General features: G+C 45.6%; 2 protein-coding genes across 2 annotated transcripts; one reads left to right on the forward strand and one right to left on the reverse strand.

Annotated features, from left to right (window-relative positions):
• Positions 1 to 7,070: 7,070 nt before the first annotated feature.
• Positions 7,071 to 38,063, reverse strand: LOC100756319 (carcinoembryonic antigen-related cell adhesion molecule 6). Its single transcript, XM_035449105.1, has 7 exons — positions 38,003 to 38,063; positions 34,333 to 34,692; positions 28,252 to 28,530; positions 27,077 to 27,331; positions 20,963 to 21,238; positions 11,459 to 11,585; positions 7,071 to 7,146 (listed from the first exon to the last, which is right to left on the reverse strand). The coding sequence occupies exons 1-7, from the start codon at positions 38,061 to 38,063 to the stop codon at positions 7,071 to 7,073; spliced, it is 1,434 nt and encodes a 477-aa protein (XP_035304996.1).
• A 12,908-nt stretch (positions 38,064 to 50,971) lies between these two features.
• Positions 50,972 to 70,547, forward strand: Crx (cone-rod homeobox). Its single transcript, XM_027430601.1, is given in 4 exon segments — positions 50,972 to 51,156; positions 51,211 to 51,346; positions 65,332 to 65,508; positions 69,900 to 70,547. Coding segments are annotated over 4 exon segments (1,146 nt in total).
• The last annotated feature ends 1,181 nt before the right edge of the window (positions 70,548 to 71,728 follow it).

Consider the following 71,728-nt stretch of genomic DNA (forward strand, 5'->3'; position numbering starts at 1 on the left):
GTCTGTTAATCCCAATTGGGTCATAACTTCTGTTAGTTCCTTTGTCCCTTTGTTAAGTTTCTGTCTGGTGGTCTTGTCCAGTGGTGAGAGTGGGGTGTTGAAGTCTCCCACTATAACTGTGTGAGATCTTATGTGTGATTTGTGTTTTAATAATGTTTGTTTTACGAATATTGGTGCCTTTGTATTTGGACCATAGATGTTTAGAATTGAGACTTCTTCCTGATGGATTTTTCCTGTGCTGAATATGAAATGACCTTTTTCATCTCTTTTGATTGATTTTAGTGTGAAGTCTAACTTGTTAGATACTAGGATAGCTACCCCAGCTCATTTCTTGGGTCCATTTGATTGGAATGTCTTATCTCAACCCTTTACTCTGAGGCAATGTCTATCTTTGAATTTGAGGTATGTTTCTTTTATGCAGCAGAAGGATGGATTCTGTCTTCTTTTTTTTAAATAATTTTTTATTAGTTCAAATTAGGAACAAGCTTCCTTCACATGTCAATCCCTTCTCTCTCTCCCTGCCCTCCTCTCCTCCCTCCTCCCCCCATCCCATCCGCCCTCTACTCCCCAGGCAGGCTAGAGCCCTCGATGGGGACTCCCCAAAGTCCACCACATCATCCTGGGCTGGGCCTAGGCCCTCCTCCATGTGTCCAGGCCGAGAGTGCATCCCTTCACGTGGGCTCTCTCAAAGTCCTTTCTTACACTAGGGGAAAATACTAATCCACTACCAAGGGCCCCCTAGAATGCAGAGGCCTCCTCATTGACATCCACCTTCAGGGGTCTTGATCAGTCCTGTGCTGGCCTCCCAGACAGCAGTCTGGGGTCCATGTGCTCCCCCCTTGTACACACCAGCTATTTCTGTGGGTTTCACTAGCCTGTTACCGACCCCTTTGATCTTCATTCCTCCCTCTCTGCAACTAAGTTCCAGAGTTCAGTTCAGTGTATATCTGTGGTTGTCTGCCTCTGCTTCCATCAGCCACTAGATGAGGGCTCTAGGATGGCATAAAAAGTAGTCATCAATCTCATTATAGGGGAAGGGCATTTAGGTTATCCTCTCCACCATTGCCTATATTGTCAGTTCATGTCATCCTTGTAGGTCTCTGGAAATCTCCCTAGTGCCAGATCTCTACTCAGACCTATAATGCTCCCTCTAATATGGTATCTCTTATCCTGCTCTCCTCTATTCTTCCCCCAACTCAGTATTTCTGCTCCTCCATTTCCCCCTCTCCTCTCCTCTTCTCTTCCTCTCATTCTGGAAGCTCCCTCTCCCCTACCCTCATGCTCCCAATTATCTCAGGAGTTCCCCCTTCCCATTCCTGGGGAAGCTTCTGTAAGGCAAAGACACAGTCAGTAAGGCAAAACGACAACCCACAGAATGGGAAAAGTTCTTCATCAACCCACATCTGACAGAGGGCTGATTTCCAAAATATACAATGAACTGAAGAAGCTAGCCACTAAAACACCAAACAATGAAATTAAAAAGTGGGGTGCAGAACTAAATAGAGAATTCTCAACAGAGGAATCTGAAATGGCTGAAAGACATTAAGAAAGTGTTCAAAATCATTGGCCATCAGAGAAATGCAACTCAAATCAACTCTGAGATACTATCTTACACCGGCCAAAATGGCTAAAATAAAAAAACATCAATGACAATCTATGCAAGAGGGGATGTGGAGAAAAAGGAACACTCCTCAATTGCTGGTGGGAGTGCAAACTTGTAAGACCACTTTGGAAATCAGTATGGCAGTTGTTCAGAAAAATGAGAATCAGTCTACCTCAAGATCCAGCAATTCCTTTCTTGGGCATATGCCCAAATAATGCACGTCCATACAACAAGGACATATGTTCAACCATGTCCATAGCATTGTTTGTAATAGCCAGAACCCAGAAGCAACCTAGATGCCCCTCAACCGAAGAATGGATAGAGAAAATGTGGTACATTTATACAATGGGGTACTACTCAACAGAAAAAAGAATGGAATCTTGAAATCCACAGGCAAATCGACGGAACTAGAAGAAACCATCCTGAGTGAGGTAACCCAGACACAAAAAAACAAACATGGTATGTACTCACTCATATATGAATTGTAGACACAGAGCAAAGGATTACCAGCATACAATCCTCTTCACCAAACAAACTAGGAAACAAGAAGGATTTTGTCTTGTAATAAGTGAGTTAAGACCATTGATATTGAGGGAAATTAAGGACCATTGAGTGCTTATTCTTGTTTGTTTTTGATTTGTTGTTTGTAGTGGTATTGTATGTGGATTTACCCTGCTTTTTCTTTTGGATTTGGTATAGTATGATTATCCATTGCCTATGTTTTTTGAGTGTATTTGATTTCCTTAGGTTGGAGTTTTCCTTCCCGTACTTTCTGTAGGGCTGGATTAGTGGTTACATATTGTTTAAATCTAGTTTTATCGTGGAATATCTTGTTTTCTCCATTTATAGTGATTGAAAGCTTTGCTGGGTGTAGTAGTCTGGGCTGGCATCCGTGTTCTCTTAGAGTTAGTAGGATATCTATCCAGGTCCTTCTGGCTTTCATAGTTTCCATGGAGAAGTTCGGTGTAATTCTGATAGGTTTGCCTTCATATGTTACTTGGCCTTTTTCCTTTGTTTCTTTTAATATTATTTCTTTATTCTGTATGTTTGGTGTTTTAATTTTTATGTGATGAGGGGACTTTCTTTTGTGGTCCACTCTATTTGGTGTTCTGTAGGCTTCTTGTACTTTCATTGGCATGTCTTTCTTTAGGTTGGGAAAGTTTTCTTCTGTGATTTTGTTGAATATATTTTCTGCACCTTTGAATTGGTTTTCTTCACTTTCTTCTATATTTATTATCCTTAGGTTTGTTCTTTTCATGGTGTCCCATATTTCTTGGATATTTTGTGTTAAGGATTTGTTGGACTTAAGATTTTCTTTGCCTGATGAATTTATTTCCTCTAGTTAATCTTCAGTGTCTGAGATTCTGATTCCCTTCTCTTATTTTCTGTTGGTTATGCTTGCATCTGTGGTTCCTGATTGTTTACTCATGTTTTCCATTTCCAGCATTCACTCAGTTGTGTTTTCTTTATTGTCTCTATTTCAGTTTTCAGGTCTTGATCTGTTTCCTTCAGCTGTTTAATTGTATTTCCTTGATTTCTTGCAACATTTGGTTTGTCTTTTCTTCCATTTATCTGAAGGATTTTCTCATTTCCTCTCTTAGGGTCTCTATCATCTGCATGAAGGTCTTTTTAAGGTTGCTCCCTTCTGCTTCATCTGTGTTGGGATGTTCCAGTTTTGCTGGTGTAGAGTTCCTAGGCTCTGGTGGTGTCATATTAGTTTTCCTGTTGTTGGACGTGTTCTTATATTGTCGTCTTCCCATCTCTTCTTCCAGTGGGTGCAGGTGGTGTCTCTTCCTTTCCTGGTGTGTATGGGTGCAAGGTTCTCTTCAGGGGGTGTAATTGGCTCTGATACTCTGATGGGCCTCAAGGCAGGTGTAGGAGCCTCCGAGGCACTCGCTCTCCAGGTGGGTGTGAGCGGGACTAGTGTAGAGATGTCAGCAGACTCTGGGTTGCTTGATCTATTCTTGGTTTAAATATGGTTGTTTGGGTGAATCTAGAAATGCATCTATTTCCTTTAGATTTTTCCAACTTAATGGGGTACAGACTTTAAAGTATTCCCATACAGTGTCTGTTGTGATATTTCTTTATTCATTTGTGATTATGTCAGTTTGGGTCCCCTCTCTGTTCCTTTTGGTTAACTGGGCCAACAGCCTGTATATCTTGTTTATCCTCTCAAAGAACCAGCTCTCAACAACCATGACTGTTGATCCTTTCCAAACAGCCACAGTAGGAGTCATGAATATGGGAGTTGATTGACTCAGAAGAGGGCTGTGCAACTTTCTTATTGAGAGGAAGTTGAAGCCAGATGGTGGTGGTGCACACCTTGGGAGGCAGAGCCAGGTGGATGATCTCTGTGAATTCAAGACCAGCCTGGTCTACAGAGTGAGTTCCAGGACAGGCTCCAATGCTACACAGAGAAACCCTGTCTCAAAATACCAAACATTCCACCTCCAAAAAAGAAAGTTGAGTCCAAACTATGTAAATAGATTAATATAACAAATTAAGATTACCTCACAAATTCTTTTAGTTACCAAGCTTTTTCTGATCCAGGTATGAAACAATACTCTTTCCCTGGACTTTTTATCCCTTTTCTAGTCTTTGAGTTGGGAAAACAATGTTCACATTTTAATAAGTGCCTTAGCACTTTATCAAAAGGACCTTGATGTGAGGGAATGCTCTCTGTACACAAAACTCAGGAAAGAGGCACACATAGAGTCAAAAATACTGCCATGTTAGCTCTCACTACAGTTTTAGATCACAGAACATATTGGTTCCCCTAGTTTGAACTAGGATAGAGAGGAACAAGAAGACAAGTAGAACAAGTAGACAAGTAGAGAGGAACAAGTAGAACAAGTTCCCCAGAGTAGACAAGTCATTTTCTCCTCTTCCAGTCCCATGCTTAAATCTATTAGAAGTTGCTGGTGTCATCCATAAAAAAAGAACTCCAGGCCCTCCATTCCTCTTCAAAAGTCACAAGAGTGATTAATTTTGCATTTTATCTTGGACACTTTTTTAAGTACCCAAATGTTTTATACAGGTGATGTTTATTAACCATCTTACAATTATTATATTAGATGGAGGGTTTTCTCAGTATTCTTTCCATGGACTGACTGCCACCAGTCTTTTAATTTGATTATTATTTATTTAGTGCTCTTATCCAGAGAATACAGAACACAGAAAACAGTAACATCTGAAAGAACTTGGGAAGGGACAGCAGCAAATTTTCTTTCCTTAGCCTGTCTATGTCCTTGTAACTGCAAAGTAAATATAAAAGCTAGGTGTGGTGGTGTGAATAAAAATGGCCCCCATAGGCCCATATTTTCAACCACTTAGTCACCAGGGACTGACACTATTTGAAAGGATTAGTAGAATTAGGAGGTCTGGCCTTGCTGGAGGAAGTGTGTCACTGACCATGGGCCTTGAGGTTTCCAAAGCAGATGCCCATTATCTTTCTCTTTGATTATAGATCAGGATGTAGACGTCTCAGCAATTTCTCCAGCACCATGTCTGTCTGTGTGCTGTCTTGCTTCCTAATGTTAATGGACTAACATCTGAAACTGTAAGCAAGCCCCAATTAAATGCTTTATTTTTTAAGAGTTGTCTTGGTCATGGTGTCTCTTCCAAGCTGTTGCATAGCAACTAAGACACTGGGTACCCAGGCAGCAGGCACCCAAGTAGACAATAAACGTAGAGCAGAGCAGTCTTGAGAATGTAAAGAATGTTTTTACCTTTGAGAAAAGCAGGTCTAGCAGAGGCAGGATCTTAAGCCTCCTGCCCAAGCATGCTGCTCCTCCTTTGCACTGGTACCCAGTAGCAGCAGCTTGTCTGGTGCCTGGCAATCTAGCCGATGGGTCCTGTGTAATTGGTTTGTGCTACCTCAAAACTCAGCCCTTTCAGCTACTAAAACTGGCTTCCAAGGTCTAACCATTTCGAAGTGTTCGCTCCTGCTGGTAGAGTTGAAGGCACATGGCTGGGAAACTCTTTAAGTCTCCTCTAGAGAGCAATGAATCTATCGTGCAAAACAGTGTGTCAAGCCCAAAAGTGCACCATGCAGTTTTGGATATTGTCTTCTTAACATATACTGGAAATCCGGAGGTGGTGGCATAGACCTTTAATCCCAGAACTTGGGAAGTAGAGGAATTCAGATCATATTGAGTTCAAGGCCAGCCTGGCCTAAAAGCAAATTCCAGGATATCCAGAGCTGTTATACAGAACATCCCTGTCTTAAACCACCCCTTCCCCAAACAGAAACAAACAAACAAACAAAAACTCTACATAAAACAGGAAATACTTTTGACTTTTTATCCTGTGGTAATATAGCTCTGCTGGAGTCTCTCAATTCCATGATCCCACTAGGGATACAGGAAGATGGAATTAAACCAGAAAAAAATGGGGAGAAGAGGATTGGGATGTGGGCCTGACTCCTGAGGCTCAGGAAGTCTTAGGACTGCAGTAATCCTCTGAGGACACAGTGAAACTGGCAAATATTTCCATGATGTCACTAACCAAGGTAAGGGCCAAGTCACATGATCACAGAGGTGACTGACTGCAGTGCTGTCATTTGGATCTGAAATCTCAGCTCCTAGGTAGAAGGTAGGATCAATAGGTTCCTCTATAGGACATTTACTTAGCAGTCATTTCTGTGTTTATATATACTCCCTGCCTCTGTCTCTTTATACCGGTGTGTGTGTGTGTGTGTGTGTGTGTGTGTGTGTGTGTGTGTGTGTGGTGTGGTGTGGTAAATTGGGTGTGTGTTTATGTATGTGTGTGTGTGTGTGTGTGTGTGTGTGTGTGTGTGTGGTGTGTGGTAAGTTGGTTGTGTGTTTATGTATGTGGTGTGTGTGTGTGTGTGTGTGTGTGGTGTGTATGGTGTATGTGTGTGATGTTGTGTGGTGTTGTGTGATGTGTATGTGTGTGTTGTGTGTGTGTGGTCTGTGTATATCGGGTGTGTGTGGTGAGTATTGTGTATGTGTGGTGTGTGTGTATGGTGTGTGTGTGTGTGTGGGGTGTGTGTGTGTGTGGTGTTGTGTGGTGTTGTGTGGTGTGTGTCTGAAGTTGGGTCTGTGTGTTGTGTGTGTGTGGTCTGTGTATATCGGGTGTGTGTGGTGAATTTTGTGTATGTGTGGTGTGTGTGTGGTGTGTGTGTGTGTGTGTGTGTGTGTGTGTTTGTGTGTGTGTTTGTGTGTGTTTGTGTGTGTGTATGGTCGTAGTGATGGGGGTGGTAGTGGTGACGGTAGTGGTGAGTGGTGGTGGTTTGTCAGCATTTCTGTCTATATATCACGTGTATGTCTGGTACCCACTGAGACCAGAAGATGGCATCAGATCCCATGACACTAGTTACAAAAGGTTGTGAGCTGTGTGTTTGATGGAATCTGAGTCCTCTGGAGGAGCAGCCAGTGCCTGTATCCACTGAAGCACCTCTCCCTCCTATCCCTGGCATCTCTTGAGTCCTCTCTACTGTATGAAGTCAGGTGGGGATGGACTTGTAATCTCCTTTGTCACCGGCCTTCTTTGCTGATGCAGCCTTTTCCGTCTCTGCTCTCCTGCACAGTAGTGAGGCAGAAGTGTCCAGGGAGACAGACAGAGGGAGAATGGAGGATCACACAGAGACTGGTGGTGACAAAGGGGAAGTGTGAGCCTGAGGCGAATCTGGAGTATGTGTTGGGACCCTGGACATTCCCCAGAAGGAGAAGGAGCTGGTCTCAGGGAGCTAAGGTGACAGCAGTGTGTGCAAGGAAGACCTGAGAGCAGAGTGGGCAAACGTCAGCGTCACGGGCTTGCTGGAGGCCTGGCCACTTAGCTTTGTGGGACTAGGGAACAAGTCACAGCTGAGACGTGAAATGACTTCCCCGTGGGCATGCATTGGAGATTGTAGCTCTCCACCATGGATCTGCAAATGTGGCCAACCAGATTGTTTCTGTTGGCAGGACCCTGGATTTCATGGCCTTCCATTTATACAGCAGAATGGCGATGGCAGGAAGCAGGTGCAGAGTGGCTCCCACTGGACTCCTAAAACTGTACACAAGCCTATCTGTATTGTCACCCTTCTGATGGCAGAGATCACACGCCAGGAACCTGCACACACGGTCACCTAACTGTCAGAGGACTTTCCTCAGTGGAGGTCACTGCCTACCGCAGCCCATTATTCTCTGCCACGGGCAGTTATCTGGTTACTGATCAGCCGGCTCTCCTGCTACAGTGGACTCCATGAACTACTCTTGCTGTTGTGGTCTAAAGGTGCAGACCTTCCCCAACAATCCCTTTCCTGCCAGCCCCGGCCACCTAGTCCATTAGCTGCCTTTCTCTGCTGACTCTGAAGGCTGGGGCTGCAAGGTTGTGTCAGTGAGGGTATCTTCTCCCCCTCCCCCTAGGGAGGGTCAGGAGACTGGGAACAGATGAACAGCACAGCTACCAGAACAAGTCCCATCGCTGTGTTTTTTTCTTTGGAAGATGGTTGCTGGTGCTGGTGGGGATGGGAAGCCCGAGGTTAGTGGTTTGGGTTGCCAGGCATTGATCTTGAGGAAATAATATGAAAAATTTGATCGTTTTTCGGCCATTTTCAAAGACAGAGTGAGAAACAGAGAGAAATGGAAGCATCTCAAGGACAACAGGCAGCTGGGGTCTCTCCTTTGACATCAGGATCTATAGATTGAAGTCAGGTATCAGATTTGCAAACTACACTTTACCCACTAAACCATCTCATCTACCCGGACCCTGGTTTGTGTGTGTTTGTGTGAACCAGCCACACAAATGTGTGGGGCCAGGAGTCCCCACGTTTTCCAGGTCCCAAGTGCTGTGAGTGCAGGTGTGCACCCCTGTTCCTGCTTTATGTGCTGCTGTGGATCAAACCTAGGCCAGGTCCAGCCACGCAACTACGCAACTACGTTTCCAGCCTTTTAAATTCTTGAAGTAACCATCTCAATTGCTAAGAAGAATAGAAAGTTACTATGTGGCAGGAGCTTTCTGGCAAAGGACAGAGACACAATAGTCCCCTCCTTTAAGAGTCAACCCGCATGGTCTGTCCATGTCCTGCACAGGAAAACACACCTCAGCAAGGCTGTCAGTGCCAGAGACTTTAGAGGACACACACAGGCTTTTTTTTTTTTTAACATGAAGCCCATGGTCCCCTGGCCATTGTCCACTCTCTCTCCTTGAGGTCCTTCCATCTGCTGTGGACCCTTTGCCCTCTTGAGCATGCCTCCCGCCATTCTCTGAGACCCCGCCAGTCTCCTACACCATCGGATGTGTCTGTTCTGAATCCATCTGCCAGACATCGAGGGACTAGGGCCTTGGGCACAGGAGCTGATCTGAATGGAGTCCTTCCTTTGAAGGCCAGAGCAGGCTGAGATGAGGAGAGACAAGGGAGAGGGGCGTGGCCCCTTCTCCTTTGGGTCTGTGCCGGGAGCTTAGTAGCTAACTCATGCACACCTTTAGCCTCTGTAGCGGGCAGATGCAGGTGAGCAGGCTAAGGATGAAAGAGGGAAGCCCCTCGTCTGCTGCATGGGGAACTAAGGGCACACACTTGATCTCACAGTTGTGGCTCCAAGAGTCCCCAGTCCCTCCAGAGACATCTGAGAGGAAACAGGCAGGGAAATTGGCAGTGCTTACCTTGTTAGGAGAATGGTCATGGGGGCTGTGACCTGGGGAAGTCAGAGAAGAGTCACCAGAGCATGGAAATGCAAAGTGATCTAAGACTTGTGCTTTGTAGCTGAAGGAGGTGGCAGGAGGTGGTGGCAGATTTGGGGTTGGGGTTGAACAGGGGATGCCCGTGGCCAGTTAGAGGATTTGCCTCTACAGAGTCTGCTTTGCAGACATAGGTTATTAGGACCAGGGGAGAGGCAACAAGGACAGAGACCTGGATTATTCAGTTCAGGAGACCTGCTGGTTCACAAAGCCTTGATTATCCCTTCCTCAGTGGTGGTCATCAGCGACATGGTCCCACCCCACCCCACACACTGCAGAGTCTGCTAAGGAGAATGACTACCCAGGACCTTCACATGCATCAGGGAAGGAATTAGGATGAGGAACTTTCTCCTGGACATGTGTTACCCTGTAGGGGAAGCTTTAGCCAGCCCCCCAGCAGGCTACAGCTTCTGACATAGTTAGGATGTGACATAAGCAGATTGTTGTATCTTCTTATATTTCACCTTTATGATTGTTAATTTTTGATGCTTTACACTGTTATGTTTTAATCCTCTTTTAGACTAAAAGGGGAATTGTAGGGGAAGCTGTAGCCACGCCTGCTTAGGGGCTGGCTAAAGGTGTGCCTGACCACGCCTGCGAGGGTCAGGTGGCTGGGTTCTGGTTTCAGTTTCACTTTTGGGTTGCTGTACAGACTGCTGCCACGCAGGCTGGCTAGGTTGCTCCGTAATTAAGGTTTTTTCCCTATTAAAATCCGTTGTATTTCTACCTGGTTCTGTATTGGTAATTTCCCACCATAGTACCCTCAGGCCAGTCTAGTCTAGTTGTACTGAGTCTCCCTTCAGCACTGGCTTGGTCTCCCGTGGCTGGGAATGGGGTGAAGACCTACAGCCCCTGAGGGCTGGTGTCACACAGTATTTGCTTAACTATGTAAAGATGTGCTGCTGTTTTACTTTGCCTGCCTAAGGCAGCTGATTGGGCGAATAAAAACCTGAAAGTCCAATAGCAAGGGAGGAGGTATAGATCGGACTTCTGGGCAGGGAAAATAAGTAGGAGGAGGAATTTAGCCTCAGGAAGAAAGAAAAGGAAGCACCAAGGAGATGCCTCGGGCCAGCCAGACACAGAGGAAGCAGGAAAGAAGGACATACAGAATGAGAGAAAGGTAAAAAGCCCTGAGGCAAAACGTAGATGACCAGAAACAGGTCACATTAAGGTAAAGGAGTTAGTGGGATAAGACTAAGCTAAGGCGGAGCATTCGTAACTAATAAGTCTCCATGTCTTTATTTGGGAGCTGGTTGGTGGCCCAAAGAAAATTCCAACTAGAGGCTGGGAAGAGAAGATCTGCTCTGTAAGTCAGACAGGAGACCATGGCTGGTGTTTAGGATGCTAAGGAAGGACAGGTAGGTGGTGGAACCGTCTGGATTCCCTAGGGTCAGTGCCTTTACTTACTGTGGGTGGATGGTGTCCCGATTGTCCTCACTGAGATTGCTCTTATATCTTGGCCTAAATAAAGAGGAGACACTGTCACCGGTGTTTGGTTCCTGAGTTGGGCAGGACCCTGGGAGCTGCTTGGTGTCCTTGCTGTGTGTTCACAGCCTGGTGAACACACTTCCTTTCTTGCTGCTGCCTCCTTTCCCAGTCTAAGGAGGCCCCTCCTAGTGTCTGATCCTTTCACCCTGTCACCTCTGCTGTCTTCCTGACTGGTGCTGGGGTTGAGACTTTGGTCGAGTGGGACATCCCGAGTCCTAAGAACTCTTCTTCTTTTCAGTGCTCATCACATTCTATCTAGACACCCACACCCCCTTTTTCTCCCACTGGCAGGATCTTTTTCTCAGTGGTTGTCCCAGGGGACCCTGATGCTTGTCCCTTTAGATTCTCTGTCTGACCCTTACATTCTCCTGCTGCTCTTTTTCTTCCTTTTCTTCCCTCCATTCCTTTCGCCTCTTCTTGTGTTTTTCTTTGTGTTTCCTGATTTTCCCACTGGGAGACAGGGAAATACAATGACTCTTTTGTTCTAAGCCACATGGGAATGGGAATGACCACGACCCGCAGAGAGTGGGGTTTAGGGAGCGGGAAGCATTTAAGAAACCAAGAATTAGCGAGAAGCTAACGCTTGGGAAAGGCAAGAAGAGATCCAGTCTGGACCCAGATAGGTGAAGAAAACCTTTTCTGACCCCAGGCAAGGAGGAAGTAGAAGAGGAAATGTCACCATACGTGTGAAGTTTCTTGAAAAACACGAAGTATGCCAGGCCTCCTAGTATAGCCAGCCCAGCCAGAAATTCCACAACCAAGGCAGCAGCCATCGGGGCTGAAATTGGGTAATTCCTTTTTGACGGTTCATCTGTCATGGAAGGATATCAGAAGAAGGAAGAGAGCATCAGCGTAAAGCCATTTTACACTTAGAGACCCCACAGGGTCTCTAAGAGTTGTTTTCCACCATAACCACAGGTACCTCCTGTTTTCCTGACCTTGCCCCAGTAGGATCAATGACCTCTTGTGAACCCTTTGACCTGGGGTTTTTGTAAGTTTGTATATAAGGTTGCTCCACAATAAAGGTGGGAGATATTCTCCCAGAAAGTGAAGCAGGCTTCTTGTTATTCATCCAAATCTCCAGGCTTTTGGCCGATACTCAGACTTAGTGGTGGCCTAGAGCGGCAACAAGTGGAGGTTCCACCGAGATTGGGAAAGAAAGGGGACCCTGAGAGAAGGCTCAGAAGGCTGGCCAGCAAGTAAGGAGTTGTGAGGGTGGATTGCAAAAGATACTAGAAAATATGTACCTCCACTCCTGAGAGATTTGGATTGGAAAAAGGTACTGGAAAATAGATGCCTCAACTCCTAAGTGAGTTAGATTGTAAAGGCACTGGAGAAGGGGTGCCTCAACTCCTAAGTGAGTTGGATTGGAATAGAGAACTCGGTCAAATACACAGAGAAATTTGAAAGCGACAAGGTACTGGTAAGATTTCATTTTAACTTTGGATTAAGAAATAATGCTAAGAAAATTATTAAAGAAATACGGAAATCCTCCTCTGAGGCATCCCTCCCCCAAGAGCTGTGCACCAGCAGCCAGCTGGCCCAGCAGTCTATGCCCTTGTCCACTCGAGCCCTCTGCAGGCTCCAGTCAGCCGGCAATGATGTGGTGTGCACAGGCTGGCTGGAGAAATTACCTCCTGAGAAAAAGTCGGGGCGGTATGCTTGGAAGAAACGCTGGTTTATCTTATGGAGAGGTCAGATGAATGGTGACACACATGTTCTAGAATAGTATAAGAATGAACACTCCAAGAAACCCCTGTGGATTATCAACTTAAACTTCTGTAAGCAGTTGGATGTAGGTGTTACCTTCAACAAAAAAGAACTCCAAAAGAGTTTTATGGTTGCTATAAAGACAAACGAGTGTACCTTCTACCTGATGGCTGAGACAGAGGCTGACATGAATAGGTGGGTCCAGAGCATCTGCCAGATATGTGACTTCAGTCAGACTAAAGAGAGCACTGACACCCTGAGAAACCTTTCTTCAGTCAGTCATAGTCTCCACTCCTCTCCAGCTGAGTTCAGCAGCTACAGTCAGCATCTGCTCTGAGCATCAAAGTCCTCAGCTCCTTCACATTCCAGCCTGCCTTGTCCACCAGTGCACCTCCGGAGTATCAAGACTTGCACCAATGCATAAGCCGAAGGACAGAAAATGCAAGGAGTTCCAGCTTCTCTCAGAGCACCCGACAGGAGAGTGATACAGCAGCCCAAAAGCTTGCCCAGGGCAATAGACACAGTATCAACAGAGTCAGTGGTCAGGTCCATGGCTTCTATAGCCTTCCCAAGCCAAGCCAACCCAGTGCTTTTGACCTCCTCCATAGCCTGGCTTCACACAGCCACCCCAAGGGCAGCCACAGATAGTGAGGATGTGTGTTCAAGGCACCCTGTGAAGGGAATTTGGAGGCTTTCTAGGGGACTCAGCCATAACTCCCCCACCAGGGCACCCCAAGACACCTTGGTGGGGCAGCCCTCAACAAAGACCTCCAGTCAGTGACTACAAGTATCCAACACGAGGTAGAGAAACCGCCTGCTGGTCTCCTAAATCTCCAGAAAAGACTATCATGGGTCGATCAGACAGTGCCAGCTCTGATGACAACTATGTGCCTGTAAAACCAGATTCTTACATCCCCATGAGCACAGTGCTGCACCCACAGCCCTTCCTATTCATAGAGGCTCCAGCTGAGGAACTGAGATCCAGCCACCCCCAGTCAATTGTAATCTCAAGCCTGGCTGAAAAGCAAAGCCAGCACCCATTGACCTGAGAAACCACACTGTCATCAATGAGCTCCCTTTCAAGTCACCTATCACCAGGTCTTGGTCCTCCCAGTACTGATACGGCAGTCCTCAAGACCCTCTAGAGATGCCAAGCTATGCTAAGGATGGCCATCCCCCGACACCTCCTCTCCTTTGTGAGCTTTGTTTAAAACATGTATGTATGTTCTGTTAGTATGGTGTGGCCACACGTGTGTATGAGTGTGTATGAAGTGTGATTGTAAATGTGTAAATGTTAACAAAAGAATGCTATTGTGTTGTCTTTAAATCATTTAGTTGCTGGGGAAGGAGCAACAGTTGTTAAAGTACAGCTTACTTGGGAGGGAAATTTCTGCTTTTGTTTCCATGGAGGGTGAAGAGCTGTGGGTTCCTTCCAGACTGGTATGGTTTCACAGGGAAAGACCCCCCTGAAGCAATGGCCCAGGTAATCCGAATATTTGTTTTCATTTAGAAATGGTAGTGGTCACAGTAAATCACTTTTTAAAGGAAAAAGGAGGAATATGATATAGAAATGATACTTTGTATTGGAATGGATTCTCATTTGTTGGTACTTTGTATTATTGGAATGTATCTTCATTTGTTGATATTAGTTAGGTTTTCTAGATATACAGATAGTCTTCAAAACTTTCAAAGACCTACAGAATATATGGCATTTAAATGGTTTAGGATTTTTCTTGACAGTGAGACACAACTGCTCCTGACACACCAATTACATCTGAGAGGAAGATGGGTATCCAAGAAACTAGTTATAGAATTTACCTTTGACATGGCAAGACTAGCCATTTGGGCAAGAAGCTATTATTGCCTGAACTGTTTAACTTGCTTTGTAAACTGGACATGCAGGACCCATAGGAAAGTGACTGTTGATGGACAGTCCTAAAGGGTTCCTGCTTCATGAAAGAGTCTGCCAGATATTCTACAGGACACAGAAAAAAAAATGACAAACTGCCAATTCAGGTGGACAGTTTAGAATTTCCTGCTTAGCTGAGAAGTCTGCCACACACATTGTGGCCTTTGGCTAAAGGTGGATGCCCCAACGTTACCAAGAAATTTTGGTTGACTGTCTAGGAAGCAAGATGTCTCTGTCACTTCTAGAGTTTATATATTAACCTTCTGTGGTCTTTGATAGAGTTGAAGATAGATGGTTATAGAAACACACTAAGATGGAAAGGTTGAAATCTTATAGTTCCTACTTGATAACTGTGATTTTATATATAAAGAAGGGGGAGATGTTGGGACCCAGCCCCCACGGGGTCCCTAAGAGTTGTTTTCCACCATAACCACAGGTACCTCCTGTTTTCCTGACCTTGCCCCACTAGGGTCAACATCCTGTTGTGAACCCTTTGACCTGGGGTTTTTGTAAGTTTGTATATAAGGCTGCTCCACAATAAAGGTGAGAGACATTCTCTCAGAAAGTGAATCAGGCGTCTTGTCGTTCATCCAAATCTCCAGGCTTTTGCCCGATACTTGGACTTAGTGGTGGCCAAAGGTGGCCACAAGAATGGGGACATATTCTGAGCATGGGGTGTGATCCTGGGGAAGCTCACTCAGCATGGGATGTGATTCCTATCTGTTCCTTCTCAGAGTGCGATTTATTTTCTAAGTTTGGGTGTGTGAGGGGAAGTGAGCCTGGATGGCAAAGGGAGCTCTAGAGCAGCCTAGGTTAGAGAGAGAAACCCTGTCTCAACAAAACAGATCAAGACCCCAAGCCAGAATTTCCTTTGTCCAACTGCATCCCTGTATCTAAATGATTTTTTCATGTATTTATTTATTTTGTGTTTATGTGTGTTTGGGCATGTTCCAGGGACTTTGTGAGGTCATCAGAGGACAACTGCAGGGGGTCAGTTCTTTCTTTCTACCATGTGGGTCCTGGGACCAAACTTAGGCAGTTATGCTTGACATCAGGCACCCTTGTCTGCTGAAGCATCCTGACCACCCCTCAGTTACTTCTGACAAAGGTCCTGAGACACTGTTTAGAAAACCAAATAGCTTTCCCTAGTACCACCTGCAAAAACAGCGCTAAACAGACCAGAAATCTAAATCACACAACTAAAAACTCAAAAGCTTTTAGAAAAAGGCAAAAGCTTCATTACATTGGTTTTGGCTGTGCTTTCTCAACTGTGCCAGCAAAGCAGAGGTGTCAAGAGAACCTGAGAACCTGAGAACAGAAGACTTTTGGGCATCAAGGGCTTGTCAGCCATTTGATTTTGTACTTTGCAGGCTTTCTTTGCATGCATCCAAATCATGTAGGCACTAAAGAACTTCCATCTCATGAAGAACAGGTCCTACTGTGGACCTCTGCAAAGCCACTAAGGTCCTCTGCCTGTCGCAAGCTTCTTCTGTCAGTGGCTCAGTAAACTGGCTGTGGAATTCTACCTCCACACCCAACTTTCTTAGAAATAACTGTCCTGGGGCTGTAGAGATGGTTCAGTGGTTAAGAGCACTGGCTGTTCTTCCAGAGGAGCCAGGTTCAATTCCCAGTACCGACATGGCAGCTCAAGATCTATAACTCAAGTTCCAGGGGACTGGCACCCTCACACCAATGTACATAAAATAAAATTAAATAAGTTATTAAAAAGAAATAGCTGTCCTTCTGTCCCCTTCCACATCCTAATACTGCTGGAGATTTTATGTGATGGTAACAGTGTCCCTAATAGATCCTATAAGCCAGTCAATCCCAGACTGATTCTGCCATTGGTCCTCAGGTTATACAGCCTTTGTCTCAGGGTGGATGGGTGGCTATATCACTCAGTTTCTCCTCATCTCTGCTCCTCAGGCCGATCCCTCCACACTCCAAACAGAATCCTCATGATCCAGGCTCTGGTTGGAGCTTTCATTGTTTGTTTAAAATCCTTTCCCAAGGAGGGAGCTACGAGAATGAGAAGGGAAGAAGAGGAAGGATGCAGAGGTCATGAGGGAGCAGAAAGGTTGAGTCGGGGGAAGAATAGAAGAAAGGACCTATGATAGGTAGGGTTTTAGTTGGGGGGGGGTAGGGGAGGAGGGGAGGGAGAAGGGAACTGGGATTTTCGTGTAAAACAATCTTGTTTCTAATTCAAATAAAAAAATTTGAAAAAAATAAAATCCTTTCCCAAATCAAGCAGTTCAGGAACAGATTATCATAGTTACTTGAACTGAACCTCAAAATCCTTCTGTGTGTTGAAACATTCGATACCCCGTATTAAAGGTCAGACCTGCGGGGAGTCTATCACTCCCACCATGTTTTCTTCCTCCTTACTGTAAGTTGCCCCCATGGGTCCCAAGAGAAGCTGTAAGCTCCAAATAAACTTTCTTCTATAGTTGCCTTGGTCGCTGTGTCTTCCCAGCAACAGAAAAGTAAATGCAACACCACCCCATACCAAGAAGAAAAAGATGACTACTCTGGGTTTCTGCCAAATGGACATGCTGTTCTCAGTGTGCTTGGTTTTGGTATCATGTCTTACTACCTATTGCATGGAATATCACCGATATATCAAACAGGTGTGCAATCCCATGTCCCATGAGGAAAGCTAGCCATCGTGTTAGTGCTTCATGGACATTCCACCCTTACAGTGGTCAGCTTCAGTTATCCATCTTGATGCCCCTTTCTGTGGCTCCTTACAGAGGGCTTGCAGTCACCTCTCCTCAACTCATCTTTGGTTCTGTCAGCCCCTGTTCAGATGCCAACTGTGTTGTGTGACTTTTCCAGAGGAGTCGTTAACAAATGGTAGACCAAACCTGACCAAACTATTTCTTTAAGTCTACCTTACTGAGACAGGGAGTTTTTTTTTAGGGTTACTTTTAGGAACATAGATAACTGGAAGACAGCCACATCACAGACAAGCTCACCTCAGCATGGGTAACAGCTCATGAAGCTGCATGCCCAGAGTCCCCATGCCAATCACAGGCAGCTTGGCAGGTGGGAAAGCCTACTTTCCCAGACACAGGTACTCTATACAACTTTAGGGAGAGGAGAGAGGGTATTGTTAGTTTCAGGAGCTTCCTGAGCCTTGTGAGTTTGTTTTCCTTCTGACCTCAACCAAATGTTTATCTCAGAGGAAACGGCTGCCCAGCTACAGAGCTGAACTTCTATGCAGATAGAAGACTGGATGGTGCTCACCAGGGACTGGCTGGGGGAAGGAAACACCGAGGAGCTGTTGGTAGCAGGATATAGATTTCACATTGGAAAGAGGTGTGGGTTAGAAGTAACCCATAGAGAATCATAGTCAATGGTAGTGTGTATTTCAGAGCAGCCAAGATGAATTTCTACCGTCTTACCATAACAAGTGGGAGATGACTGAGGTTGACTTAGCCATTCTGTATTGTACACAGACATCAAAGATCACATTCTACTTCTCCAGACTATGTACAGTTGGGATGACAGTTAAAGCAACATTAACCAGTAATAGAGCAAGTATCAAGAGAGCGGAAAGACCATTTTCAAGTGCTAAAAAATGATACTGTACATATGAGCATGGGCCAAAATACATCAAGTAACTTTCACAGTTCAACAACAGTAACAATAAAAACACAAGCAGCTCAATTTAAAAAGAAAGGAAGGATGTGGTATTAAAAATAAACAATCAGGGGCTGGAGGGATGGCTTAGCGGTTAAGAGCACTGGCTGCTCTTCCAGAGGTCCTGAGTTCAATTCCCAGCAACCACATGATCTCATCTATAGTGAGATCTGGTGCCCTCTTCTGTCATGTAGACAGAATACTGTATATATATTAAATCTTAAAAAAAAAACCAAACCCCCAAACCAAATGGACAATAAACAAATGAAGAACTGCTCAGCATTACTAGGTCATTGTGAAAATGTTTCCCAAACTGCAGTAACATACTGATCCACATCATAAGGATAGCTATTACTAAAGAAAAGAAAAAAAAGAGTTGGAACACTGGCAGCCACTGTTGAAACCTGGAATATAGGCTCACACACACACACACCACATACATCACACACACACACACACACACACACACACACACCACATACATCACACATACACACACACAACACATATGGCACACACACACACATACACACACCACACACATATACACACACTCACACAACATACACACATACATACTACACACCACACATACACAAACACTCTCACAAACATACACTCACACAACACACACACATATCACACACCACACATACCACGCAAGCATACACACACAGTCACACACCACATACACACATCACACATACACATACACTCATATAACACACTCACAACTACACACCACACACACTCTCTCACATACACACACTCACACACAATACACACACACAACACAAACATACACACACACACCACACATCACACACACATACACACACCACACACACATCACCCCTACACATACACACACACTACACATTACAGATACATGCACACTCACACATACACACACATCACAATACATACACACACATCACACACCACACACATCTTACAAGTATACACCGCACACACCACTGACTGGGATGCAGAGTAATACCTTATTCTAAAAATCTAACCAGCAACAAATAAAGCAGGATTACCATTAGACCCAGTGACTGTGTGTCTGGGTGTATGTCCGGGAGAGCCAGATGCATGGATGCAGGGATCTCCACAGACACCATCCTCACAACCTTCACAAGCCCACTGATGGATGAAAAATAAGAGAACGTGGCACATACGCACACGGTACAATCATAAAATAGAAAACTATTGTCTCAAAAAAATGAACTGAGCATGGTGGCATATGCCTGTGTTTCTATCATTCAAGAGACTGGAGCAGGAGGATTGAGAATTCAAGGCTAGACTGAAACCAAAAAAAATAGATTCCTGTCTCAAACAAAACAGAATGGTAAAATTCTGATACATGGTGCAAAATGGATAAGCTCTGAAAGTATTATGCTAAGGGAAGGAAAGCAGATATACAAGGACTGTTCAAGTGTTACTCTTCTCACGTGAGTCTGGTAGCAGGCTAACTTGCGGAGTGGTAGATACAGGGGCAGGGAGAGGAGCTATCGTCTTTCTATGTGTGACTGCATGTGTCGTGTGTGCACATCTGTGAGGAAACCAAAAGTTGAAGCCGAGAACTTCCACAACCCACCTCTCCACTTGTTTTCATTTTCTTTTGAGGCAGTCTCAAGAATCTGTAGTTCACCAGTTGGCTAGATCACTTGGGCCAGTAAGTTCTAGGAATCCTCCTGTCTCCACCTTGTCATTTCTTACCACACCCTGGTTATACACGGGTGCCGGCGACTCGCACACATGCCTTGTCACTGTCCCCACAGCTAACATTTAATGACTCTAAAGGCTTGTATGTTAAAATGCTGAAGTTATGGGGGATGGGCCATTGCTACACAGCACTGTACCAATGCCTCTGAAGATAGCTAAGACAGGAAACTTCATGTTTCTGTCAACAAACAGAAAAGAATCCTGTGCAAGGCCATGCTGTGAACAGCAGATACAGGAGAAGAAACAACGAGAGCCAGCCTTCTCCATTCACAGATTCCATCCAGAGCCCTGGACCAAGCCAAACACATATTCGGAGGAACCCAGATGTGGGGTGCACATCTGTAGGAGCTGCACCTGGGAGGTGGAGGCAAACAGTCACCATCTACATACTGTGAGGATGCCTGGGTCGCATGGGACACTCCCCTCCCCCAAACAAAAAGGCCCCCACAAAACAAAACATTGCAGAACAATTGTCTCTGCCCCGAAAACTGCATAGACATTTCCTGGCATCGTTTCTCACTAACAACAGCGCTCTTTGCCTCATGGTGGAGCTGTATCAGATGCTGGAACCTGACCATAACATACAGTGTGAGGGATAGCATGCACACTCACATGGAAACGTTGCCATGTTTTCAAGGAACTAGAGCATCCGTCCAAAGGCTCTGATATCCGTGGGCTCCCTGGCACCAGTTACCCATGGGTACCAGTGACCACATGCCTGACTCAGAGCTTACCCCTTAACCACTTGGTAAATGGGTTTACGTCTTGGTTTGATTTGTATTCAAACAATTTAGAGACGGGGTCTTCCTCTGTATCCCAGGCTGGGCTTACTCTCCATCCTCCTGCCTCCCAAGTGTGGGGTAATAGGTGGGTGCTACACTGCCTCACTGTTTTAGTGTCTCAGGTCATAGACGTCTCCCCGTGTCTGCCATCTATTTTACACAGTATCAGTAAGGAATTCCCCAATAAGAGGCATTGGAGATGGTAGAGAGTGTACAAGAGCTTAGTGGGGAAAAAAAACCTATCTGAGTTGGATCCCTATGACCCAGGTAGAGGTGGAAGGAAAGAACCTACTCCATAAAGCTGTTTTCTGACCTCCATTATATGCAGCATGGCACTGTGATCTACCCAGTAATAATATAATAAAATTCACAAAGTTCCCTGTAAGATGTGTGGGAAAGAGAACTTGGATCACTCACAGAGTACAGCCAGGCTGACTGGGTCGCTTAACCTGGAATTGAAGGGATTGGAGACCTCACACTGGTATGCCCCAGCATCCTCCTTTGTGATGGGTCCTATGGTGAGACTTCTGTTGTTCAAGGTGAACACCACCCTGTCTGTGGTCTTCAGTCTCTTGTTATTGAATGTCCACCATATGGAGATGCCAGGATTCTCTGATACGCAGGTCAGGTCCACAAAATGGTGTTCTAGCACAGTTTTATTTTTGATTTGGATATGGGGCTTCCGCAATTTCTCTGCAAACAAATAGAAGAGCGTCTCTCTGTAAAGGTTTCAGCCAGCTTGTGGGGGCCAGAGTATAAAGTGTAAGAAGGCTCCGAGTTGTTTCTAACACCAGGCATGCCCAGTTTTGGTTTAGGAGGCAATCTACAGGAAGAGTGAGGGACCCACTTGAACTGTGTGGGTTCAATCCACTGTGTCCCCAGACTTGACCGTAGGACGTGTGTCTAGCTTTCATATCAAGAATCTCTACTAGAAAGGGTATTGATAGGTAGGGTTTTAGTTGGGGGGGTGGTAGGGGAGGATGGGAGGGAGAAGGGAACTGAGATTGTCATGTAAAACAATCTTGTTTCTAATTCAAATAAAAAAATCTGAAAAGAAAAAAAATAATGAAAATAAATAAAAACATACTCTTTCTTAATGAAAAAAAGAAAAAAAAAGAATCTCGTCTAGGCTCCAATGTCCAACATCTCCCCCTACCAGGGAACAGTTCCCTCCTTTTAAATGCTCATCAGTTGTAAATTTCCATACAACATAATACATTTCATTATGGTGCTTCCAAGATATAGATGCCACTCTACTTTGCTCACACTCATCGGGTCCCTCCCTTCTTGCCGGCATCCTGCCAAATCGTCCCCTTTCCTTCTCACGTTCATAGAGACACACACACCCACACACAAACGTGTGCGTATGGGTTTTATCAGTAGTGCCACAGTGTGCATGGGTGTGCAGATAACTCTGTGTTGCGCTGGCGGCTTAGAGGTTTTTGGAGTATACCCTCCATTGTGTGTAGTCCTGTTTTTGGTTTTGAAGACACTCTACTGATTGATTCCACAGGCTCCACACAGTCATTTAAGTTTCCACACACAGCGTGTAAAGACACTTTCCCCCTACAGTTTCTCCAGTATTTGCTGTTTGTTCCCTGACGACAGCCATTCTGACTGGGGTGAGATGGAGTTTTGCCTTGCATCTCCCTGCTGCTAAGTCTTGTATGTATTCTATGGATGCTTCTATGGCCTCTTCTTTTTTCATCAGAGGCACCGTCTCAAATCACTTGCCCATTTACAGATGACATGATTGAATTTTTTTGGTCCATAATTAAAACTTTTATTGAAAACTTAACACTCAGCAGGAGATAAAAAATAGGGGATGCTTCAGGAATCTGGGTCTCATCGTTATGTAAGGCCATGCTAATCTCTCCTGTGTCATTCTGGTTCCAGCATATATGCTGATGAGAATTCCATGTCACACGAGGAGGGCCTTGCACAAGATAGAAGAGGTGGTTTATGGCATTTTGGGAATTGTTAAAAAAAAAAAACGGTTTTACTTTATGTAAAAGTAATTACATATGTTTTTGAATTTAAGAGTGGTTTTCAAAAATGAAACTTAAAGGTCTGGAGAGGTGGCACAGTGGTTAAGAGCACAGGCTGCTCTTGTAGAATGTGGGTTTGGTTCTAGGTTCCCGGACAGTGGCTCACAATTGGTAATGTTAAGTACCAGGGGACTGAATGCCCTCTTTTGGCCTCTGTGGGCACCAGACATGTAAGTGATCAGACATGCATGCACGGGAAACATGCCTCCCCCCCACCCCACACACCCCAAAACACCCCTCAAGTTGGTAACTCAAGCAGCAACTTTGTGTTTTATTTTATTTAAAAGATTTTACCCATTTGTGTGTATATGTATGTGTCTGTGTATGTGTGTATGAGTACGTGGTTACATGTGCTCAAGGTGACCAGGAGAGCTCAATGAATCCCCCAGGAGATGTATAGGATTTTGTGAGCTGCCAGTGCACAACAAAACTCAGGTCCTCCGTGACAGCAGCAAATACTCTTAACCATTGAGCCATTTTTTTCCAGCCCCTCAAACAGCAATTTAAAAGAAAAACTAAGTATCCAAACACAGCGGAACCCAAAGATATACTAATTTCATACATACCCAATAAGAAATAGGAAATATTAAAAAAAGGCCTTTGTCCCCCACAACTGAACCAACACGTCTGTGTGAGAGCAGAATCCTTTCTGTTTTGAAAACAGGATTCCATGAGCTCACTATTCAGCCATGGCTGACATTGGACGCCTGATTCTCCCATTGCCGCCTCCCACGTGATGTGATTACAGGCTTGTGCTGCCATGCCCAGCTATAAGACATTGTATGGAGCATACGAAAACGTAGTGTGTTGCGTGTCAGTGCTTGGAAGCTGAACGGGAGGTGAGGCCTGTTCAATACATATTCCGTGCACATATGTAGTGCAAAGTGTGCACGCTGCATGAAGGGAACCAAGGGTACAGTGGAGATGCAGCGTGTGGCCATGCTGCCCAGGACCGCCTCAGGTTCATTGCCTGTGTGGGTCTGCATTGATGTCTGGTGATTGTGGGCCCAGAAGCCACTTGCTGTGGCCGATCTTTTCATCAGCTCCTTAGAGGGTGTTGACCTTTACTTGGGAAACTGGCCTCTCACTGATGTTTTATGCTTCAGTCTGGCTCTATTAATTTCACATTGATCCTCATGATGCCATTCTGTCTACTGGTTTTCTGTGGATTAATTTTTTAATCATCTTCAAGTCTATCAATATGTTATTTGAGTTTTCCCTGACTTTTTTCCTCCTGTTTTGTTGTGTTGTGGCAGAGCCACGTGTCCCCGAACTTGCTACGCAGCCGATGATGGCTTTGAACTCTTGGTCTTCCTTCCGTTACCTCCTTTCTTCTTGGATGATGGCAAATGCCACAATGTTTGTCTCTGCCCAAACTTATGTGAGCACTCATGGCTACCCGCTTTCTCTTAGAACTATCTGTCCTGTATTGCAAACCTTGTGAAAATGAGGGTTTTCATTTTCTTTTGATTCTAGGAATCTGTGAGTTCCCTGTCTGGTTTTTCAGTGAGACCAGTGATTCAAAAGTGTTCAGTTATTAGGTCTCCATGCATTAATATGGGTTCTGTGTTCTTTCCCACTGCTGATATGTAGGATTATTCCAAATGGCCTGATAAGGCAGGAGAAACTGTTTTTAAATATTTTTCTAGGACTTGGCGTATGACCTCAAAGTGTGATCTCTGTTGGAGAGCATTTCATGAGATGCTGAATATGTGTATTCCATGTTACCTGGTGGAATATGCTCTCAATATTTGTTAAGTCTGGTTGATCCATGGTGCAGTTTCACTCTGGTCCTTTCTTTGTTTCTCATATATTGAGAATCAGGCATTGAAGTTATTCTGTATTATTGTGTCTGGACCTATGTATGTCCAATTCTGTTGTTGTTTTTGTTTGTTTAGTTTTGTGAAGCAGGGTTTCTTTGTGTAGCTCTGGCTGTCTTGGAACTCACTTTTTATACCAGGCTGACCTCAAACTCAGAGATTTGCCTGTCTCTGCCCCCGAGTGCTGGGACTTAAAGCATGTACTACCACTGCCTGACTTACTTAAATTTCTTGAGGGATCATTCCCTTTGTTGGTACCTTATCTCTTATAGGTAATTTTGCCTTGAAATCTACTTTATACAGGTATAGCAACTCCTCATTCTTGGCTCCTTCTTGGTATGTTGGCTTCCATATATTCACTTGCAGTGTGCGTTTGTGTTTGTCAGTGAGGTATGATTTTTACAGATAATATTTGAATCATCTTCATGTGTGTGCCATGCATGTGCGTGCAAAGGTATATGTGTATGTGCTCATGCACATGTCTGTGTTTGTCAGGTGTGATTCACATAAATAATAATTGAATCATCGTCGTGTGTGTGCATGCAAAGGTGTGTGTGTGTGTGTGTGTGTGTGTGTGCATGCATTCACTTAAAAAACACAATTGGCTAGTCCTCTTTCAAGTGGAGCTTTGGGTCCATTTTCCTAGAGCTATGGGTGAGGTTACTTGGCTGGGTGCTTATAAACTTGTGATTTTATTTTCCTTGTTGGTTGGAATATCAGTTATTCTTTTCTATCCAGATTAGGAATTTACTCATCTGCTGAGTTGGACCTTGTTGAATATTTCGTAATTACCCTTTGCCCGTTGGTCATCCTCATGGCATAGTCTTCACCCTGTGCTCTCATGGATGAGACTTGCTCCTTCCCTGGTATTTCTGGTTCCTTTAATGTTGTCTGTAGCACTAAGTGGTCAGGCATTGACATCATTTATGCTTGTCTAGGAAGCGTTTTATTTCTCTGTTGATTTTATCTGTTATTTGTAAAAATGTGCATGAACGTTTGTGTTCCATGTATTTATGTGCACCATGTGTGTACCTGATGCCCACAGAGTCAGAAGAGGGTGCCATATCCCTTGTAACTGAAGTTACAGTTGGTTGCAAACCACAATGTTGGTGCTGGGAACTGAACCTAGGTCCTCTGCAAGAGCAGCAAGTGCTTTTAAGCCCTGAGCCATCTCCCTCGTCCTTCTCCATTGATTTTTAAAAGACCACTCTGCTGAATATAACGATCTTGTCTGTAGGTTACTTACTTTCAGGTTTTGAAATGAGTTATTCAATGTTTTCCTGGCTTTCAGGGTGTCGACTGAGGGGTCTTAATAGTCTGGGAGGTTTGTTTTTGTAATTGAGTTAACATTTTCTCTCTTGCAGCTTTTTGTAATGTTTCTTTCTTTTATAGCCTTAGAATTTTAGGCATAATGTATCACAGGTAGGTCCTTTTGAGGTCATATCTCTTTGTGACTCAAAAATGCCTCTCTGCTCCAGTATCAGTTTCTTTCCCTAGCTCCGGCATGTGTTCTGGTAGAATTCCATTGAAGAGTTTTACTGTGCTTTTAGTTTGTATCTTAGATTCTTCTAGCCTAGGCATTCTCCAATCTAGTCTGTTAAGCATGTCTCAGATAGTCCAATGGTCCAGGGCAGGGTTACTGTCTGTGCTTCCCTTACCAAATTGGGGTTCCAAATGCCTGTCTTACCTGGCTCTATGTGGGTGTCAGGGATCTGAATTTGTTTCCACCTGTTTGCAGCGGCAAACACTTTATTGGATGAGCCATCTCATTGTTCTCTTGCATATTTCCTTTCTCTCCCAAGCAGTGATCCCACAGCCACACTGTCTGTTTTCTCTGGTGTTTCATATTTACTAGAGTCCACAACCCATCTTCAGAGGTAGAGCCTGGCTTTGAGACATCTACCCCAAGGCTCTCCTTTCACCATTATTGTACCCCGACCCCATGTAGGTTCTGGAGTTGATTGGCTTCAGACTCTATCCAGATTTGGGATAGGTCTTTCAGGGTAATTCTCTACCCATCCTGTTGTACTCTAGATGGAGTCAAAACAGAGCCAGTCACCAACCAGGTCAGGAGTAGAACTGGCAAGAGCTGTGAAGTCCTGTCCATCATCTTTCTGTTGGGGGTGATGTGTTTCCATCCCAAAGGTGGGGAAACAACAGTGTGAGCATGTTTCATGTCTGGATGTTTCATTTGTAGACTATGGAGAGTGTAAAGGACAAGAAGAGACATGGAGGACAAAGGGGTGACAGATAGAAGCCCTTCCTTCCTCATCTCCCACGAGCAGCAATGATGTGTGGCCCAAGGCTTGTGGAATCCATGCTGAACCCCAAGTCAACAGAGAGAAGTCAGAGCACCCAGGGAAGAGTGTCTGCTGGTGAGGTACCTTAGGGGGAGGACTGGGGTGTCTCCTGGTGGGGTACCTTAGAGGGAGGACTGGGGTGTGTGCTGGTGAGGCAACTTAGGGGGAGGACCGTTGTGTCTCCTGGATCAAGGTACCTTACGGGGAGGACTGGGTGTCTCCTGGATCAAGGCACCTTAGGGGGAGGACTGGGGTTTGCTTGCAACTGTGGGCATGGGCTTTGGAGTTCCTTCCCCTCCCCTCTTTACAGAAACCCAGACTGTACCTCAGAGATTGGCCCTGGTGTTATAAGAAGCCACTTACCAACTACTGTAACTTCTTTAACTTTGAAATTATCTCGGCCAGTTGTCGGGTTATTGACGAGGCAGGTATATAATCCACTATTACTTGGGCTAACCTTGTGGATAAAGACCTCTTGGTCAGATTTCCGGGGTTTGCCATTGATAATCCAGGAATACTGTGCTTCAGGGTAAGAGGTTGCCTGGCAGGATAGCCACAGGCTTTGTCCTTCTTCAAAGTATTTGTATGGGGGAAATATTTTGGGGGTATCTGGACCATCTGGAGGAAAGAGAAAGACACATGATGCCATGAAAGGATAAAGAGAGATCCTGGTCTGTGGTCAGTGCATCCCTGAGTCAGGTGGCAACCTTTCTTTACAATTGTCCCAAGCAGGGTTGTTGATGAGATCATTGTAAATCAATTGTTGAAGGGTCCAGGAATAGAAATGTAGAAATATAAAAATATAAATCTGCAAGCCTAAAGAAATGGGAAATGACAACCATCAACTCTGTTAAGTAAAGGACAGGGATTAACTTTTAACACGGGTTTTCTTTGCTCTGGCTATGACCAAGGGTTAGCTTCTTACATTGGCTCTCTGCAGCTAGGGAGTTAGTTTTTTTTTTTTTTAATGATACACCCCCCTTCACCACTTACAACTGATAACTGCCATGGGCCAAAGTTAACTTTTAATAAAGGTTTGTACGTGACACCTAGCATATGCCCCATCCCACAAACTTTAACCAAATGCTCCTAGGTGACTTTCAGCTGTCCTTCCCTGCTATGGGAAACTGGCCATGCCAGAAAAGCTGCAAACAGCTGTGAAGGAAATCTGTAGGTTTCTGTAAATACATTTTAGCTGAAACCTTGTTAGGAAAAATTGTAAATCTTAAGATGCAATATGCCTCCATGCTTAGCCTCAAAATTGTAAACTTCCTTTGTCCATGCCTAATGCTTACTTCTTGCTATAAAAAGGGGCATGGAACCCACCACCACTGCCACAGTTTCAGAAGCCCAAACTCTGACTGTGGTCCCAATTAGCAGGCAAGCTTTTTGTGTCCCGTGGCGAATTTGAAATTAAGGCTTGGCCTGCCAGGCTGGGCCTGGAGCAGCCTGGTTCAGGGGCAAGAGTCAGTGTCTCGGACCTGAGAATTGGATGTATACTGGGCAGCTAGGATGAGAGAGGGATGGAAGTTACTCACAGTAAACATCCAGAGTGAATGGGTTACTCCGAAAGGCGCTTAGCGGGTTCTGGACTTCACACTCATAGTGTCCTGTGAAATGCCTGGAGACCTTGAGTAAAGTGAGAGTTGTGTTACTCTGGGACAGGCTGACGTTGTTGTCACCTGGAAGTTCCTTACCGTTTAGCCGCCACACGTAGGTTGTTTTCAGGAAGGGAGGGTCACATGTCAATTCAACAGCCTCTTGCCCCTCCACAGCTGTGGTGCCATTGCTTCTTATGGAGGGTTTGGATAACCGAGCTGTGTAGACAAGAGAGAAAAGAGTGATCAGTGTGGTACTGGATACCGGAAAGCGCTCTCTCTACAAGGGTGGGCCTCTCTCACCACAGACAGATGCCCGGGGCTCTGGGCACTCCGCCCCTGGGGTCCGCTGCTCTGGGCGTGGGAGAAGCACTGGCTTCCGCGCATGTGAACTGGGATGCAGTGTTTGCTTGCCGACTGACCCCGGGAACTGCAGCAGTAGCCCAGCCTAGCTCTCCTGGTCCTCACTGCCTGACCTCAGGCCGTGGGGTGCTTGGCTCCCTCCAGCTGTGCTGTGTGTGAGTCTTCGGAGGCTTTGCTTCTCAAGGCTGTTATGGCGAGCCACCATGGGACATCCCATTGTGTCTCAACCCTGGGAAGCACCCAGGTTGGTTGAAGAAAGAGGGTCACTTCGAGACAAATTTTAGGTTCGCTGGCAGCAGGGAGGAAGTTTCTGTGAACTGAACTCCAAACAGCCAATAAATCAAGTTCCTCACACCCAAGTCCCTCATCTAATTTATGTTTTCTGAAGGAAAACACCACACCCTTGCCACTTGAGTCCTTACTGTGTACCGTTTGCCGTATCCAGTAATGCAAGACCTTCAGGTGAGCCAGGACTATCTTGTGACGAACGTAAATCTCCTTCAGTAAAACAGCTCTATAGGTAACAGAAAACAACTGGTTCCCCACAATGATTTCTTCAAGGGCGTAGTACTTCTAGAAAACTACTATTCAGCCAGGGGGGTGGTGGCTCACACCTTTAATCCCAGCACTCAGGAGGCAGAGGTGGGCAGATCTCTTGAGACCAGCCTGGTCCACAAGAGCTAGTTCCAGGACAGGCTCCAAAGCCACAGAGAAACCCTGTCTCGAACCCCACCCCCCCAAGAGAAAACAACTATTCATTTTGATGTTTAACCCTAGATTCAGTGAAAATCAGTAGAGACAATGATTCTAGGAGGTTCCTGCAATACAACACTAAGCACTGGAGGGATGATCAGAAACCACACTCGGAAGACTTGAAGCAAGCCCCATATTGGCTCAGTGGTCATCCTGGACCCAGTGTCAGAGTGAGGGGGACAGGCAGAGCCGTGCTCTTGTTTCTAAGAGGAATGGCTCTCTAGAGGGCAGTAAGTCTTAGGCCAAAGTCCGAAGTCCTCAGGGTCACATATAGTTCTCCTGTAGAGAGATCTGAGAGTCCTGCTCCAGGGAATTCTGCCTCGACTGTTATATTAATATATAAAAAAATGCCATGTCGTATTAGTATGTTTCAAAGAGTGGATTCCACAGCTGCTCTGGAGAGTGGCAAGGCAAAAGTGGACAAGAGCCAATAAATGTAGGTGAAATGGCTTTATCCTTTTGCTTTTGACCCCTGGAAACCATCACTCCGAGCTGCATCACATTCTCCAAGCAGGGGCAAATTGATGCAAACTCCTAGATCTGTCTTGACAACAGCTTCAGGCTGTCACAGTGTAACTCACTTTGTTACAATAGTGATGTCTTTAGATCACAGCTGCCTGTGGAAGTGGGCTAGCCCATGCCAGCCCTGGTTGAAACAGCTCCCTCCTGAAGGCTCTAGGAAGCAGGGGGCATGTTGGGAAGGGGCCAGGAGCTTTGTGGCTTGCAGCTTCAGTCTCCCTGTAAATCAGTATACTGTAAACCAGTATAGCGAATGGAAGTGATCTCCCTGGCTTACGTCGTATGGCAGTCACAGGGCAGCCTGGGTCAGACACAGGCAGCTAAATCTCCGGCTAATGGTGGAGCCTCATGGAAGCTTCTGCTTGGCTGTTTTCTGTGTCCACAGTGAGGTCTGGCTGCAGGTGTTGGAAGGAAGGGAAGAGAACAGTCAGCCACTACTGTGGGAAGAAGGTAAGAGAGAAGCAAGCCGGACAGGGGTGTTGTGGAGTATTTTAACTAGGCAAAGATGTGTTATGTTCGTTTAGGCTGCAGAATCTTACTTTAACTGTGTAAAGGGGTGTTACTTTTGTTTATGCTGCATTTGTTTAATGATGCATAAGGATGTGTTTTTAATTATGTAAAGAGGTGTTGCATTAATCAAAACAACTCTGAGATACCATCTTACTCCTGTCAGAGTGGTTAAAATAAAAAAAAAAAACACTGATCAATGACAGTGCATGCTGGAGAGGATGCAGAGAAAGGGGAACACTCCTCCACTGCTTCTGGGAATGCCAACTTGTACAGCCACTGTGGAAATCAGCATGGCGACTCCTCAAGTCTACCACAAGATCCAGCAAATCCACTCTTAGGCATATACCCAAAAGAAGCACATTCATACAACAAGGACATCTGTTCAACGATGTTTATAGCAGCAGTATTTGTAATAGCCAGAACCTGGAAGAAGCCTAGATGCCCCTCAACTGAAGAATGGATAGAGAAAATGTGGTATATTTACACAATGGAGTACTACTCAGCGGAAAAAACAATGGAATTTTGAAATTTGCAGGAAAATGGATGGAACTAGAAGAGACCATTCTGAGTGAGGTAACCCAATCACAAAAAGACAAACATGATATGTACTCATTCATATGTATATTTTAGACATAGAGTAAAGGATTACCAGCCTACAATCCACACTACCAGAGAAGCTAGGAAACAAGGAGGACCCTTAGAGAGACATACATGGCCCCCTGGAGAAGGGGGAAGGGTCAAGATCCCCTGAGCAAATTGAGAGCACAGGAAGAGGGGGGAGGGAACTACGAGAATGAGAAGGGAAGAAGAGGAAGGATGCAGAGGTCATGACGGAGCAGAAAGTTTGAGTCAGGGGAAGAACAGAAGAAAGGGTATGTGATAGGTAGCGTTTTAGTTGGGGGTGGTAGGGGAGGACGGGAGGGAGAAGGGAACTGGGATTGTCATGTAAAACAATCTTGTTTCTAATTCAAATAAAAAAATCTGAAAAGAAAAAAAGAAAAATCTATTTTCAATAAAATAAAATAAATGTGGGATATCCCTTTAAAAAAGAGGTGTTGCATCAGCCAGGCAGTGGTGGTGTACACCTGTAATTCCAGCACTCAGGAGGCAGAGGCCAGCCTGGTCTACAGAGCGAGTTCCAGGACAGCCATTGCTGTTACACAGAAAAACCCTGTCTTAGGGTGTGTGTGTGGCGGGGGGAAGATGTGTTGCATCTGTCTCACTTGCCTGCCTAAGGCACCTCATTGGTCTAATAAAGAGCCAAATGGCCAATAGCTAGGCAGAGAAAGGATTGGCGGGGCTGGCAGGCAGAGAGAATAAATAGGAGGAGAAATCTAGGCTTGAGAGAAGAGGAACGAGAGGAGGAGGAGAGGACAAGGGACACACCTGGGGCAAGAAGCCAGGCAGACACCAGCCAGACATGGAGACAGCAAGTAAGTAAGAAAAAAGAAAGCAGGCTGAAAAGCCCCGAGGCAAAATGTAGATAAAGAGAAACAGATTAAAATAAGAGCTAAGGTCAAGCATTCGTAATTAATATTAAGTCTCTGTGTCATGGTTTGGGAGCTGGTTGGTGGCCCCAAAGAAAAAGCCTGGTACACAGGGGAGGCACAGTCCTGCTTGGAATAAGAGGGTAAGTCATGGGCAATTAGCAGAGAGATAGAGGGTCTCACAGTGACTTCTTAGCTGTCACAGACCACAAGCTCCACAGCTACCTCAGGAGTAAAAAAACCAGAAACTCTGAACTAGAAGTTGACTGGTGAAACGACTCCTGAGGTTACCTTAGGAGCATGTGTTCACAGGGACAGCACGGGCGCTGCGTCCACTGTGGACAGAGAGTGGCTATGTCCAGAGTTCCAGACTCTCAACTCGTTGCAGCATCTAAGAAGCTTGTAGGTCCATTCCCTCTTTCACTGCTCACTCCTCAGTATGTGGTCTGAACTTGTTTGGAGCTTTTGGCTGTTTTGCCATCCCAGCCTTCCAAGTGCTGGGATTGAAGGCTAACGCCGTCTTGCCTGGATTTCCCCGATTCTTTATCACACAACTACTAGGAGTTGTCTATTCTTTGGGACCTCCCTGGTTCCAGGGTCCAGTGGAGAGGGAAAAAGCAAAGCTGTTTCCTTTATCCTCTAAAGATGATGAGGGAAGTACTTCTGTGTATGTTTATCTTATTGATTGTTAAATAAAATACTGTTTGGCCAATGAGACAGCAAGTTAGACGAGACGAGGAGTCAAAGAGGATTCTGGGAAATGTAGTAGAGAAGTGGTGATCCAGGCAGGAAGTGACATAGCAAGGAGACTCATATTTAAGCGAAGGAGAAACAGGAAGGGCCTCTTTTCCCCTCCGCTCCTGCTCCAGCTGCAGGATGTGAGCCACCGGCAAGGAGGGACGCCAATGGAAGGCATCTGATAAGATAAGTCTTATAAAATATATAGATGTATGATCATTGAGACTGAGCTAACAGATGAGATTCCTAGTCATTGGCCAAGCAGCTTTGAACCTAATACAAGTTTCTGTGTATTCATTTGGGCCCTAACTCAGGCGGGCGGCTGGTGTAAAGCTCACACGTGACGGTGGGGCTCAGGCGGCTTTTGGCAGAAAGATTTGTCGTAACAGAGTGCCTTCCCATCAATCAAATGATTTTAAGTCAAATAAGCTAGCATGTGCCTGGAGGAGATGGCCAAGACATTGTCTCGATTCATGTGATTCTGCTGGAGAATAAAAAGGGTTGTGTGTGTGCTCCAGCTCACACAGCAGTCTTTCTCCAGAACTTCCTGTCTATGAGGAAAGCCTCTGACCCAGCAGCTCCATGGGTGCCTCAGATGAAACCCAGTCATGGACGAGGACTGTCCTGTAGGCAGACATGGCGTCCTCTGGCCAGCACTCATGCCCTGTGTGGCCAAGATTCATCAGCCGCATTCCTCACTCTCTGGTTTCCTTTCTGCAGGGTAGCCGTTGTGGGGATTACTACCTTGTCTATAGACGGCCCTCAGGGTGCTCACAGTCACCTGACTTTGGTAAAAAAGACCTCCTTTGTGAGGACCCAGGGCCCTTAGCTGTTGGGGGCCATGACAAAAGTAACCTTGGACCTGTAAGAGACTTGGGCAGAAGCTGTCAGTATAAACACACTAGTATTAGAAGAATAGCTGCCTTCAATCCTTTCTTCCCTGATACATAACGTCTGGGCTCATGAAGTAGCTTATAGAAGGAAAGACACATTTTATGGTCAGGTTGCCTAGCAACCCTTCCCCCCTTCTAACCCACTATCTAACACCTGCACCTTGCCACCTTGGTAACCTCCTGCACCCTCAAGGACTCACATACTGGGACATTCCTCAGCCTGGTTACCAGGCAAGCAGCCTCAAACGACCTCTCCCTGCCTGCCAAGCTCCCTCCCCCCCCCCGCTTGCACCCCTATATCAGGTCCCTGTGAGAAATAAAAATTTGCAGCTTGATCAGAAACCTGTCTCGATGTCGTTCTTTGTTCCCCCTCACCCTTCCGTTCTAGGTTCTTTGGTGACTGCAGCACATGGGGGGGGGGCGTGTGAGCTCGCGTGGTAGCCGGCAGGTCGGGGCACTTAGCCAGTCCTCGACTGAGCCCTCAGGACCTTCCTCAGAGCCATGGTCCCTGGGACAGGGACAGGTGTGGGGCAGACTTCCCCTTCACACCAGCCTGCTTTCTGCAGTGTGGGCGCAGGGGAAGGAGTCTCCCTTCTTCAAGTCTGTTTCCACCATGTGTGTCCTCCACTAAGTGCTCAAAGCCCAGCAAGGGACCGTGATGCAGAGAAGATGAGGCCGGGTCCCGACTGAAAGCCTGTGTGCATGTAGCAACGCCGTGAGCCCCACGCAGCTGCTGGAGGCCACAGGGAGTCACTTACGGTATACGAAGACCTCCACGAGCACTGATTTTTGGTCAGACTCTGCAGACTGGATATTTAGGTTGTAGATTCCAGATTGCTTCAAGGTGACATTCTGTAACATCAAGGATCCATTAGGGTATAGTGTCTCTCTGCCATCGTGTAGCTTTCCTCGCTTCATTTCCTGAGATGTTATGTCATACGTTACAATTAGATTTTTGTCCAGTGGCTTTTCCCCCTTGAACCAGTGATAGGCTGAAAGGTTGCCTGGCAGATTGTGAGCGAGTAGAAGGACACTGCTCCCTTCGAGGACAGCGGGTGGCACTGACTCAGTGGTGGCTTCAGCAGTGGTGGGCACATTGCACATGGCTAAAAGTGAGGCTACAAGGAGGGAGAGAGCAAGACATCAGCGTGTGGACCCGTGTCTCTGTTCAACAAGTATGTGTTCTTGCACGTGCACGCGTGTGTACGCACACACATATGTGCAGTGTATGTGTATGTCTGATGTGTATATGTGTGTGTGTGGTGTGTGTTTATGTGTGTGTGGTGTGTGTGGTATGTGTGTGTGTATGTGTGTATGTGTGTATGTGTGTGTGTGTATGTGTATGCAGTGTGTGTGTGTGTGTGTGGTGTGTGGTGTGTGTGGTATGTGTGGTGTGTGGTGTGTGTATGTGTGTGTGGTATGTGTGTGTGTGTGTGGTGTGTATGTGTGTGTGGTGTGTGTTTATGTGTCTGGTGTGTGTGGTATGTGTGTATGTGTGTGTATGGTGTATATGGTATGTGTGTGTGTGGTGTGTGTATGTGTGTGTGGTATGTGTGGTGTGTGTGGTATGTGTGGTGTGTGGTATGTGTGTATGTGTGTGTGTATGTGTGTTCGGTGTGTGTGTGTATGCGGTGTGTGTGTGTGTGTATGTGTGTGTGGTGTATATGGTATGTGTGTGGTGTGTGTATGTGTGTGTGGTGTGTGGTGTGTGGTATGTGTGGTGTGTGGTATGTGTGGTGTGTGGTATGTGTGGTGTGTGGTATGTGTGTATGTGTGTGTGGTGTGTGTATGTGGTGTGTATGTGTGTGTGATGTGTGTGTGTATGTGGTGTGTGTGTGTGTGTGTGATGTGTGTGTGTGTGTGTGTGTGTGTGTGTGTGTGTGTATGTGTGTTTCCCTCCAACCCTGTCACCATTAGGTCAGCAGCGTGACCTCTGTTTCCTCAGCTCCCTATACCTCTCCCCCTTCTGTGCAGTGGGAACTTTTTCCAAGGCTCTATAGCAGTCTCTCTCTCTTCTCTGTCCTTATGCACACTCACATCCAGGGCATCCCGGGGAAATGTGTTCCTTGGACACCTCTCCCATTGACCCAAGATTGTGTGTGAAGACCCAGATGAAGTCTTGAGTAAATGTGTATTATTGACATGAGCATAGCCATGTCAAGGACCCCAATGCTCCAGACCCATGGCAATGGCAACCCCTTCCAGGGCATAGGCTCTGGGATGACAAAATCCTCTGGTCCATATATGGATGTTCCACACGATTGATCTTTAGCTCAAGCCAGTGTTTTTAGACAGTATCAACCATGGCTTCCTCCTCCTGGATGCTTACAGCCTGAAACTCTTCCTCCTACTGAGATGAACCAGCCCGCCTGCCTCCTTGTCCTGCTGTGTGCAATAAACTAATGAGCATGGGGAACTCTCCATCAGAGCACATGGTCCAGCTGGTCCCAGGTTTCCTGTACGTGTGTCTGTTCAATTTTATGCCCTTGTCACCCTAGTCAGGTTTTCAGGACCCAGCCTTATGGGATGCTTCTCTGGGTCTTCACTTTCTCACCTTTCCATGCTCTGTCTGCATACGGCTTTTGCCAATCATGGAGATCATTTTCTTGATGCCTTTGGTGGTCTGTCTTCCTGCCTAGGATCATGTCTCTGAGGACAGAGATTGAATTGATCCAGTTGTCACCCCAGTGTCAGTAATAGGCTCAGATGCCTGTGTAGGGATGAAGAAATGTTCCCGGACCCCTGTATGTTGAGAGCTTAACTTTGTAACTGTGTACAGTATTACTGGTCCAGGTAATTTTTTTTAAAGCCACCTTGCGTGTGGCGTCCCTGCAAGAATCAGGTTGTCAGGGGAATGATACAGGTGAAGTAAGAATGAAACTCAGGCCAGGCAGTGTTGCACACCTTTAATCCCAGTACTCAGGAGGCAGAGACAGGCAGATTTTTGTGAGTTTGAGGCCAGCTTGATCTATAGAGTTCCAGAACAGCTAGGGCTACACAGAGAAACCCTGTCTTGAAAAACCAAACCAAACCAAACCAAACCAAACCAAATCAAATCAGTCCAAATCAAATCAGTCCAAACCAGTCCAAACCAAAGAAGGAAACTTGGTTGAGCTTGACTCAGTAAGCTGGTGCCGGGCCAAACTTCTGGATTCTGACACCAGATGGTTTAACTTAGCACTATTTAAGCACGGCACAATTTGGGAAAAAAGGTTCCTGATTACAATTAACTCAGTTCCAAGGGTGCAACAAACCTAAGGCATGTTTACTTTGAGGCTTTTCACGAAGTGCACATGGCTTCTTCCATAAAGACGGGTTTCGTTGACTAAAAACAGTGGTTAAGATACAGGTCTAGGGAGAATGACTGAAGCAAACAATGTCCCTGAGTATCAGGATTTTCCTTGCCCTAGGATAACATAGAAGTCACTTAGGCTGTTGTGAATCACGTGTGACATCTCTCATGAGGATGGTTTTATGGACTAAGAAGCAATGCTCAAGATTTAGGGGGAAGGCCTGGGATAAACAAACATGACATTCTGGGGGATTCGGGTGAAGCCTGGCTCTACAGATAGCAAAGATCTCCAGCTTGTAAACCACATCCTTGTCCAGCGTTCCAGGAAGAAGACAGGTAAGTGTCTTATTCCTTTGAAGAGGTAATTACACCTGTTTATGTTTTCCAGCTCCTCCAGTGCTCATCTGTGTGCACAAGGCCTTACCCTCGGTGCCCTGGAAACATTGTAAGAATCAGTCTTGAGAATGTAGAGGCCACCCAGCATTAATCTGGAATGGACTCAATGGAGTTTTTCCTCTCCTTAGAAGTTTCAGTCTTGAGTACTTCCTGTTGCTGAGACTCTTGTCCCTCTATTTATCCTTTCCCCTTGGGGACCAAGAAAAGTCTTTGGTCCCTTCCTAGGATTGCCCATGAAACTCCAGCCATGTAGGGAGCAGAGAAAACCCTGAATTCGTGTGGGCTGTTGACATGGCGTGGCCATGTCAAGGACACCATAACTTCAGCCTCAGAAAAATGGCACATCCTTCCTCAGGGGGACTAAGTGGGAATATTGACCTCATATGCAGAAAATGTCCACCACAGCTCTTTCTCTCCCATGGATATTTATGGCCTGAATGTTGTTCCTCTACAGAGACTGCTCCTAGACTACTGTTGCCTGGATCCAGTGTTCTCTACAAACCCCCGTCTCCTTGTTCAGCTGTGTGCAATAGCCTCTCATCTCTGTTCAATACTCTAATAAACATGCTGTGCTCCTGGGTGCTGGGGTTTCTCCATCAGAGATCCCAGTCCATCCAATCCCAGGTTTCCCAGGTGTCTGTGTGTCCATCTGTCTTTTCTTCTTTCCCTCTCCATCCCAGTCTGGTCCATCCCGGTCTATTTGCCGTCTTTCTGCTCACTCCCAAGGTTGTTCTCCTCACCTGTAAGTAGGAGCCCCTGCCAGGGGACACATGTTGGGAGAAGGGCTGAGGGAGGGTCCATGGTCTGCTGTCTGCTTTTTCCTGCCTCTGTGGAGAAGAGCTCAGGCTTCAGGACTTCTCCCAAATCCTGACATCCCAGTGTCAGTTCTGTTGTCTTTTGTCACTCTGAACTGAGCTCATTTTGGGGCTGGACCTTTCAGGGTCACATGGGCTGGGGACAGGGCCCGTTCTTAGGACTCTTCCCTGTTTCCTACCTGTTTAGTCCTGCATCCTTTCCTCTCCCTTCCCTGTGTTAGTTTTCAGTTCCCCATCCCCCACAGACTGATGGGAGTCCTTATCAACTGTCTACTCCAGCACTGGCCTCTGCTGTGTCCTTGGCCTGGGGGTTGTCTTCATCATAGAGGGATGCCTTGGAGCCCCAAACTATGGGTGTGTTTCCTTTTGTGACACAGAAACCCAACAAGCCACCTGGTCTCAGTGTCATCTAGTGCTCTGGGACCGTAGGACTTACTCTCAGTAGGAAGGTGATAGAGAATGGCTCTAGGGCAGACAAATGGGCTATCCGAATCATTTACTGATGGAACAGGCCATCATGTTAGTCTGTGTTTCTGGGCAGAAATTTAGAAACAGAAAGAGCTTCATGCCCTGAAACTGCAAGAGGAGGTGACCTGGATATACACAGTGGTGGGGTGTTTGTTAGAACTGGGGTCTGCTATCCTTAGGTGCGGAGAGAACCTCTGTGTGTATTGTCTAGGCTGTGTCTCAGGTTTTCTCATCTCCTCTCTGACCTTCATGGGTATCCTATGTTCTCTGCTCAGGTGACTTTCCTGTCATCTCTCCATGTGGGTGATGCTTTAAGGTAATGGAGTGCACAGGTTCCTGATGGGGGAAGTACTTCTGTGTATGTTTATCTTATTGATTGGTTAGTAAAGTTCTGTTTGGCCAATGAGGCAGCAAGTTAGATGGGACTAGGAGTCAAAGAGGATTCTGGGAAATGTAGTCCAGAAGTGGTATTCCAGGCAGGAAGTGACATAGCAGGGAGACTCACATTTAAGCAAGGAGAAACAGGAAGTGTCCCCTTTCTCCTTCACCTGCTCCAGCGGCACCATGTGAGCCACCAGCAAGAGAGGGTGCCAGCGGAAGACATCCTCTATAAGTCTTATAAAATATATAGATTTATGATAATTAAGACTGATCTAACAGATGAGAAATCCTAGTCATTGGCCAAGCAGCTTTGTACCTAATATGTCTCTGTATTTTTTTGTCCATTCACGAGGCGGGCAGAACTCAGGCGGCTGGTGGAGACCACCCATGTGGCGGTAGGGATCGGGCAGCTTTTGGTGGAAAGATTTATCGTAACAGGTTCCCCTTATAGAGAAGGGGAAGATAGGGGAGTAGGCACCTTTGAGGGACTCATGGTTTGTTAGGTCACAGTATGGGAACCAGGCTGTGTATCCACCTCTTGATCCAAAGCCAAGTTCATGTCTTTTTTTTTTTGATTTTTTTATTTGAATTAGAAACAAGATTGTTTTACAAGTCAATTCCAGTTCCCTCTCCCTCCCGTCCTCCCTTACCACCCTCCAACTAAAACCCAACTATCATATATCCTTTCTGCTCCCCAGGGAGGGTGAGGCCTTCCATGAGGGGAGCCATCAGAGTCTATCATATCTTTTGGGATAGGGCCTAGGCCCACCCCTGTGTGTCTTGGCTCAGGGAGTATCCCTCTATATGGAATCGGCTCCCAAAGTCCACACCTATGTTAGGGATAAGTACTGAACTACTACAGGAGGTCCCGTAGATTTCTGAGGTTTCCTCACTGAAACCCATGCTCCTGGGTTCTGGATCAGTCCCATGCTGGTATCCCAGCTATCAGTCTGGGGACCAAGAGCTGCCCGATGTTCAGGTCAGCTGTTGCTGTGTTTCACTAGCCTGGTCTGGATCCCATTGCTCTTCATTCATCCTTCTCTAACTGGATTCCAGTTCAGTTCAGTGATTAGTTGTGGGTGTCTGCTTCTACTTCCACCAGCTGCTGGATGAAGGCTATAGGATGGCAAATAATACAGTTATCAGTCTCATTATTAGGGGAGAGCATTTAAGGTACTCTCTCCTTTGTGGCTTAGACTAACTGGTGTCATCTCTGTAGATCTACAGACATTTCCCTAGTGCCTGATTTCTCTGTAAACCTAAAATGTCTCCTTCTACTATGGTATCTCCTTTCTTGTTTTCTTCTATTCTTCCCAAGACTCAACATTTCTGCTTCCTCATGTCCTTCTCACCCCTTCTCTTCACCCCTTCTCATTCTCCTAGTTTTCTCTCCCCTCCCCCATGCTCCCAATTTGCTCAGGAGATCTTGTCCCTTTCCCCTTCTCCAGGGGATCATGTATGCCTCTCTTAGGGTTCTCCTTGTTTACCAGCCTGTACAGCAGCATGGTCTACAGGCTGGCAATCCTTTGCTCTATGTCTAAAATCCACATATGAGTGAATACATACCATGCCTGCCTTGTTGTGACTGGGCTACCTCGCTCAGAATGGTTTCTTCTAGTTCCATCCATTTGCCTGCAAATTTCAAGATTCCATTGTTTTTTTTCTGGTGAGTAAATGTACCACATTTTCTCTATTCGTTCTTCAGTTGAGGGGCATCTAGGTTGTTTCCAGGTTCTGACTATTACAAATAATGCTGCTATGAACATAGTTGAACATATGTCCTTATTGTATTAGTGTGCATTCTTTGGATATATGCCCAAGAGAGGGATTGCTGGGTCTTGAGGTAGACTGATTCCCATTTTTCTGAGAAATCACCATACTGATTTCCAAAGTGGTTGTACAAGTCTGCACTCCCACCAGCAATGGAGGAGAGTTCCTCTTTCTCCACATCCTTTCCAGCATAGATTGTCATTGGTGTTACTGATTTTAGCCATTCTGACGGGAGTAAGATGGTATCTCAGAGTGGTTTTGAGTTTCATTTCCCTGATGGCTAAGGATATTGAGCACTTAAGTGTCTTTCAGCCATTTTGAATTTCTCTGTTGAGAATTCTCTATTTAGTTCTGCACTCCATCTTTTAATTACATTGTTGTTTTGGTGGCTAGCTTCTTGAGTTCATTGTATATTTTGCTGATCAGCCCTCTGTCAGATGTGGGGTTGGTGAATATCAACATTCTTGGGCTGGCATTTTGTCTTACTGACTGTGTCCTTTGCTTTACAGAAGCTTCTCAGTTTGAGGAGGTCCCATTTATTAATCGTTGATCTCAATGTTTGAGCTGCTGATGTTATGTTCAGAAAGCGGTGTCCTGTACCAATTTGTTCAAGGGTGCTACCTACCTTCTTTTCTAGGAGGTTCAGTGTGGCTGAATTTACGTTGAGGTCTTTGATCCATTTGGATTTAAGTTTAGTGCATGGCGATAGATATGGATCAACCTGCATTATTCTACATGTCCGAATCCAGTTATACCAGCACCATTTGTTGAAGATGCTTTCTTTTTTCCATTGTATAAATTTTGCTTCTTTGTTAAAAATCAGGTGCTCATAGGTGTGTGGGTTAATTTCAGGGTTTTCAATTTGATTCCATTGGCCAACCTGTCTATTTTTGTGCCAATATCAAGCTGTTTTCAGGACTATAGCTTTGTAATAGAGCTTGAAGTCAGGGATGGTGATGACTCCAGAAGTTCCTTTATTGTACAGAGTTGTTTTGGCTATCCTGGGTCTTTTGTTTTTCCATATAAAGTTAAGAATTGTTCATTCAAGGTCTGTGAAGAATTGTGTTGGTATTTTGATGGGAATTGCGTTGAATCTGTAGATTGCTTTTGGCAAGATTGCCATTTTTACTATGTTGATCCTGCCTATCCAAGAGCATGGGAGATCCTTCCATTTTCTAGTATCTTCTTTAATTTCTTTCTTTAGAGACTCAAAATTCTATGGTACAGGTCATACTTTTTTGGTTAGAATTACCCAAAAGTATTTTATGTTGTTTGTAGCAATTGTAAAGGGTGATGTTTCTCTGATTTCTTTCTCCATGAATGTATCATCTGTATATAGTAGGGCTACAGATTTTTTTGAGTTAGTCTTGTATCCTGCCACTTTGCTGAAGGTATTCATCAGCTGTAGGAGTTCCCTCATAGTTTTTAGGGTCACTTATATAGACTATCATATCATCTACAAATAGTGAGAGTTTGACTTCTCTCTTTCCAATTTGTATCCCCTTGATCTCCTTTTGTTGTCTTATTGCTCTAGCTAGAACTTCAAGGAAAATATTGAAGAGGTATGGAGAGAGTGGACAGCTTTGTCTTGTCCCCAATTTTAGAGGAATTGCCTTGAATTTCTCTCCATTTAATTTGATGTTAGCTATCGGCTTGCTGTATATTGCTTTTATTATGTTGAGGTATGTTCCTGTTATCCCTAATCTCTCCAAGACCTTTATCATGAAGGGGTGTTGGATTTTGTCAAAGGCTTTTTCGGCAATGTAATCCAATATGGTGGATTACATTGATGGATTGTTTGTTGAACCATCCTTGCATCACAGGGATGAAGCCTATTTGATCATGGTGGATGATTTCTCTGATGTGTTCTTGGATTGGATTTGCCAGTATTTTATTGATTATTTTTGTATCAATGTCCATGAGGGATATTGGTCTGTAGTTCTCTTTCTTAGTTGTGTCTTTGTGTGGCTTGGGTATCAAGGTTATTGAAGCCTTGATACCCAAAGAGTTTGGTAATGACCCTTCTGTTTCTATTATGTGGAATACTTTGAGGAGAATTGGTATTAGCTGTCCTTTGAATTTCTGGTAGAATTCTGCACTGAAGCCATCTGGCCCTTGTTTTTTTTTGGTTCGGAGACTTTTGATGACTGCTTCTATTTCATTAAGAAATGGTCTATTTAAGTTGTGGTGTCATAATTGGTTTTTCTGTTGTTGAATGTGCTTTTATATTGTCTTCTTCCCATCCTTTCTTCCATGGGGTTTAGCCAGAGTCTCTTCCTCTCCTGGTGGGTATGGGACCAAGGTTCCCTTTTGGTAGATGCAATCAATTCCAGTACTCTGATGTCGGTCCTCTTCTCATGGATGGAGGCGGAACTGTTACTAGGGCCTGGCAGTCTCTGGGTGTGTTGGCTCCCAGTGAGTTTGGATCCTGTGAGCAGACCCCTGATGTCAGGTGTCCCTGAGCAGGCCAGGGGAACCCCGCCAAGTTCCTGTCTTGCTGAATGTTAGTGTATTAATATCCCCGCCTTGATGTCATGAGAAGACCAGTTTCCATTGTTATGGTCTGCAGCAGGAATGCTAACCAGGCACCTATTCTCTGACATGCCCTGAACAAATGTGCTCTGACCTCCAGGCTACAAGGCTGGTTATCCTGACACTCCTCATGGTGGTGTTCCTTCATTGCTGGGCTCCAGTGTGTTCAAGGTAAATCTAGGGAGATCATGCTGGTTGTCTTGAGATTGCTGGTCCAGAGCTGGAGAGCTAGGGGGATGAGCAGTATCACAAAGAAAAATCTGGGTATGTTTTCAGGATTAAGACAGAGGGGGGTTGTGGGATCTTCTCATGTATAACATGAATACCTTCAGCAAATTAGCAGGATACAAACTTAACTCAAAAAATCAGTAGCCCTACTATATACAGATGATAAATGCAATGAGCAAGAAATCAGAGAATAATCACCCTTCACAATATCCACAAGCAACATAAAATATGTTGGGGCAATGCTAACCAAAAAAGTGAAAGACCTGTACAGTAAGAACTTTGAGTCTTTAAAGAAAGAAGTTAAAGAAGATACCAGAAAATGGAAAGATCTACCATGCTCTTGGATAGGTAAAATCATCATAGTAAAAATGGCAATTTTGGCAAAAGCAATATACAGATTCAATGCAATTCCCATCAAAATCCCAACACAGTTCTTCACAGACCTTGAAAGAACAATACTCAACTTTATATGAAAATAAAAAAACCCCTAGGAACCTAGGATAGCCAAAACAACTCTGTACAATAAAGGGTCTTCTGGAGGCATCACCACCCCTGACTTCAAGCTCTATTTTAGAGCCATAGTTCTGAAAACAGCTTGGTATTGGCACCAAATAGACCAATAGACCAATGGAAACAAATTGAAAACCTTGATATTAAACCACACACCTATGAACACCTTATTTTTGACAAGGATGCTAAATCTATACAATGGAGAAAGATAGCATCTTCAACAAATGGTGTTGGCACAATTGGATTCAGACATGCAGAAAATTGCAGATAGATCCATACCTGTCACCATGCACAAAACTTAAGTGCAAATGGATCAAAGATCTCAACATAAATCCAGCCACACTGCATCTTCTATAAGAGAAAGTGGGAGATACCCTTGAACGAATTGGCACACGAGATCGCTGTCTGAACATCACACCAGTAGCACAGACATTGAGATCTGCAATCAATAAATGGGACCTTCTGAAAATGAGAAGCTTCTGTAAGACAAAAGACATAGTCAGTAAGACAAAACGACAGCCCACAGAATGGGAAAAGATCTTCACCAACCCTGCATCTGACAGAGGGCTGATTTCCAAAATATACAAGGAACTCAAAAAGCTAGCAACAGAAAACACCAAACAATGAAATTAAAAAGTGGGGTGCAGAACTAAATAGAGAATTCCCAACAGAGGAATCTGAAATGGCTGAAAGACACTTAAGAAAGTGCTCAAAATCCTTGGCCATCAGAGAAATGTAACTCAAAACAACTCTGAGATACCATCTTACACCAGCCCAAATGGCTAAAATTAAAACACCAATGACAATCTATGCTGGAAAGGATGTGGAGAAAAAAAGGCACACTCCTTCATTGTTGGTGGGAGTGCAAACATGTAAGACCACTTTGGAAATCAGTATGATGGTTGCTCAGAAAAATGGGAATCAGTCTACCTCAAGATCCAGTCATTCCGCTCTTGGGTATATACCCAAATAATGTACGTCCATACAACAAGGACAGATGTTCATCCATGTTCATAGCAGCATTGTTTTTAATAGCCAGAACCTGGAATCAACATAGCTGCCCCTCAACTGAAGAATGGATAGAGAAAATGTGGTATATTTACACAATGGAGTACTACTCAGCAGAAAAAGCAATGGAATCTTGAAATTCGCAGGCAAATAGATGGAACTAGAAGAACCCATCCTGAGTGAGGTTGAAGGGACCAGCTCCCCATTTCGGCAGCCATAACAGCCGAACAGGTGCTTGTCTGACCTTGTGTTAGTCACTAAGAGGTTATATCCCTGCCTTGTGGCAAGGAACCAATCAGAAGTTAGCTAGTGGAGCTATGCTTTACAGCTTTGGGTGTGCTTTACAGACAAGTGCACAGCAATGACGCGCAGAGCATAGCAACCACCCTGGGAGGGCCTATGGGCCATAATAACCAGTTGACCAATCAACACAGGGCAAGCCCTCCAAGAATGGAGGCACACCAATCTTGAGCCTGTGCATACCCCTAGACACTCCCCTTACGCTGCCCTATAAGATCTCTATGCAGCCGGGTCAAGCTGTCTTTTCGTTAAACAACAGTAAAGCCTCATTTAGTTTGCATCAAGCTTTCGAATCCACCTGGTGATTGGGGTGACCGGGGTCCTGGTCTGAGATCCCAGAGGCCTGAGCTTTCGGGGGGGGGGTGTCCTTACATTTGGGGGCTCGTCCGGGATTTTCGACCACCCCTCACCTGAGTGGATTCGATCTTGGAGGTAAGACCATTTGAGCTCGCAACTTATATGTTCAATGTTATGTTTTGTTGGTTTGGTGCCATGACTTGAATTTGATCTGTGCCTGCACAGGACTTGTATTTGGTAATTTGTACCTCAGGGGGAGACAGATGTGTTCTGAGACCCTGAGTCCTGCCCTGGACGAAAGTCCGAGGGTCATTTGATTTGGACCATAAGGAAAGCAGATGTTCCCCAGAAGCAGACGTGTTCCTGGGACCCTTGGTCCCACCGTGGATGAACGTCCAAGGGTTGTTTGTAATTTTGGTTTGGTGCCATGTCTGTGTCTGTAATTTGGTCTGCCTCGCAGTTTGTCCTGTCTGTTGTGTCTGTCCTGTTTTTGCTGTTTGTGTCTGTCTCTGTACTAACCACCCCCATCCCCGGATTCCACCTCAACTGTGATCGGCAGATGTGCCCCGAGGATCACAGACTGCTGCCCTGAGGACACCCAGGAGGTACGGACAGAGGCCAAGGACACTTGGACTCTCCTCAGTTAGTGGCGATTGTAGCTGCCTGGTTCTGCCGCCCGTCTTCCTGGAGCCATTGTCTTAAGCATCGGGGATGGATTGGGTTGGTGTCTGTTCTTTTCTGTCTATTCTGTCTCTGTGTTTTCATCGTTGGTTTTCAATTCAGGATCCACCACGACACCCCCTTTCGACACCCCCTTTCATTGAGTCATGTGGAGCCACACTAGGTAACTTTCTTCTCCAGTCTTTGTTTCTGTACAGTTTCTGTAAAGTCTGGAGGTTTGGAATGGACTGGGTGACTGGGCAGTTGAGCAGGTTTGTTATCTGTATTATCTGATGTTTTGCAGTCCACACCCTCCCCGCCTGCTTTTTGGCGGTGTGTCAGTTTTATGTTTTCAGGTCTACTATTTCTGTTAATTTTGTAAATGTAAAGGTCCTATATTAGGGTCACTAGCGGCATCTGTAAGTAGGCCTACAAGAATTGTTTAGGGCAGAGGTTCGGGCGGCAGCCTTCCAATATCTGTAGGGGAGACTTGGTTTCGGACCAAGTTGATCTCCAAGTTGATCTCTTTCAGATGGGGCTAGCCATCTGAAATTCCGAATAGGACCCTAGTCTGTGTTAAGCATCTCTTTCTGTCCCTACTGCCCACGCACATGGCATGCATGGGTCAGGGGTCTTTTCTTGTTGCCCTGAGCATGTGGTGCTTGGCAGGAGTTCTGCCATGCACCATGGGTTAGAGTGTGCTGCAGTGGAGTCCCCTGAGGCTGCTGCTCAAAAGGGACTTTGATAAGAATTTTTATGTTGCCTAAGAAATGAGAGAAAATGTAAGAGACTAAAATAATAAGAAAAAAAGGGAAAGAGAAATTTGTCTCAGAATGTTTAAGAAAATCAGAGAAATGAACCAAAGGTATATAGAAAGTTATAAAGGGTTAAAGCAAGTCGTAGAAGGTCAGAGAAAAGGTTGTTAAAGTCGGAGAAAAAAATGTAAACTGTTTGCTGTGGTTTCTCATGTCTACAAATAGTAAATGTTAAAAATTGGTAACATAAGTTAAAATTTTGACCACATTAGTTTAATTCTGTTTAAAAAGTCCTATTTATTTCTCAAATAATTTATGTATGCTTGTTTTAAAATGTTCTGTCTCCTGGCATAACCTAAGTTCTGTTACAAGTATATAACTAAAACAAATGGTGCAGGTCACCGCCATTTTGTAGCCAGCTGCATGGCAAACTGGTCACATGGCTAACTGGTAGCCATTTTGCTGATGTTGAAAAAAGATACTTAAACCACCATCTTGACTAAAGATGACCGCATGGAAATTAGTACCATCTTAGAAACAAGTTTTTCAGTTAAGGGTTAAATTGTTAATGCTTCTATATATTACAGAAAGACATTGAGGGAATTTAAATTTCTTTTTAAAACCAGTTTTTAAAAAAATGTTTATGTATTTAAAATATTTTTATTAATATTTGTACTTAAAGAGCTTCAATTTAGAATCATTTTTAAGCAAAGCATGACAATGTAAAGTTCTTGTTTTATAAAATCTGCTAATCTAAGATGTTACAGTTTATGTTTTCAGAAGTTAAGTTTAGGGCGTTGGTGGCACACACCTTTAATCCCAGCTCTCGGGAGGCAGAGCATGGATCTTTGTGAGTTCAAGGCCAGCCTGGTCGGCAGAACAAATTTCAGGACAGGCTCTAAAGCCACAGAAAAACCCTGTCTCAGAAAGAAGTTAAGTTTAAGAAAGCAGCTAAAATGTGTACATTTAGCTACTGTTTAAGGAATATAAGGTAACTCTATGCAGTTTTAAATTCAGCTGTGCTAAGTTTCAAATATTTTACTAAGTTAAAACCAGTTACAGTCAGACTGAAAATTACAGAAATAAGACCTTACCTAGCCACCTGTGTGCTTAATGTGTGCTTAAGGCAAGTAACTAAAACAGACAGACAGACCTCTGTTAGACCCCCCCGGAAAACTGAGGTATCCGGGGTCCCAGGCCACGACTTCGGTCACCCCAATCACCAGGCGGATTCGAGAGCTTGATGCAAACTGCATGAGACTTTATTGTAATTTAACGAGCTAACCCTATGTTAGCTTGGGTCTTTCACCCACCCGCCATGGAGGATGGCTATCAAAAGACGGCTCCTAGGGCCTCCTAAGAGATCTTATAGGACAGCATAAGGGGAGTGTCTAGGGGTACGCACAGGCTCACGATTGGTGTGCCTCCAGGCTTGGACGGCTTGCCCTGTGTTGATTGGTCAACTGGTTGTTATGGCCCATAGGCCCTCCCAGGGTGGTTGCTATGCTTTCTACGTCATTGCTGTGTGCTTGTCTGTAAAGCACACCTAGAGTCATAAAGCATAGCGCCACCAGCTAACTTCTGATTGGTTCCTTGTCACGAGGCAGGCATCTGACCTCTAAGTGACCAAGGCAAGTTTATGGCAAGCACATGTTCGGCTGTTATGGCTGCTGAAAGGGGAGCAGGTCCCTTCACTCTAATGCTTCAGAGACCTGCAGAATATGGCATTTAAATTGTTATCTTTAAAGTTTATAATATCAGACAGACTGCCAGATCCTGACAGTGACCCAAAGTCTCCAAAGAAGATTATGAGGCACCCCAGTTCCTGCACCTGGACCAGTGATTGAGATGCTCAGATGTGATACCTGCTGCCTGGCTTGTGCAGTTCTGGGACTGAACCTAGGACTCATGCACACAAAACAAGTACTCTACTAGTTGAGCTACAATCCCATGTGCTTTTCTAGATTCACTTATGTGTGCAGTGTCCTGCCTGTATGCTTGTCTACATGCCAGAAGAGGACACCAGATCTTATTACAGATGTTTATGAGTGTTGGGAGCTGGATATTGTGCTATTACAAAGTGTCTTGGGGTCCAAACCTCCAGTTCTAGTAACCGGGAGCTCCTGGTCTACAATTGTCTTGCAGATGCCAGCTAATCTGCTATTGGATGGCATAGCCTCAGGGGAGAATGCCTCCTAGTTTACATCTCTACAGGACTAACCATTTGAATAGGCCTGCACCAGGGCAGAGGCCTAGAGGACAGATAGAGTGAGGAGGTATCGGCCAGACGGGTCTACTGGAGGAGAGAGAAATGGCCTCGTGCCAGGGAAGCATGGTTAGATTATAGCCAGGAAGACGGTGATTAAAGAAGAGACTCCTTTTTTTGCAGCTTGGAACTGAGAGCTCTCTAAAGATGACAAGATGCCTATGTCTGGTCTTTATCACTGTTGGGTTACTAGGAATTTCCAAGTCCATGCTCCCCCACTTGGGCCGGACCTCATGGCTACCATGGTTTGGGGCTGAGACATGCCGGGCATGACATATGAGTCACCATGTGGTTGCTGGGAATTGAACTTAGGACCTCTATAAGAGCAGCCAGTACTCTTAGCCACTGAGACCCCTCTTTAGCCCCCAGATTGTATAGATTAGTTTTTAACCATACCCAATGAATTTACAAACCTTGAGATAGCGCGTATAGCATAGTCTTGAGAGCTTTTTAGAGTAGGGTGCAGAGAAATAATAGAGTTGAATGTTTTTTTTTTCCAGCATGGGAAGTAGAGAAGCCTTAGAGATAAAAGACATTTGAAAGTGGAGAAGCAGAGTAAGTTTGGATAGAAGAGATTTTTAGAATCACTTATTTGTGCAGAGGCAGAAGTTTTTAGCATAGTAAAGAATTGGAAAACCTCATTGTGCCAATATCTACCACTGATTTAAGTTGTGTTGAGGCCAAGCTGTTTGGAGTCCAGGGAGGAGAGAGATAGGGTCGAAAACTAAAGTGCTCGAATTCTCTGAGTGTCAAGAGGCAGCTGAGATTGAGAGCATAACGCTGTAGACTGCAGGCTGCTCCTAGGGGAGGGGGCAAGGAAAGAGTCTTAGGAAGTCTCAGGTAAGACTCAGTTCCTAGGGGGAGTTGAGAGAAAGAGCATAGCTGTGGTGGGTAAATGGGGAAGCAGGCACCCTGAGGCACTGCGGTTCTGGAAAGACTTTCCTAGAATTCAGTTTCTGCTGTTGTTTCTTCCCTTCACCCGACCAAGGGGAATTGACAGGAGGGCACAGGGGCTTCAGATTATGTCACTTGGAAAGTGTCAGGTAGGACATGGAGGGGCACTCAGAGGGTGTTCTCTGGTGCCGGTTGGCCTCAGTGCCTGGAGAGAGCAGGAACAGGACTGAAGAGAGAGCACGAGATGAGACAGTGCCACAGAGAGCAAGCGCTGGGGAACCCTACACTAATTTCCTGGCAGTTCAGGCAGGGCTAGATGTCTGAAAACACGAGTCATGATGATTTCAAGGTGACATTGTTAGAGTGTGGCTTGGCACCTAGGTGTTCCACTGACACCAAATTGTTGAGAATTAGAAAAACTTCAGTTTCAGGGACAGCAAAAATGACCCTTCAATGAAGGCTCCCATCACTAAGCCTATGGACTGGGGTTTGATCCCTGGGACTCCCATTATGAAAGAAGAGAGCTGACCTGCGAGCTCTCCTCTGATCTCCACAGGTGCACATGTGCACCCCTGTAGGGAGACACCATAGCCCCGCCTCCTAGTAGGCCCTACAGGTGTGCCTGGCCACGCTCCTGAGGGCGTGGTCAGGGGAGGTCGAAGATGACGTGGAGAGAATTCTTAAGGGGCCACGAACCCGTGGATTTCCCTTCTCTCTGGCCTCGCTAGCTTGTGGCCTCTGGACATGCTCCCGCTTGCGTTTGGGCTGGTGTTTACCTGAATAAAGAAATCTTAGCCTTACCAACTATGGATCATCTTTGAGTGCATGCAGCTAGCAATATTTGACGCCCACCACCCACCACCCATGCAGCACCTGTGCCCCCCCCAGGAGCCGCGCTCTGCGTGCAATCACTTCACACCCCGGGCCTCTGCTTTCCGGCCCAGAAGCTGCAGGGAGCACCCCGCCACAGTATCTCCACCCACTGTGGGAAAACGCACGACCGCTGGGCAGTGAGTTAAGCTCTCCCTTCCTCGGCTCCTTCCCGCCCAAACTGCTACTCCCAGTAACACTTTGCAATTTGGGGCACCCGGGCTCCGTCTGCCACCTGCTGGGCCAGGCCCTGTACGCACCTGCTGCCGCATAAGCCCTTTCAAATTTAGCTGTGGGCACAGTCACCTGCCTGACGCAAATGCCCGCCAGGTATGTTTTAAAGGTTTCCCCGGTACCTAGTATTTTTCAGAAAGTTTCAGATGCTACTCAAAATCAACTCGACTGTGTCACCTGCTGGTCAAACGTGGTTACTACACCTGGAGACGACGTCACCAGTAGAAATAGCCGAACTTCTGTCACCTTTCCCACTTTATAATCTCTCCTATTCTTATGCGCATTCTGTGCTGGAGAAACAAGCTGACTTGCTGAATACTGGCTTATATGTCTTATTAGCTGTGAATGTATTAATTCACATATTGTCGTTCCTCAGGAACAAAGGGAAGGCTGATTTCCCCACCCGCCTACAGGACATGCAAGCTTTGCATAACGAGGTTCTAGAAAGGACGAGATTGACCTATAATACGCTTATGGCGATAGTAGAACAGAACCTGGATGATAGACTTCGTTCTATGTTTTATACGATACAGGCAGATCTGTCTACTACTTACTCAAGCTGAAATGCAGCACATTTATAATAACATAAATACAGAGAGGTGCTCCATTTCAGAGACACTAGGTACTAAATGAGCGGCGGACCGTGCTGAAGTGCAGGATATTTTAGAAACATTACGGATTAAGCAGGCGACAGATCATGATGAATTAGAGGACATGTGTAACCAATTAGAGACTCAAATAGCCTCTCTCTCCTACTCCTTTGTCACTAAGGTGCAGGACACCCAAAATAGCCTTCAACAATTGGATCATGCCATTAAATCAATGGCTAAAAAAAATGTGTGAGCGGCTATGGTAGAATTAGAGCTTAGTTTCAAAGCCTGCAAGATGAATTACAGGAGAGAGATAACAAACTAGAAATGTCTATCAGGTCGATTGCTGAGGCAAATCACAACCTTGATTCTAAATTTCAATCCCTGGATGGCAATCTGCATGCCACCCAGATGCTAGCTAGGGACAAATGTATTACCCGTCTAGAAAACCTTACAGAACAATTGTCGCAGCAACTCGTGGATTCTATATCATGCCTTGAATCTTTCATGATTAAAACCTCCCATGAGGATGTCCTGGCTAGGCTGAAGGATCGATTTGACGAAGAGGAGGCAGACTCGCTCCAATCTGAGGTGCTGACTCCGAACAGGTATTTCAATCATTTTAAAGTCGTTACAAACACACCTCTAGTCTACCCGGCCATGGTGGTGGAAAAGCAACCAATTAAAAGACACTCCCAGGGGCAGACAGCATATGTATGGCAACCAATCCAGTTGAAACTTCTTAAGCATATTAAAGAATCAGTTGTTTCGTATGGACTTCATAGCCCATACATAAAACAGCTATTACATTCATGGGCCACCTTTAACAGGGTGACACCAGAAGATTGGGTAGGACTGGTGTCAGCTCTCCTTGAGAATTCTTGCCAAACTGAATGGAAGGCATTGCTCAGAGAGAAGAGGAAACTCCTAGAGCAGCAGGCCATTGAGGACGGGGTTGATGTGCCCCTCCAGAAAATCCTAGGAGAAGGTATTTATGCTGACTCACAGGTTCAGGCTGAATATGACAACCATATGCTGTCCCTATGCAGGAAAGCAGCACTAAATGCATGGGGAACCCGGAGTTCGTGAGCTGGGAGAACAACTAGAAGCTTATACCAGAATAGAACAGGGACAAACAGAACCAGTTAAGGACTTCTTAGATCCATTGAGCAGAGCAGTAGACATACAAGTAACAGATTCAGCAATACAACATTCGATTGTGTATACCTTAGCTTATGACAATGCAAACCCTATATGCAAAAAGAATACTTTTGCCTTTAAAGATCAGATCAGCTCCACTAGAAGAATGGGTTCTGCATACTGCCCACATTGACTGTAACATGCAAGATGCTGGAATCTGGGCAGGAGAAGCTGTCCCAAGAGGTTTCAACAGGCAGCAGGAGATTAGGAGAGATAGTAACAGAAGGACTTGGGAAGGAGAAGCACCTTACAGGGACACATACAGGTATCAAGAGGCCAGGGTTCATCGCTACCATGAACCAGAGCCTCGCATAGGAAGAGCATGCTCCAGGAGTCCACAGAAGCATCAGGAGAATAGATGTTTCAGCTGTGGTAGAATGGGACATATAAGGAGAAATTGTAGGCAAAGAAATTCTAACGATTCCCCACGCGAAAGGGGGGGGAAAGCCCTCTGGGTTATGTGGTAAGGGCAGACACTGGACTAATGAATGCAGATCTACTAGGGATATGCAAGGGAACCTGTTAATGCTGGGAAACTCTGAAGGGGGACTCCAGCATGCCCCCACATTGAGAAAGGTCCGATCATTCCCAGTAGCAGTGGGAGACAATCTCTCACAGGACGAATAGATAGTTCTTTGCCTATTGTGAAAATGATACTGCTCTAGATGGTAATTTGAATTGTGATGAAGAATCAAATGTGACTGGAAAAAATGAGAAACACATATTTTGGCAAGCCTCTATTAATGATTCAAGGCCTCAGAAGTGAAAATTAATGGCAAAGTTATTAATGTCTTAGTAGACACTGGGGCAGATGTGATTATTATTACCCAAAAGTCTTGGCCTCAGAAATGGCCTCTTAAAGAGGCAAATGTACAATTTTTAGGAATTGGTACTCTCTATAGAGTTCGACGGAGTGTTAACAAATGATAAATATTCTGCCATAATTTTACCTGATTTCTACTCCAGATGCAGTAACTATCTTTAACCAGCAGGTGGCACAGGCATTCAGTTAGTCCGTGGCATTTGGGAGTGGTCGGTGGCAGCTGTGGAGAGAGGTCACAAAAGCGGCTACCCTTATCTTAGAGAGTATACGGCCTTGCGGCTACAACCACTGAATTAAGGCACTGCTTTAAGGCCACTGCACGGACCCTGCTGAAAGCTGAGACCTACTCTAGAGGCCTACTCAGTTCAAGTCTCCGGGCACCATTAGCCAGCAGTCCTAGCTGGTCCTGAGCGCATGATGGTAAAACCGTAGGAGGTCTGTGTGAGTCTTCAAGCTGGGGGGGACAGTTCTGAGCAGCTCAGTGGCAGCGGGTCAGCTGGGAGCTGGGTGCTCCTGTGGAGAGAGGGAGCTTTCCCGGCCTAGGCCACAGGCCTGGTGGAACCCACAGCCTGTCCCAAATTGGGTGTAGGTTTCCAATATCCCGCTCCTGACAACCAGATAAAGTAGGAAATTACCAATACGGAGCCAAGTAGAAATATAAGGGTATTTAATAGGGAAAAGCCTTACTTACAGAGCGACCTAGCCAGCTGGCGTGGCAGCAGTTTGTAAGCAAGCTGAAAAGGGGTGAAAACTGAAAGCGAAACTCAGCCAACTGAAACTCTTACTCTACCTCATCCTGACCACGCCTGGGAGCTGCAGACCTGTAGCCAACCCCTAAGCAGGCGTGGCTACAGGTTCCCCTACAACAACTCAAAAGCTTATATGTACAACACACTTAGTCACAACATCAATGAAAATTTAAACCACTTTGAGATTTTACCTCACCTAGTCAGAGTGGCCAAGACCAATAAGAGAAGGCATTCCCCCTGCTAGAGATGTGAGCAAAGAGGAGCACTTATTTCTCAGTGGTGAAAGTGAAAACATGGACAGCCTCTGTAGAAATCGTTTGGATGGTCCTCAAAAACTACAAAACATGGCTTAGTTTACAGGTGTGGACTGCCAACCACTCATCTCTAAAACAGCCAGACTGCAAGTCAGAGCTGTCAGGGAAAGTAAGTGAGACTCTGTGTCAAAATAAAAAGTAGAAGAGGACAGGTGTCCACATTTGTTGGCTCTCCTAATAAAGATTTTTTTCCAAACCTGGTCATCCGTGTTGCATCACAGAGACTAAGAGGGTGGGAGCAAGAAAAACCCCACTCCTACAATTTTCCCTCGGACATGTACACACGTGATGTGAGCTACGAGTGCTGGCAGACAAAAAAAGTATTTGGAATTAAGTCTGGGATATATTACTGTGTTGGAGTGATTCATAGCACTTTGGAGTACATATATGGCTTCAGAGTACATGATTGGATGCTGTGCTGGCAAATATGTACACGAAGTATTGCAATAGCTTTAGAATGAAATGTACACCATAAAGAGAGACTCCATGTGTCCTGCAGCCACAGTCACTAGAAATATATACTAAATGAAGGGAACAACTTATTCTAATGGACTCTGTGTGTCATGGGCTGTGTCGGGGAATTCCATACATGATTTAAGCCCATTATTACTCTAAGGGAGTGGAGAGAGATCAGGAGTGAAGTGGACTTGATGCTCTTGCCCAGGACCCGAGTTCATTTCCAAGCACCCACCTCTGGGATCTCAACTGTCTGTACATTTAACCCAAGGAAAACCTCAACCCGCTTATGTATTTCAGACTTTAAACAGTGAATAACTGAACTCAGGCATTGAAGGTATAAATATTTGAAAACACAGAACAAAAAAGTCACACAAACCACCATCTGACAAGAATAAATGTTAAAGAAGGTATACAGAAAATGTTTTCTGCTTTTATTGATTAAGAACAATTAAAATCTTTTTGGTTTTTCGAAACAGGGTTTCTCTGTGTAGCTTTGGAGCCTATCCTGGCAGTAGCTCTGGAGAACAGGCTGGCCTCGAACTCACAGAGATCCACCTGCCTCTGCCACCATAGTGCTGGGATTAAAGGTGTGTGCCACCAATGCGAGCAAAACAATTAATTTTTGAAAAATATTTTGAAGGGTTCCCCTCTGTTCTCACCTTCTGTTGAGGTGAGTGTCCCTTCTTCCCCCACCTGACTCCAGCCATCATTCCTTCCTTCAATGTTTCTGGACTTGCTCCTGCATAGAGGGGACCTGTCCAGTCATGGAGGACCACCCTGAGCCCAGAAATAACTCACTCTTCCTTCCCCCTCGGCCCTGAACTCTGGTGAGGTGCTGGTCCCCTCTGCTCCCATCTGACTCCCACCATCACCCCTTGGATCTCTCCGGGCCAGAGCCTGGCATAGAGTGGACCTACTCAGACAGGGAGGATCTCCCCGAGTCCAGAAACACCTCATTCTAAATTCCCCCTCGGCCCTGGCCCTTGCTTAGGTGAGTGTCCCCTCTACTCCCAACCAAATCCAGCTATCACCCCTATCTTCAATCTTTCTTGGCCTGCTGCTGGCGTAGAGTGTGCCTTCCCAGACAAGGAGTATATCCCTGAGTCTGCAAACACCTCACTCTTGTTTCCCCTTCCTCCCTGACCTCTGCTGAGCAAGGAGAATAACAGGAGAGGAAATACCATCCAGAGCTGCAGACACTTAAGTCTTGGCCCACATACAACTCTGGATTGCAAAAGGAGATAGAGATACCCAACCTGCACCCCCTTGAAAAAATATGGGAAGAAGACAGAGTAAGAACACAACAACAGAAAGACCAATATGACACCACCAGACTGTAGGGAATCCACACAAGCAAGATCTGAAAAGCACAGAGGAAGAAGAAGAGACAGACTTTAAAAAACTACTTTCTTCTGATTGAGAAGAGTGTTTCTGGCTCCTCTTATTGTCAGTGTTATTCCAAGTCTGCTTGTTATCCCTGGAAGGCCTTGTCTTTCTGCAGGTAAGTAGAGGAGGAATGGATCAGGCAGGGAGGTGAGGTGGAGAGAAGAGACCTGGAAGGAGAGGGAGTGAATGGAAATTGCAGTGATGATGTTTATGAGAAGAGGAAAAATAAAAGAGAAAAAAATCTCATGGAGTTTACTTTTCCATCTGCTTTCCCTATCTTCCTCCCATGCTTCCTTCTTTAGTTTTGTTTCTGAAACTGGTTTTCTCTCTGTAGCTGCTCTACCTATTGGTGAACTAACTTTGTAGACCAGGCTGACCTTGAACTCACAGATGTCTCTCTGCCAGTGCCTCCTGAATGCTGAGATTAAAGGTGTGAGCTACTTCCACCTGGCTCTAGAGTTTTCTTTTTCCAACGAAATTGGATCGAATTTTATGGTATAGGAAATAATTACATAATGCTTCCTTATGTAGTCCAGGCTTTCAGCCAGGTTCTGCAACAGGACTCTTGCTTCCTGAATGACAAGATTCCAGATGTGTGGTAAATGCTTGTGTTTCTGTTATAACTTTGCTCAATTACCCTTTTTTTTCATCAAGTGCATTGTTCTTTGAATAAAAATTAATGTGTATTTTACTACTTCACATTGCAAAACATCAACACTTTAAAAATACTGGGAGTAAGAAGATTGGTGGTAGCACACGCCTTTAATCCTACCCCTTGGGAGGCAAAGAAAGGAAGATCTATGTGAGTTAGAGGCCAGACTGTTCTAAAGAGTAGATGCCAGGACAGGTTCCAAAGCTAAACAATGAAATACTGTCTTGAAAATAAATAAGTGCTGCAAGTAGAGAGACCAATGTCTGAAGACTACATGTGGATGGGCTGGACAGATTGCTCAGTGATACAGAGAAATTCTTGATTACCAGGGATGGGTGGCTTCATTGCAGCTTCTACCAACTGGCTCACAACAATTCATGTGGAAACCCAGACCACTGGGATCTGCGTTCGTCTTCTGATCTCCTAGGTTCTTACACATGTCAATGTTGTATACCATATATACTGCCAAAAGTATCTCATACACAGAACAAAAGAACAGATTGCTTGTTGACCTTGAATCCTGGAATGTGCTTCTTGGCAGCTTCTTCAGGAATACCATAAATGCTGAACTTCTTGGTAAAAGGACTCTGAAAAAGTTTTCTATGCTACTGGCCTCCACACACAAGAGGCAGACACACATAAACATAAATGAAAAGGGGAAAGAGCCAGTGATAATTAAAGGATTGGGCTGGGTATGGTAGTTCATGCACTAATGTCAGGATGTGTGACTGAATAACCCTATTCTCCAGATCACCCTGATTTTCATTCCCAATGCCTGGTTGAAAAAACTAAGCCACACCTTCAATCCCTGCTCTTTGGAGGCAGAGGCTAGAGGAGCTCTGTGAGTTTGTGCTCAACCTGGTTTAGAAAGTGCATTCCAGTACAGCCAGAGCTATGTAGAGGCATTCTGCCTCTAATCTTTCTTTCCCTCTTTTCCCCATCTATCTTCTTTCATTTGCTTCATGATCATCCTATGTAACTCCTGTTGTCCTGGAACTCAGAGCTATTTCTCTGAGTCTTCCCTCTGTATGCTGGGATTAAAGGAATACTGAAAGACCCGCTCGAAATGCCCCTGAGCCCCCTGCCCCGAAGCTGCCGGGGCCTCCCAAGCCTTCACCCCGGCAGGGCTCGCGCCCCCGGCCCGCCCCGCCTGGCACCGCGCCTCGGGGCTGGGGCCGAGCAACGAGCACCAGGTGGGCCGGCACGAGAACAAACACCAAGTGAGCCGGCCTGGAGCCCCCCCGCCCGATGAGAAACACTCCGTCCCAAGGTCTCCGCCCCCAAGGTCAGCCATCTGGACGCGGAGGGAGGGGGAATTGAGTCTGCTGTACCAGACACCAGACCTTGAGAATATGCTGATCTGGAATGGCTCTGTGTCTCATTTGAACCATCCAATAGAAATGATTCTGTATTTTGCCTCATTTGAAAGACTCTATGTTTCACCTCATTTGAATAACTCTGTACTTTGCCTCATTTGAATAACCCTGTATAGCGCCTCATATACATTGACCAATGGGAATAGCTCTGTACAATGCCTCATTAGAATTATCCAATAGAATCCCTGCTCCTAGCTTGCGCCTTTTTCCCTATATAAGGACCCCTTTCCCTTGGCTCGGCGCGCTTAGCCATACAGAAGCTAAGTCGCCCCGGGTACCCGAGTCTCCAATAAAGCCTCTTGCTTTTGCATCCAAGTTCGTGGCCTCGCTGATTCCTGGGTGCGGGTCTCCTTCTACGAAAGTACCTCTTGGGGGGGGGGTCTTTCAATACTAAACAGGAAATTTGGCATCTAATCCCTGGTTGACCGCAATGTCACTGTTCAGTCCAGTCTTCCCTTCAACATCCAAGTAGCAACTTCCAAAGTAGCTAGTGTGACGGGTCTGTAACCCCAGGCCTGGCCTTGTGTAGCCTTTGATAACATTGAGGGGGTATGATTATTCCTGTCACTTGAAAACCTAGAGACTCATGGAGAGTTTTGTCTGTTGTTTGATTTTTTTTTCCTTTTTGAGGCCGGGTCTTCTGTAGACAAAGAAGGCTTTTGAACTGCTGGGTAGTAAAGCTTGGCCTGTGATCCCTGATCTTCTTTCTGCCAATACCAGAGAAAAAGGCTTGTTGTATCAAGCTGATGTGCAGAAGTATTAATTTGACTAACTTTTCTTTTGGTTTGATTACACAGGATTTCTCTAGGTAACAGCTCTGGATGGTCTATGACTCACTGTGTAGACCAGGCTTTCCTCAAATTCAGAGATGTCCACTTGCCTCTGCCTTGAGGGTGTAGGGATTAAAGGTGTGTGTCATGGAGCCCAGTTGGAATACCTTGCATAATTTTTCAAAACTATGTTAAATCACAGTAAATCCCCTTAAAATGGGACACCATAAGGAGCAATCAGTACTTCCTTCCTGCAGGACGGATTGATTTTAAGGTTCCCTTCAATGAGATTCTATATGAAGGCTAAAGATTGGTAGAAAAAATGAAAAAGACCAAAATTCCAGGCAGAATGGCTCACAGTTGTAAAGCTAGCATATCAGAGATTCATCAAAAACAGCTACAATTCACAGGACAGCGTGAGCAAAAGACTGACAATTTGTCTTAGCCACCAACAAAATTCAAATGGATGAGGTATAGTAGTGGGACATTTAAAGCATGGATTCCATTGTGTGGTAAGTCATGTTGCTCATAAACCCAACAACTATTGGTCATCAATAGCTACAAAGAAAGTTAAAGGTCAGTTAAAGATACACAAGGCCCCACCTTATAAAAGAAGTGGGTCAGTGGAGGGTCACACCTTTAATCCCAGCATTTGCCAGGCAGAGAAAAGATTATCTAACATTTGGTCTACAAGTAGAGCACCAGGACAACCAGGACTACTCAGAGAAAGTACTTTGTTAAATCATTGAAATAAAAGCTATCACTAGAGAGAACACTGATCATATTTCTATAACAGTATTTCTCTCCTGTCTCTCTGGGTTATGCCAAGAGCAGATGCATGACCAGTGCTTTACCAGATAGCAAAGAAGCAGGATAAATGACAAGCTAGCACACAAGGTTTCCAGAGGGGAAGCAGAATAATTATCCAATTAGGACAGAATGAAGCAGCTGAAGAGCTTGTGAAAAGAGCACTCATTTTTGTGGGCTTCAAATCTCACTTTGTGTGAGGCAGGGATCAGAAGTCCATGGAAATCAGAAGTCATACAATGAGTAGGAGACCTACCTGAGCTACAGAAACCCCATGTCCAACTCTACTCTCTGAAGGAATACAAAACTTTGTCCAGAAATTTTGGGAGGAAACAAAAAGAATTGTAAGATCCCCGTATCTGGGAGGTGACCCAGTTAGTAAAGGATTGCCACCAAATATGCAAACCTAAGGTTGGTTTTCAAGATACTCATGATCGGCAGGGCGTTGGTGGCACACGCCTTTAAACCCAGAACTCTCCAGGCAGAGACAGGCAGCTCTCTGTGAGTTCGAGGCCAGCCTGGTCTCCAGAGCCAGTGCAAGAATAGGCTCCAAAACTACACAGAGAAAACCTGTCTTGAAAAAACAAAACAAAAATGATACCCATGATGGAAGGGAAATACAACATGGACTTGTTGTCATATGACCTCCATATATGGGTCCTGGAGTGAGTGTGTCTTGAATACATCCACAAAATCAAAATATGTAAACTCACACAGTGGATTTCTCTGTGAAGCCCAGGGAATCCGAAAACTTTTCTGTAGACCAGGCTAGCCTCAGACTCAAAGAGATACAAATGACTCCCTAGTACTGGATCCAAGGTGTGTGGCACCACAGCCTGGAGGCTCATTTCTTGGTGTCTTTATTGTAAGAATGTGTTTTGAATAAATATATTTCTACTTTGTTTATATCACCTTGTATTGGGGATTTACCCAAGGATTTCCTAAGAAAAAGTACCTGTTCTCATTCAATAAACTTAGCAAACACTGCTTGGATAATTATGTAGTATCTTGACATTGTAGTTAATCTTAATCCTCTGTAGACCTCAAACAATTTCCTAATCTTGGCCCAGTAAAGGGAGGTATTCTCTCTCACTGGTTTCCCAAACATTCAAAGGTCACATGCACCTTCCACAATGCTGCATGTGAAAGAGGACACATGCCTTAGAAAGAAACCTACATGTCCCAAGTGTGGACTGAAAGCAGGTCATTCTCTCACAAAAATACATCAGCAGCTATTTAATGGTTATTTATTCAGTGCAGGGCAAATCTGTGAAAAGACAAGTCACCATGAGGCCAGCACTCTGTAGAGGACCTTCTAGACAACTCTGTGACCTGGGCACCTCCAATAATCTCATCGAAGATAGAGAGATTCTAGGTGACCCAAATTGGATCTGGGTGCTTGTGCCCTCCTGGCTGAAAATAGTCAAAGTTTGAAAGTTCTAAGGCTGATGAGGCCATTCCCTTACATGAAATGGTGACCAAGCTGCATGTGGTAGAGCATCCTTTCATCCCAGCACAGATGATGCAGAAACAGGTAGATCTTTGGGAGGTTGAAATAATGGGGTCAATATAATGAGATACAGGACATCCATAGCTATGTAGAGCATTCCACTATTAAAACAAACAGAAAGAAAGAAAGAAACGAAGAAAGAAAGAAAGAAAGAAAGAAAGCAATAGAAAGAAAACAAAGACCTTGGCATGGTAGCACACGCCTTTAATCCCAGAACTCTGGAGGCAGAGGCAAGCAGATCTCTGAGTTCCAGGGCAGCCAGGCCTACACAGAAAACCTTGTCTAAACAACAGAAAGAGTGAAAGAAAGGAGGGGTGGCAGCAACAGGAATAAAGAGGAGGACATCCCAGAGGCCAGATTTCAACACAGAGACCCAAGAGAACATGACAAGTAAGAGTGTAGCGAAAGATGTGTTAGTTTTTCAGGTCCCAAGAAACCAGCACAGTGAAAACCTGCTCAGCAGTGAAAGCCATATTCAATTATGCTAATCCTTCCTAGGGTGGGGCTGGAGAGTGGGTGGGATCAGACAGCAGGCAGATCTGTTGGAGGAGGTGGAAAAAAGGGTGGAGGATGTGGGAGGGTCCTGGATTGACAAGAAATTTAAGCCAGGTTCTGGAATCAGATTTTCACATTGGAGCCCGGTTCTGGACAGGATGGGAGAGCCTTCTGGTATCCAGGGTAAGTCAGCCACTCAGGCTTCTGGTTAGATGGTGTGGGTGAGATGGCTGTGCCATTTCATGCTCCTAACAAAAGGATTAGTGTTCTTTTCCCCAAATCTTCACCTACATGACCTGTTGTTGGTTTTATTTATGTTGGCATTTCTGAGTAAGAAAAAATATTTAAAAGTAATATAATTTGCATGTCTGATGGCTAAAGATATTCAATGCATTTTGTTTGTTTGTTTTTTGAGGAAAGGCTCTCGATTTAGCCTTGGGTATAGTGGTTCCCTGTATAGATCAGGTTGTACATGACCATATGGAAATCAGCCTGCTTGTGCCTCCTGAGTGCTGGGATGAAGGCGTGTATCACCACAGCAGTCAGTTTAACTTTTACTTTTATTGTTTGTTTTATGACATACAGATTCTCAGTGTAGTCCTGGATCTCTGTTACACTCAGTATTTCATATGTGGCCCTCCTCCTCAGAGATGCTCCTGCCTCTGCCTCCTGAGTGCTGGGATTAAAGATGTGTATCACCACACCCTGTTAGCATTGCTTGTTTTTATAAATCATTTTTAAAAAATCTTATATATTGAAATATTGAAAGACCCCCGAAGAGGTACTTTCGTAGAAGGAGACCCGCACCCAGGAATCAGCGAGGCCACGAACTTGGATGCAAAAGCAAGAGGCTTTATTGGAGACACGGGTACCCGGGGTGACTTAGCTTCTGTGTGGCTAAGCGCCCCGAGCCAAGGGAAAGGGGTCCTTATATAGGGAAAAAGGCGCAAGCTAGGAGCAGGGATTCTATTGGATAATTCTAATGAGGCATTGTACAGAGCTATTCCCATTGGTCAATGTATATGAGGCGCTATACAGGGTTATTCAAATGAGGCAAAGTACAGAGTTATTCAAATGAGGTGAAATATAGAGTCTTTCAAATGAGGCGAAATACAGAATCATTTCCATTGGATGGTTCAAATGAGACACAGAGCCATTCCAGATCAGCATATTCTCAAGGTCTAGTGTCTGGTACAACAGACTCAATTCCCCCTCCCTCCGCATCCAGATGGCTGACCTTGGGGGCGGAGACCTTGGGACGGAGTGTTTCCTCATCGGGCGGGGCTCAGGGGCAGGGCTCCAGGCCGGCTCACTTGGTGTTTGTTCTCGTGCCGGCCACCTGGTGCTCGTTGCTCAGCCCCAGCTCCGGGGCGAGGTGCCAGGCGGGGCAGGCCGGGGGCGCGAGCCCTGCCGGGGTGAAGGCTTGGGAGGCCCTGGCAGCTTCGGGGCAGGGGGCTCAGGGGCATTCCGAGCGGGTCTTTCAATATTACCCATTTGTAAGATCTTGTTGTGTGACAAAATTTTCTTCTTTATGTCTCTTGAATTCTTTTATATTGTATTTTTATTCTATAGTTAATTTTTATTTAATTTAAAAACAATCTTATTTCACATACCAAACCCAGTTCCCTGAGTTTCTCTGTGTAGCTTTGGAGCCTGTCCTGGAACTCACTCTGGAGACCAGGCTGGCCTCGAACTCACAGAGATCATCCTGCCTCAGCCTCCCGAGTGCTGGGATTAAAGGTGTGCGCCATCAACGTCCGGGCGGTGAGGCCTCTCTTGTGGAATCATGTAAAGTCAGACCCATTATTAGGGGCAGGACCATGGTCCAACCAAATATATGTAGGCTGAGAGAATATTCCTCCACAGGGAATCGTCTCCCAAAGCCCATTCATGCAATAGGGATTAATTCTAGTTACAATGCCAGTGGCGGCATAGACCGCCCAATTTCCTTAACTGACACTGGCTTTAAGGGGCCTTCTTCAGTGTTTTGCTGGTTTGTCTCCTGTCAGTCTGGAGTTTATGAGCTCCCACTTGATCAGGACAGTTTTGTTTCTGTGGGTTTCCCCGGAAGGATCTTTTCCCCTTTGCACAGCACTCTTCTCTCTACAACCGGCTTAGAGGTGATAGGCTCAGTGCTTAGATGCAGATATCGCTTCTCGCTTCTGCTTCCAGCAGCAGCGGATGGAGGCTCTAGGAAGGCTTCTCTGGGTTTTTGGGGTGTGGGCTGTTTCCATGAGGCTTACATATAATATCCACTTCTGAGTGAGTACATAGCATGTTCGTCTTTCTGCGTCTGGTGACCTCATTCAGTAGGATTTCTTCCCGTTCCATCCATGTATATGCCTGTGAATTTCAAAGCGTCATTGTTTTCTAAAACTACATGTGGGGCGCGGGGCGCGGGGCATTTTTGGTTCTTTGAGACAGGGTTTCTCTGTGTAGCCTTGAAGCCTGTTCTGGAACTCCCTTTGTAGACCAGGATGGCCCCGAACTCTGCCTCCGGAGTGTTGGGATCAAAGGCGTGCGCCACCACTGCCTGGCCAGGAATATGTTTTTAGGAATAATAAGGTTCAGGAGCGGAGTCTGGTGCAGTGGCTCCTGCCTGAACTCCCAGCTATTTGGGAGGCTGAGGTAGGAGGACCAGGCAATCCCAGGATTTTAGGGTCGGTATGGGCTACATAGTGTAATGAAAGAGAAGGGGAGAAGAGAGAGGAAGAGGAGGAAGAGGGCGGAGGAGGGAAAGGAGGTAGGAGAGAATTGAGAACAAAAAGGGGCAAATCCTTGCAGGGCTAAAAGCAGTTCCCTCCTGTGGACATTTGACTGGAAAGCTCTGGAGACTTGAGCCGGTGCTAGAAGGCCGGGGAATAAACACAGCCCCTTGTCTGGGCAGAAAGGACAGGGCAGGTGTCCCACTGGATCAGGGCATCCAGCGAGCAGACCCAGCTAACCTGAGGGTTCTTTCATTCACCCAAACCTAGGCGCCCCGAGGAAGCAGCGGCGGGAGAGAACCACGTTCACCAGAAGCCAGCTGGAGGAACTGGAGGCCCTGTTCTCTAAGACCCAGTACCCGGATGTGTGTGCACGCGAGGAGGTGGCTCTCAAGATCAACCTGCCTGAGTCCAGGGTCCAGGTAGGATGTTCTGGAACTCTGCTTTACTGTGATCTATCTCTCTCTCTCTCTCTCTCTCTCTCTCTCCTTTTTCTTCTTTTTCTTCTTCTTTTTCTTCTTCTTCCTCTTCCTCTTCCTCCCCCTCCTCCTCCTCCTCGTCCTCCTCCTCCTCCTCCTCCTCCTGTTTGAGACAGGGTTTCTCAGGAGTCTATCCTGGAACTCACTTTGTAGACCAGGCTGGCCTTGAACTCAGATCTACTTGCTTCTGCCGCCCAAATGCTGGGAATAAAGGCGTGTGACATCACCGCCAAGTCCCTTACTATGATCTTCGATGGGTCCTTATTAGATCCAGAATGAGTGGAGGAAAGACAGGCCACAGAGTAACAGTCACAATTATGAAGTAGCAGCCGGGCATTGGTGCCGCACGCCTTTAATCCCAGCACTCGGGAGGCAGGTGGATCTCTCTGAGTTCGAGGCCAGCCTGGTCTCCAGAGCGAGTGCCAGGAAAGGCTCCAAAGCTACACAGAGAAACCCTGTCTCGGAAAAAAAAAACGCAAAAAAAAACAAAAAACAATTATGAAGTAGCCTAAACTCCCCTTAATGTTGCTTGACTCTCTTCTCTTCTTCTCTTTCCCAAACCCTCCTCTTCCTTTTTTCAAGACAGGGTTCCTCCGTGTAGCCTTGGCCATCCTGGAACTCCCTCTGTAGAGCAGTCTGGTCTCAGTGATCCACCTATCTCTGCCTCCCAGTGCTGGGGTTAAAGGCGTACACCACCACTGCCCAGCCAGCTCCCAGAACATTTGATGCCTTTTCACCCGACTGCCCTCCAAGTGTTCCACTTCCCTTTGCACTCTGTTTCCTTTATTTTCAGAAATGAGGATTGAATTTTAGGCTGTCTCACATGTACAATTGATCTACCATTGAAATACATCACCAGCCCTGTTATTTTATTGTTATTATTATTATTATTATTATTATTATTATTATTACTTTTTGCTTTTTCAAGACAGGGTTTCTCGGTGGGCGTTGGTGGCGCACGCCTTTAATCCCAGCACTCGGGAGGCAGAGGCAGGCGGATCTCTGTGATTTTGAGGCCAGTCTGGTCTCCAGAGCAAGTGCCAGGACAGGCTCCAAAGCTACACAGAGAAACCCTGCCTCGAACCCCCCTCCCCACCAAAAAAAAAAAAAGACAGGGTTCTCAGTGTCCTGGAACTGACTCTGTAAACCAGGCTGGCCTCAAACTCAGAGATCTGCTTGCCTCTGCCTCCCAAGTGCTGGGATTAAAAGAGTGCCACCACTGCCTGGCTTTTTTATTTGTTTTTAATCTTAAAACTGTATTTTGTTTTCCATGACTGGGTTTCTCTGTGTAACAGCTCTGGCTGTCTTCGAACTTGCTTTCTAGACCCAGGCTGACCTTCAACTCACAGAGATCTGCCAGTCTTGCTGTCTCCTGAGTGCCAGGGATTAAAGGCGTGCTCTACCACCTCCTGGCTAAAATTATTTTGAGGCAAGGTCTTACTATGTAGACCAGGCTGGCTTTGAACTCACTTGGTTTCCACAGGCTTCTGATTCTTAAGTGCTGAGATTAAAGGTGTTGTTCCACTGTACCAGACTAGAGATTTATTCTGAATTATATTCATGTGTGTGTGCATATGAGTGCAGAGCCTGGGGAGGCCAGAAGAGGTCATCAGCTCCCCTGATGCTGGAGTTACAGGCAGTTGTTAGCTATGCAATGTGGGTGCTGGGAACTGAAGCCAGGTCCTCTGCAAAAGCAATATGTGCTCTTAGCCACTGAGCCATTTCTCTTGCCCGTTTTGTTATCTTATGTTTTAATTATTCTTTGTTTTGGAAGGAAGATATGGAAATGACGTAATTATAATTTCAAAAAATTAAGTAAGCAATATTTTATTATTTGGTAATATTTTTTGGTTCTTTGAGACAGGATTTCTCTGTGGAATAGCCGTAGCTGTCCTGGAACTAGCTGTGTACACCAGGCTGACTTCCAACTCGTAGAGATTTGCCTGCCACTGTCTCCCAAGTGCTGAGATAAAAGGTGTTCACCAGCCGGGCATTGGTGGCACACACCTTTAATCCCAGCACTTGGGAGGCAGAGGCAGGTGGCTCTCTGTGAGTTTGAGACCAGCCTGGTCTAAAAGAGCTAGTTCCAGGACAGCCTCCAAAGCCACAGAGAAACCCTGTCTCGAAAAACCATAAAAAAAAAAAAAAAAAAAAAAAGGTGTGCACCACCACTGCCTGACATCATTTGGTAGTTTCACACATGGATACAATATATTGCGATCATGGATACAATATATTGCGATCATATCCACCCCTTCCACCTCCTCCAACTCCTCCTGGACCCCACCTCCATTCCCTGCTCAATTTCAATCATGTCGTTTTAATTTTTCTCCTCCTTTTCATCACCCTCTTTTATAACCCACTGGATGGATTCATGCTGCCCATATGCACATGGGTGTGGGGCGGTCCACTGAAGCATTGGCTTTGTGAGAAGGTCTCACTAAGTTACCCAGGCTGACCTTGAACTCACTCTACAGCCCCACCCCCCCTTTAGCTTTGGCTTTTCTCTTGTCAGCCCCCTGAAGAGCAGGATTACAACAGGCCTGTCTCATTTAGCCCAGCTTCCTGGGACTCGTCCCATCATCATGCTTATTTTCACCCATCAGTCGATCGGTCAAGTCAATTTATAAGCCAAGGAGACCCACATAGGGGGTCATAGTGCTTTTAGTTCCAACCCGGAACTCCAGTGCTAACTGCCTCCTGACTTAACAGCATCTTCCATATATATTTCTAGAATACGACACAAAGCTCGGAGGCTCACTCCCATAATCTCAGCATGGAGGAGGCAGAGACAGGAGGAGTGCCTTGGGTTTGAGGCTGGTCTGGGTTTATAACTATATAACTCACTAGAGTGAGCCTCCGCTGCAATTTTGTATGGCTTACTAATTTGCTGTGAGGCTCATTTTCCTCACAGTTGGAGAATATTAACCCCTCTGATGTCTCCTTTAAGTAGTAGAGGAGGCGATAGAGCAGGTGTGGGTGAGAGAAGTGTGAATGTGTGTGTGTTCTGCAGTGTGGGAGACTGAATGAAGCCAGAGCTTTGTGTAGGCCAGGCAAACGTTCTACCATTGTGTTACATTCCTACCTAGCCCTGGCTTTATTGTATCTATGTGTAAAATTGCATGCATGTATGGGATGGCTAATGAGTACATCCACGTAAGATATATTGTATGTATGATATGTGAATATAATGCTGTATGATTGCATGGACATATTCATGAGCAGGAGCATGTTAACATAACGTGTTAACATGTATGTGCATGCTTGTGTATAGGTGAGGATAATACATGATTACATAGATATTCATGTGCTCAGGTAGGTGGCTGAGTGCACGTAGGTATGTATTTGTATACGTGTATGACTGCATGCATATATGTGAGGATAATGCAGGATTGTATTCACAGATGTGTGATCAATCAGGCTGGTAGATAATGCATGTAGACTGGTATATGTATGTATGTATGATTGCCTGCATGTATGAAATATGTATGATCAGTGCATGTAGGTTGCTGACATGCATGGTGTCTTTTTTTTTTAAAGATTTATTTATCATGTATACAGTGCATGCCAGAAGAGAGCACCAGATCTCATTACAGATGGTTGTGAGCCACCATGGGGTTGCTGGGAATTAAACTCAGAACCTCTGGAAGAACAGTCAGTGCTCTTAACCCCTGAGCCATCTCTCCAGCCCCAAACAACTTTCTGCCCGAACAGGGACTTGAACCCTCAGATTAAAAGTCTGATGCTCTACCGACTGAGCTATCCGGGCTCTTTGGATGGTGTCTTACTTAGGGTTTCTATTGCTGGGACGAAACACCATGGCCAAAATGCAAGTTGGGGAGGAAAGGGTTTATTGGGCTTATACTTCAGCATTGCTGTTCATCACTGAAGGAAGTCAGGACAGGAACTCAAACAGGACAGGATCCTGGAAGCAGGAGCTGATGCAGAGGCCAAGGAGGGGAGCTGCTTACTGGCTTGCTTCCATGACTTGCTCAGCCACCTTCTTAGAACCCAGGACCAGCAGCCCAGGGATGGCACCACCCACCATGGTCTGGACCCTCCCTCCTTGGTCTCTAAAAGAGAAAATGCCTTCCAGCTGGATCTCAAGGAGGCATTTCCTCAACCGAGGCTCCTTCTTCTCTAGCTTGTGTCAAGGGGACACACAAAACCACCCAGTACAGACGGGCACACAGATCATGGACAGAGCTGCCCCGTTGTTGGATACAGAGTGGCCAAGGGTGGCTCTTTCCATCAGCCTTGTCTTCCCTTGGCACCCGAGGGCTCTTAGGTCTTTCCAAGTTTTATTCACCCTCCTCTTCCCTTTCCCCCTTCAGGTCTGGTTCAAGAATCGCAGGGCAAAATGCAGACAACAGCGGCAGCAGCAGAAACAGCAGCAGCAGCCCACGGGGGGACAGGCCAAGGCTCGTCCTGCGAAGAGGAAGGCAGGCACATCCCCACGGCCCTGCACAGATGTTTGTACAGAATCTTTGGGCATCTCAGATTCTTACAGCCCATCTCTGGCTGGCACCTCAGGCTCACCTACCACAGCAGTGGCCACTGCGTCCATTTGGAGTCCGGCCTCGGAGTCTCCTTTGTCTGAGGCCCAGTGAGCTGGGCTAGTGGCCTCAGGACCCTCTCTCACCTCAGCCCCCTATGCCATGACCTATGCCCCTGCCTCTGCTTTTTGCTCTTCTCCCTCAGCTTATGCGTCTCCAAGTTCCTATTTCAGTGGGTTGGATCCTTACCTGTCTCCCATGGTGCCCCAGCTGGGAGGTCCAGCTCTCAGCCCCCTCTCAGGCCCCTCCGTGGGGCCATACCTGGCCCAATCCCCTATCTCCTTGTCTGGTCAGAGCTACAGTACTTACAGCCCCGTGGACAGCCTGGAATTCAAGGACCCCACAGGCACCTGGAAATTCACCTACAATCCCATGGACCCTCTGGACTACAAAGATCAGAGTGCCTGGAAGTTTCAGATCTTGTAGAAGAGGCTTCCCATTCCCCCTTCCCAGCTGAAGCACCCTCTTTGCCTACTCCTGCTTAGATTCTAGAGAGTAGCCCCCAGTAAGGGACAGGAAGCAGCAATCCTGCCACAGGTTTAGTCTAGCCTCAGCTCATTCAGAGAGCCGAGCTCCCATACAGCCTCCCCCTGATCAATGAAAGAGGCGCCTTCCTCTTCTGAGATATCCCAGCAGCAAGCAATCAGTAGCTGTCATGATTGTGATACCTGCACCTGCTGCTTTTCCCCAGACATCAGTGAAGGTGCCGAGAACCTGCTCCCGAGAGACAGGAAATCTGTCTTGTGGTTTACCTTGGAGAATGTGAGTCAGAACTGTCCGTGCCATAACTAAGTCAGGTGCTGACTCAATGTTTGTAATCCTAGAATGGAAGAAACTGAGGCAGGGGGATTGCTGGGAATTTAGCCAGCCTGGGCTACAGAGTGAAACCTCAAAATTCACTTGGACCTTTTGTACAGTTAAAGGTTAACAAATGTCAGGTTTACACGGTAGGTTTGGGGACTTAAGTGTATATATGACTTACGTATCCATATCCGTGCATATTACAGGCACGCGCCACTGAATGGAGGCTGTCTTGTACAAAAACAAAATGCGAAAGAAGTTTGGCGTGAATATTGGGGAGGGCTTGGCAGATGCATAGAGTGTTCTAGAACCCAGTCTAGAACTGGTCCCCAGGGTCAGATTGAGGAGGCTCCAGGGCTGGAAGATCTGGGGATCTTCCAGATGTCTGTAGAAGTTGAATCTCATCAAGAGGCTGGAAGTCCAATTCATGGACCTACCTAGGTAGAGGTCTTTTAGACGTCCGTAGAGTATGTCCAATATTCTATTTCAGAAGCCAGGAATGGGGGCACATGCTTGTGATCTCAACACAGACATGTAGAGGCAGGGGGATTACATCCTAGGTTACATTGCAAGTTTGAGGCTAGCCTGGGCTACCTAATAATACCCTCCTTTCCCCTGCAAATCCTACTTTCCAAGCCACAATACTGACAAGGCAATGGCCGTAAAACAATGAGGCCAGGAGTCCCCCTCATTTGATGTTAGCTTCTCTGTTCTTTTCTTTCCCCCTTTCTGGCTTCTTAGGTCTCCCTTCCCGGGCTACCCAGAGTGAAACGGATTAAAAAAGTTGGATTCCACTCAGATCTTTT

This window comes from Cricetulus griseus, chromosome 9 (assembly GCF_003668045.3).
Source record: "Cricetulus griseus strain 17A/GY chromosome 9, alternate assembly CriGri-PICRH-1.0, whole genome shotgun sequence".
In the NCBI taxonomy this organism is placed as follows: Eukaryota; Metazoa; Chordata; class Mammalia; order Rodentia; family Cricetidae; genus Cricetulus; species Cricetulus griseus.

Bases quoted from the DNA above. Each gene is read 5' to 3' on its own strand.
- LOC100756319 (XM_035449105.1), bottom strand. From the start codon at position 38,063: ATGGACCCTCCCTCAGCCCTTCTCCCAACATGTGTCCCCTGGCAGGGG. The intron at 11,586-20,962 runs GTGAGTGATCCA...CTTCCATGACAG, and splicing joins AGTCAGCCTGGCTGTACTCT to ATGAACCGTCAAAAAGGAAT. The intron at 7,147-11,458 runs GTATGGTGACAT...ACTACTGTGCAG, and splicing joins TTTTTCAAGAAACTTCACAC to GAGAGCAGAGACGGAAAAGG.